General features: G+C 37.6%; 1 protein-coding gene and 2 long non-coding RNA genes across 6 annotated transcripts; all 3 read left to right on the top strand.

Annotated features, from left to right (window-relative positions):
• Positions 1 to 5,100: 5,100 nt before the first annotated feature.
• On the top strand, positions 5,101 to 25,585 carry LOC140837894 (uncharacterized). Its single transcript, XR_012119501.1, has 3 exons — positions 5,101 to 5,348; positions 8,672 to 8,830; positions 25,373 to 25,585. It is a non-coding gene; the product is annotated as an uncharacterized lncRNA (long non-coding RNA).
• A 5,184-nt stretch (positions 25,586 to 30,769) lies between these two features.
• Positions 30,770 to 31,290, top strand: LOC140837895 (uncharacterized). The gene is made up of 2 exons (XR_012119502.1): positions 30,770 to 30,908; positions 31,007 to 31,290. It is a non-coding gene; the product is annotated as an uncharacterized lncRNA (long non-coding RNA).
• A 26,509-nt stretch (positions 31,291 to 57,799) lies between these two features.
• On the top strand, positions 57,800 to 64,778 carry LOC140839409 (beta-ketoacyl-[acyl-carrier-protein] synthase III A, chloroplastic-like). Of its 4 annotated transcripts, none has more exons than XM_073206094.1 (9): positions 57,800 to 58,042; positions 58,235 to 58,431; positions 60,055 to 60,203; positions 60,515 to 60,651; positions 60,901 to 61,006; positions 62,064 to 62,182; positions 62,388 to 62,452; positions 63,086 to 63,308; positions 64,368 to 64,778. In XM_073206094.1, exons 2-9 carry the CDS (start codon positions 58,250 to 58,252, stop codon positions 64,587 to 64,589), a joined length of 1,203 nt encoding a protein of 400 aa, XP_073062195.1. In that variant the 5' UTR covers positions 57,800 to 58,042; positions 58,235 to 58,249; the 3' UTR covers positions 64,590 to 64,778. The 4 variants fall into 4 exon arrangements, with proteins under 4 accessions (XP_073062195.1, XP_073062192.1, XP_073062193.1 ...); XM_073206091.1 differs by having other exon boundaries at positions 58,297 to 58,431; XM_073206092.1 differs by having other exon boundaries at positions 57,801 to 58,042; positions 58,187 to 58,431.
• Positions 64,779 to 72,089: the final 7,311 nt, after the last annotated feature.

The raw sequence follows: 72,089 nt of genomic DNA on the forward strand, positions 1-72,089 counted from the left end.
TTGCAATACCTGGCCGCAACGCTGTGACAAAATCACTGTGCCTTAATGCCAAATCAATAGAGAACTCTGATGTTGAAGAAATCCAGGATTTTGACCAAGAAGAACTCACTGTTGAGATTGTGCAGATGATGTACGAAGAACTATATGGTAATTGGCTCAAGAGGAATGAGACAAATACAATGCTTTCAAAAGAAAACACCGATCTAAAAAAGGGTTTGTCACGTCTTGAAGTCCTGCTGAGTAAAAAGGATCTTGAACTATGAAAAGTCAAGGATGATCTTGAGAAGGTTTCGAAGACACTTGCCAAATTCAATTCAAGCTCGTCTAAACTTGATACAATGCTCACGATGGGAAAGGACGGAAGAACCGGTCTTGGATACGTTGAAAGTATATTTGAACACGGTGAAACATCCAACGCTGGTTCAAAGACTCCAGTTTTTGTGAAGGGTGTTAAAGACTACACTGTCCCCGTAATATTGGATCCACCTACAAAAACTATACAAATCAACAATTTAGCCTTTGAACGGAAGCCGAATTCATCAAGTCAAACTTTCTCACCCTCAAAAGTTCTTCCTTCATCAAATGAGGCTCATGCCAAGAAGAAAGTCTCAACATCTCAAACACAGCAAAGAAAGTGTCATTTCGTATGTCACTACTGTCATAAGTCTGGACACATCAAACCATTCTGCTACAAATTACGAAATGATTACCTGAATTGGTAATCAAAACAGGTGTTGCATGAAGTGTTACCCAACACCAAGCACAACACCACTGTCAAGAAAACCTCCACGAAGCAAATATGGGTACCTAAAACTGGAATTCAATGCAATGTCATTTATGCGTCTCTAAAAACTAACATTGCAGGAATATGGTACTTTGATAGTGGCTGTTCACGCCACATGACTGGAACCAGAGAATACCTCACTGATTATGTTGAAGTAAAAAGTGGGCGTGTAACTTATGGTGGAGGTGCTAAAGGAAAAATTGTAGGCAAAGGAACCCTGAGAGTTGAAGGACTTCCACAACTGCACAATGTTTTACATGTTGAAGGACTAAACTCAAATCTAATCAGCATAAGTCAACTTTGTGATGATGATTTGCATGTTAAATTTAACAAAAACAGTTGTGAAGTTTTCAATAATGCTAATATATGTATAATGACAGGTGCTCGTTCTGCCGACAACTGCTACCAATTAGGAGAAGGTGATGACTGCCGAAGTGCCAAAACTAATGTTCTGGATATCTGGCATAAAAAATTGAGTCATGTGAGCTTCAAAAACTTAAAGAAGTTGTGTAATTTTGATGCTGTGAGAGGTATGCCTAATTTATGTTCTGGAAACACCTATGTTTGCGGGCCTTGTCTGAAAGGTAAACAAACGCGTGTTTCCCACCCGGTGTTACAACACTTCGGGACAACATGGTGCCTAGAACTCCTGCACATGGGTCTAATGGGTCCAATGAACGTTGAAAGCCTCGGCGTAAGAAATACTCGTTTGTCTGTGTTGATGACTTCTCGCGTTACACTTGGGTAAGTTTTATAAGAGAAAAATCTGACACCTTTGATGTCTTCAAAAAATTGCATGCTAGAATCACGAATTTACATGATGAAAATATGATTAAAATCCGAACTGATCATGGAAAGGAGTTTGAAAATTCCTCGTTTACATCACTGTGTGAAAAGAAAGGTATAACACATGAATTCTCAGCTCCTAAAACTCCTCAACAAAATGGAATAGCAGAAAGGAAGAATCGGACTCTTCAAGAGATGGCTCGGGTCATGCTAAGCTCTAAACATGTGTCAAAACGTTTTTGGGCGGAAGCCTTGAATAATGCTTGTCATATTTCCAACCGGGTGTTTTTGAGAAATGGATCTACCATGACATCCTATGAGATCTTAATGGGAAGAAAACCAAATCATAAATACTTTCATATCTTTGGTTGTGTCTGTTACGTCCTAACTGATCGTGATCACCTTGCGAAATTTGACTCCAAAAGTAATAAATGTCTGTTTCTCGGATATTCTCTGAATAGCAAGGCTTACTGTGTTTTTAATCTGAGAACTAGAACTACTATTTAATCGATTAATGTAGTGTTTGATGATTGTGCTGACCTTACAGGAAAATCTGAAGAAGATGGTACCGAAGGGCTACTGGATACAAGTGAGACATTAACCAGTCCCGGTGTTGTGATCGGTGCTGATACCAGTAAGACAACACCAGATACAACACCACTACCAAACAGAACAGAAATTGTGGAAAATGAAAATGAAGATGATGATGACGTGATAATCGACCTTGAGAAAGATATTCCCAGCAAAATTCAGAAGAATCATCACCATCACAAATCATTGGTGAGGTATATGAAGATGTGCAAACTAGGAAAAAGGAGAAGGTTGACTATCGGAAAATGATCGAGATGGTGTGCATGAACTCCACGTATTCTCAAGTAGGTCACTCTTGCTTTATATCTTTGATTGAACCCAAAAACATTAATGATGCATTAAAATATTAATTTTGGTCAATGCCATGCATGAAGAACTAGAACAATTTATCCACAATGATGTGTGGATTTAGTCCCCGGACCTTCGAATGTAAATGTTATTGGAACAAAATGGATATTTAAAAATAAAACAGATAAATCCGGTAACATTATTCGAAATAAGGCGAGATTGGTGGCTCAAGGGTATACACAAGTTGAGGGGGTGGATTTTGATGAAACCTTTGCACCTGTGACACGAATAGAGGCTGTACGATTGTTCCTTGCTGTTGCATGTCATATGTGTATTAAATTGTATCAAATGGATATGAAAAGTGTTTTCTTGAATGGAATTTTGAATGAGGAAGCCTATGTCTATCAACCTAAGGGATTTTAAGATCCTCACCACATGGACCATGTCTACAAACTGAAAAAGGCCCTGTATGGACTGAAACAGGCTCCACGGGCTTGGTACGACAGGTTAGCTGACTATCTCATAAACTTGGGTTTCAAACGAGGTGAGGTTGAAAAAACTCTTTTCATTCAAAAATTGAAATATGATATCTTGATCTGTCAGTATATGTAGATGATATTATTTTCGGTGGGTCATCTCAAATCCTTGTGAATAACTTTGGGGACTGCATGTCTTCTCAATTCGAAATGAGCATGGTAGGAGAACTACATTTCTTTCTTGGATTACAAGTTAAGCAATTGCATGATGGTATATTCTTGTGTCAGTCCAAGTATGCAAAAAATTTGATCAAGAAGTTCTCTACCAATAGCTCAAAACATGTGAGAACACCTATGCGGTCGAGTGAAAAACTGTCTAAGGATGGTGTTGTCGAAAGTGTTGACAACACCTTGTGACGCAGCATCATTGGTAGTCTCATGTACTTAACTGCTACTCGGCCCGATATCATGTTCAGTGTGTGCTTATGTGCTAGGTACCAAGCCGATCCGAAGATTTCACACTTAAAAGCACTGAAACGTATATTAAGATACATTGCAGGTACTCTGGAATTTGGTTTGTGGTACACTCATGACACGAACACAAACTTGGTAGGATTCTCTGACTCTGACTGGGCATGAGATTTAGATGATAGAAAAAACACCTCGGGAGGGTGTTTTTGTAACGTATCGTATTTTCATACTTAAAAAAATGCGGAAGAATTAAAAATTTTCTTAAATGTAAACATCCATACGGTCGTCACTTAACATTCATAAAAATAGATCTCGAAATCCTCCGTCACAAATAAAATTTTGCTCAAAGAAACTGTCTCAAAATATTTCGCATCCAGATATTTAAAAATCAGAGTATTTTGAAACTTTGCATAGAACGTAAGCATTGCGGTCCTCGGGTCTAGCCTTCCACTCAGTCCAAGCCTGCCTCTTGGTCACCACCTCATGTCTCCTCAACATAGTCACCTGTATCGATCAAGTCTAGTGAGTCTAAAGACTCAACACGTTTAAACTAGAATAACGAGTACTACGTAATAAAATCGCATGCAACTTTAAAATAAGACATACATAACTTGAAACTTGAACTTGCATAATAAACTTGAACATACATACATACATAACGAGACGTGCCATCAACATAAACTTTCATAAACATACTGCATACTTGAACATACATAAATTCCTCATTTTGCGTAGAGGCATGTTTCAAAGCCAGTGACCCGTAACATAATAAATGCCTGATCAGACAAACCACAGTACTGGGCTGACAGGGACGTATCCACTGGCACATACATGATATCCCCGTTCATAATTTAACGGGCTGGTTGGTCCACGTTCAAAATTTAACGCTTCCCAACCTCGATCTAACCCGTTCATAATTTAACGGGCGGATTGGTCCCCGTTCATAATTTAACGCTTTCCAATCCTCAACATAATTTGGTCACAAAACATTTAGCATACCTCCAAAAACTTAAAATATTTTCTTTGCACGTCAACATACTTACTTGGCATTGAAGGATTCGTTGGACTTCGATCGGGGCCGTTGCTACGACATACTAACATGAAATTGCATACTTAATTTGCATAACTTAGACGTAGCAATTAAACTTACTCTCAAGCCCAATCATTCCTTAGGACATTCTACAATTTCCCATGGCACGACCTTGATAACCCTTGCACTAAACCATAACCTCGAACCTCAAAGCATACTAAATTATTTTTCCCAAAAACGAAGGACACGGACCCCGTGCCTGGGTCCGTGTATGGGTCCGTCTAGACTCTGTAAAAAGACATCGAAAAGGGGGAGGGGCACGGACCCCGTTCCTGGGTCCGTGTGGGGGTCCGTGTACCTACTGGAAATGCAAACTCACGAAATTTCAATACACGCGATACTTATCACTCTAGACTCAATTGTCCGGACCATAAACCGACACCCCGAGACCCACCTTAGCATGCCATACATCAACCAAATTCGTACAAACACCCAAAGCAATGATGTTCACCCTACAACACATACAATTCAAAGCATAGCAATTGACACCAATTCCTTTCCTACGACTTCTAACGCGTTCGAGTGCCTATCGACACTATACGGCGTATCAAATAACATCCCAACATCATACTAATCATACTTATGTGAGCTTTTTTTGCTGATTGTGAGCTTTTTATGAGAATTGAAGCTGTGAAAATTGAAAAAGCATACATCTTATGTGTGGATTGTCAGTGTTTTTTTAGCATACAACGGGTTATTTATACTTGGTACCCTAGTTATTTGCTTTTGTTTACTTGGTTCAAGAGATGCATTTTACGTTTAGTATGCAAGATTTACAGCATTCTGCTTGTTTCTGCAGTGCCTTTTTTGCTGTATTCTGCTTAAATCAGTTTGAATTCATTGATGATGACCAAGAACTGAGGTATGTTAATCACCTATGAACTCAAATTTCTAAAAGCTAGAGAAGTAACTGCTAGGAAGAGTGTTCAAATTCGTGACAGCAAGATTTTGTTTGTATCATAGTCATCTTTCTGATTCAAAAAATAAAATTAAAAAAATAGTCATGGACTCATGTTCCTGCCCATTGTATTATATTATGTTTTAACAGCATATTCATTTCACTCGTAAACAAACCAATGCATCTCACATAAGAAAGTGGGGACGCAATGATCGTGTTAGGAAGTGGGAGTTTGGGAAATGAAGAAGTTTTCAAGTGCACAAATATTCCAAGCACACAAATGGAATTGGAAGGTTAATATTAATCATAAATAAAAGGATAGATAAGTTTTTATCAATCTCTCAACTATTATAAAATAGCATAGATATGTTGATGCACATAACAAAATGGACGAACTTTTGGTAACTGGAACTAGATGGTTGGTCTCCTTCCGGTGGCCGGAGCTGATCTGATATATGACTTTGAATCTGAGGTAGGTCGGAAATTACGTAAAGAACATGAGAATAGGTCGAGATGTCCCACCGTATCGCCTACTAAGAGTAGCTCACACCAACATACCTCTAAGCTCCCTAGCACCGAACCTGGCTTACCACTTAGCTCCCTTGCACACTAGCTTCACTTAGAGGTGTAAGTGAATTGATCCAACTCGAAAATATTGATTTGTACTTGAAATTATCGAATTCGAACGAACTCTAACATGTTTTAACTTTTTCCGAATCGAACTGAAGCCTAAATCATTTTGTTTGATAGTTCGTTCGTAGCTCAAAAGTTTTAATAGTTTATTAATATAATTGCATACTAAATAAATATATTTAGAGTTTTTATTTAGAGTCCCTCGTGAATATGTTCAAATGTTTTTAGTCGAACTCAAAATAAAGCTTTGATTCAAACCGTATTCAAGCAAAGAAGATTAATTTTTTCTATATTAGAATCGAACTTGAGCTTGAATATAACTCATTCTAGCCTTAATATTTTCTTTACTTTCGGTTCAATTACGTTCCTTTACCCCTAGCAACAGCCCACTTGCTGAGAGCTTATATACTCCCTAGCCACGATTAATGAGATTATATGTTGAAACAGAGATTTCATGTAATTGTATACGTCTTAGTCGAAATTAAAAAAGAATATGTCCAAAAAAAAAAAGAATGGTCAGGAAGCGTGGTCTTCGTTAAATATTGAATTCGAAATTTAAATATTTGAATTAGAACCATTTTTATAGTATTATTAGTTGGAAGTACTATAATTCAATATATTTTTTGGATGTATATTAATTGTATATTTTTGTTGTTGTGATATAAACTTTTATTTATTTTATTAGTCAATTATATTGGTATTGTGATAAATTACAAATATTGTCAAGTCATGAAAAAATAAACATAATATTTTCATGGACAAATTCAATAAATCATGAAAAAAGAAAGTATTTAGTTAAAGATCTCAACCCAAATTTTTTCCAGTTACCCGTGCCCGAACTCCCACCTCTAGACTCATATCTCATATAAGCTTGGATAAGTATGTGCATTTTTTATACGAGATGATCAAGATGATGATCATCTCGTGTAAAAAGAGTGATACGTTTTTAGTCACAGCAGAAGATCCAAATCCTATTAGTTTCTGCCACCGGAAGTAGACCCACCATCTATTTTTTGTGAGTACCAAATGTATTGAGGTTTCTTTTAACTGTGTCGCTTCGGCACTCTGTGGGAATTATATAGAATGGAACTCGTGAAGAGTAACTCACCACTTGCCACAATTTGATTTAGGGTGCCAACCAGATGAATGGTGTGATTCGGTTTCACGTATTGACCCAATCACAGTAGCTCAGTGCGTGTCTATATATATATATATATATATATATATATATATATATATATATATATATATATATATATATATATATATATATATATATTTATGTGTGTCGTTGGCCTACACCAATCTCAACATTTTTTAAAAATATTTAAAAAAAACAAAAAATTTATATGATATTTCGGAAACACAATAATCCAATTAAACATTAGAAGCCTAAACTTAAGGCAACGAGATAATTATATGATATTACTGGACAACACACTTTTAGTACCCATGTTTATGTTCATCATACTCATCCCCGACTATCCAGAAACCAAAAAACAAAGCAACTAATGAAATAACTAGTCAGCTACAACATGACATATATAATGAACTTCATCCATCCAAACACATTTCATTTGTTCACGTGTTGTTAGAATCTGCAATGATTGAGACAATTATTAACTTCAATTTCTCAATGAGTCAATATAATACTATAATTTAATAAAATAAAACATTTATAGTACCAATTATAGCTACAAAATCTTTTTCGTTTATGTTATCATTGTTTTATAGTTTATTATCGATGATATTTTGCTCCCTCATAGAATATTTCTATAACTCTTGCATCTTGTGTCCATCATTTGAGTATATACTTATTAGGCAATTGAAAGACTTGGTTGATGCGGAAAAAAAAAGCTAACACATTCCTGCATAGCTACGTGATATATAGTCTCTATGTTTGTCATGCGTGAGAACCTTTCGTTTGGAGTAAGAACATTGAAAATTTATCACATTGTAAACCATTAAGTCAACTCTTATAGATTCTTTCTACACATAATAATCATGACTCCCACTCATTTCACTTTGAAACTTCACTCATTTATTTTTCGCATACATCTTAACCATTTGAATTTTCGTTGGCTAGTTTGTCTTAATATTGGGATGCTCATTCATATTAATATGTTTAGAAACTAACTCATTATGCTTTTGATGTTTGAATTCCCTATTGAAATGAGTGATAAAATTTATCTGCGAGTTCTTATTTGAGACATATCTCTTGAAAATAATGTGAACTTTCATATATATGAGTATTTGACATTCTAGCAGAAAATAAATTGTTAAAATATGATGACACCCACTTATATCGTAATTCATGCATCAATTACAACCAATAATTTCATCCAAGTTAACAAACTTGATAACCTCTTCACAGGACTTCTCAACTTCATCAAGTGATGTAGAATTTTCAATGACATATTTTATGATTCAATTATAGTTACGAAAACTCAGATGTTGTACTTTATCTGGGAATTTGTTCATTATGTGTTATATGTTATTTGAATCGGTCTCATAATGAACGAAAAATATAAATTCTTCGTTTTCTCATATGCAAGAATTCAAGCAGTGTTTCAACATTAATACCATTTTGCTCATGTGTTAAGCTCTTTCTCAAAGTTTTTATTATATTTTTTTTGTGAAATCTACATGCTCAGACCCTCCAATATCTATCTCCGAGGATAACATTTGTTGACAAGTTGGTACAATGGCTTCTGAAAATTATTGAGTCAATGATTTCTTTGTTGTCGAAATATTACGATGTTAGATGCACATTTTAAGGAGTTAAGAATGAATGATTACGACTTTCCATAAAGGTACGTACAACCCAATTAGATCTAAAAGGAAATTCAGATTGTATTTCGATTTTGCACTCCTAGCCAAAACTGATAGATTTGCTTTCCTTGATGTAGTGAATCCTTTTATTAGGAATTACTTAATTAATTTAGGAATCTATCTATAAGATATAATGCAGTTACCTTGGATTAGAGTTTTGATTTCTATTAAACTCTTTCCTTGTTCATAGGTGAGAATGATCTATAAAGATCTAGGTCAAAGAAAGGGACTATATATAAGTGGGTAAATTATCAATTAAGAGACGAGAGAAGCAGGAAGATACGCTGATGGCTACAGAGCTTTGCTGAGGAAGATTCAGGTTTCGAAGATTTGCAACAGGATCAAGAGTGGTCCGCCTATCTTGTGACAGTGTTTCTGATTGCTGTTGCCAACACTCGAAGAACAACACTGACGGAGAGTGTTGGACGAAGAGTGGTTTCGTTTGGTTTTAAGTAACACGCTTTGTGTTTCATGCATCTAGTATTTACTTTGAGTGTTTGATGCATGTTAATTCCTTGAAGTGTCAAGGGATTTAGTTTTGTTAATCTCACTAGTATTGTTTTGGGTGTAAACGATTTACATAATTTTCTAGTAAATTTCTTGCCATGAGGCATCACACAAGTATTTTTACTTGTGCATAATCTAAATCTGGTGTTTATTTGTTTAAATTATATCTAAGTTAAATTATAAATTTCCGATGTTGTGTTGTGTGCTGGTGTTGACAACACTGAGCACAACACCCAATTCTGATATATTAGTTTTAATATTTATTTCATGTTATTTATGCGCAACAATTCTTTCAAGTGGTATCAGAGCCAACACTTGACACACTAAGTTATTGATTCTGTCCTTTCTGTTATTTGTACAGGAAATAATCTGAAATAAAAAAAAACCGATGGATTCACTAGCATCAAGTACTGCATTTAGACCACCAGTCTTGGATGGCTCAAACTACGCCCTTTTGAAAGTTAAGATGAGGATGTACATCAAATCCATCGAAGAAAGGGCTTGGCAACGAGTCTTAGATGGTTGGTCTCCACCAAGAACAGTTGACGCTGATGACAGAAGTAAACCAGAAAATTCTTGGACCAATGTTGAAGTCCAAACCTCAAACTTTAATTCGAAGACACTCAATGCCATATTCACTTCTGTTGATGTCAACATGTTCAGCCTAATTACCAACTGTATCTCGGCCAAAGACTTCAAAAGCACTGTGAAGGGTCCGACAGTGTTCGCAGAACCAAACTCAGAATTTTAACCTCTAAATTTGAAAGTCTAAGGATGGAGGAGAACGAGACTATTGTGGAATATGATCGTAGATTACGCGAGATTGCAAATGAGGCGTTTAGTCTTGGTGATCCTATATCAAATGAAAGATTGGTTAGCAAGGTCCTGAGATCCCTTCCTGAGTGTTTCAATATCAAAATATGTTCTATTGACAAATCCAAGGACACCTCAACACTTAATCTGGAAGATCTAATTAGCTCCCTCAGAACATTTGAGATGAATCTGGACTTACAGAGAAGAAACACTGGGAAGGCTGTTGCTTTACAGACCACTAATGATTCTGTAAACAGCCTAATTCAAGAGGCAAAGGATTCTGATCTTGGTGAAGAATCAATCTCCTTAATCACAAAGAAGTTCGGTGACTATCTAAAAAGAATGAGAGAAAAGAAGAAGATGGTATCCACATCAAGACCACAGTTTGTTCCTTCTGAAAGAAATAAAATAACTGCATCAACTCAAGGAATTTTCAGATCAAGAAATGATTCATCAGGTCGTACAGAAACAAAGAAACTTGATTCAGTCCAATGTCGAGAATGCTCGGGATTCGGCCATTATGCAAATGTATGTGCCAACCGACTCCGCAGAAATAAAAACATGACAGTCTCCTTGAGTGACGATAACACCGATGAAGAAAGGGACTTGAAGGAAGGAGTTGATTGCACTTCACTATCTGCCGTTCAGAAAGATATATACAAACCGCAGGTCAATCCTTCTGGTGTTGCTACTGGTGTTGCAATACCTGGCCGCAACGCTGTGACAAAATCACTGTGCCTTAATGCCAAATCAATAGAGAACTCTGATGTTGAAGAAATCCAGGATTTTGACCAAGAAGAACTCACTGTTGAGATTGTGCAGATGATGTACGAAGAACTATATGGTAATTGGCTCAAGAGGAATGAGACAAATACAATGCTTTCAAAAGAAAACACCGATCTAAAAAAGGGTTTGTCACGTCTTGAAGTCCTGCTGAGTAAAAAGGATCTTGAACTATGAAAAGTCAAGGATGATCTTGAGAAGGTTTCGAAGACACTTGCCAAATTCAATTCAAGCTCGTCTAAACTTGATACAATGCTCACGATGGGAAAGGACGGAAGAACCGGTCTTGGATACGTTGAAAGTATATTTGAACACGGTGAAACATCCAACGCTGGTTCAAAGACTCCAGTTTTTGTGAAGGGTGTTAAAGACTACACTGTCCCCGTAATATTGGATCCACCTACAAAAACTATACAAATCAACAATTTAGCCTTTGAACGAAAGCCGAATTCATCAAGTCAAACTTTCTCACCCTCAAAAGTTCTTCCTTCATCAAATGAGGCTCATGCCAAGAAGAAAGTCTCAACATCTCAAACACAGCAAAGAAAGTGTCATTTCGTATGTCACTACTGTCATAAGTCTGGACACATCAAACCATTCTGCTACAAATTACGAAATGATTACCTGAATTGGTAATCAAAACAAGTGTTGCATGAAGTGTTACCCAACACCAAGCACAACACCACTGTCAAGAAAACCTCCACGAAGCAAATATGGGTACCTAAAACTGGAATTCAATGCAATGTCATTTATGCGTCTCTAAAAACTAACATTGCAGGAATATGGTACTTTGATAGTGGCTGTTCACGCCACATGACTGGAACCAGAGAATACCTCACTGATTATGTTGAAGTAAAAAGTGGGCGTGTAACTTATGGTGGAGGTGCTAAAGGAAAAATTGTAGGCAAAGGAACCCTGAGAGTTGAAGGACTTCCACAACTGCACAATGTTTTACATGTTGAAGGACTAAACTCAAATCTAATCAGCATAAGTCAACTTTGTGATGATGATTTGCATGTTAAATTTAACAAAAACAGTTGTGAAGTTTTCAATAATGCTAATATATGTATAATGACAGGTGCTCGTTCTGCCGACAACTGCTACCAATTAGGAGAAGGTGATGACTGCCGAAGTGCCAAAACTAATGTTCTGGATATCTGGCATAAAAAATTGAGTCATGTGAGCTTCAAAAACTTAAAGAAGTTGTGTAATTTTGATGCTGTGAGAGGTATGCCTAATTTATGTTCTGGAAACACCTATGTTTGCGGGCCTTGTCTGAAAGGTAAACAAACGCGTGTTTCCCACCCGGTGTTACAACACTTCGGGACAACATGGTGCCTAGAACTCCTGCACATGGGTCTAATGGGTCCAATGAACGTTGAAAGCCTCGGCGTAAGAAATACTCGTTTGTCTGTGTTGATGACTTCTCGCGTTACACTTGGGTAAGTTTTATAAGAGAAAAATCTGACACCTTTGATGTCTTCAAAAAATTGCATGCTAGAATCACGAATTTACATGATGAAAATATGATTAAAATCCGAACTGATCATGGAAAGGAGTTTGAAAATTCCTCGTTTACATCACTGTGTGAAAAGAAAGGTATAACACATGAATTCTCAGCTCCTAAAACTCCTCAACAAAATGGAATAGCAGAAAGGAAGAATCGGACTCTTCAAGAGATGGCTCGGGTCATGCTAAGCTCTAAACATGTGTCAAAACGTTTTTGGGCGGAAGCCTTGAATAATGCTTGTCATATTTCCAACCGGGTGTTTTTGAGAAATGGATCTACCATGACATCCTATGAGATCTTAATGGGAAGAAAACCAAATCATAAATACTTTCATATCTTTGGTTGTGTCTGTTACGTCCTAACTGATCGTGATCACCTTGCGAAATTTGACTCCAAAAGTAATAAATGTCTGTTTCTCGGATATTCTCTGAATAGCAAGGCTTACTGTGTTTTTAATCTGAGAACTAGAACTACTATTTAATCGATTAATGTAGTGTTTGATGATTGTGCTGACCTTACAGGAAAATCTGAAGAAGATGGTACCGAAGGGCTACTGGATACAAGTGAGACATTAACCAGTCCCGGTGTTGTGATCGGTGCTGATACCAGTAAGACAACACCAGATACAACACCACTACCAAACAGAACAGAAATTGTGGAAAATGAAAATGAAGATGATGATGACGTGATAATCGACCTTGAGAAAGATATTCCCAGCAAAATTCAGAAGAATCATCACCATCACAAATCATTGGTGAGGTATATGAAGATGTGCAAACTAGGAAAAAGGAGAAGGTTGACTATCGGAAAATGATCGAGATGGTGTGCATGAACTCCACGTATTCTCAAGTAGGTCACTCTTGCTTTATATCTTTGATTGAACCCAAAAACATTAATGATGCATTAAAATATTAATTTTGGTCAATGCCATGCATGAAGAACTAGAACAATTTATCCACAATGATGTGTGGATTTAGTCCCCGGACCTTCGAATGTAAATGTTATTGGAACAAAATGGATATTTAAAAATAAAACAGATAAATCCGGTAACATTATTCGAAATAAGGCGAGATTGGTGGCTCAAGGGTATACACAAGTTGAGGGGGTGGATTTTGATGAAACCTTTGCACCTGTGACACGAATAGAGGCTGTACGATTGTTCCTTGCTGTTGCATGTCATATGTGTATTAAATTGTATCAAATGGATATGAAAAGTGTTTTCTTGAATGGAATTTTGAATGAGGAAGCCTATGTCTATCAACCTAAGGGATTTTAAGATCCTCACCACATGGACCATGTCTACAAACTGAAAAAGGCCCTGTATGGACTGAAACAGGCTCCACGGGCTTGGTACGACAGGTTAGCTGACTATCTCATAAACTTGGGTTTCAAACGAGGTGAGGTTGAAAAAACTCTTTTCATTCAAAATTGAAATATGATATCTTGATCTGTCAGTATATGTAGATGATATTATTTTCGGTGGGTCATCTCAAATCCTTGTGAATAACTTTGGGGACTGCATGTCTTCTCAATTCGAAATGAGCATGGTAGGAGAACTACATTTCTTTCTTGGATTACAAGTTAAGCAATTGCATGATGGTATATTCTTGTGTCAGTCCAAGTATGCAAAAAATTTGATCAAGAAGTTCTCTACCAATAGCTCAAAACATGTGAGAACACCTATGCGGTCGAGTGAAAAACTGTCTAAGGATGGTGTTGTCGAAAGTGTTGACAACACCTTGTGACGCAGCATCATTGGTAGTCTCATGTACTTAACTGCTACTCGGCCCGATATCATGTTCAGTGTGTGCTTATGTGCTAGGTACCAAGCCGATCCGAAGATTTCACACTTAAAAGCACTGAAACGTATATTAAGATACATTGCAGGTACTCTGGAATTTGGTTTGTGGTACACTCATGACACGAACACAAACTTGGTAGGATTCTCTGACTCTGACTGGGCATGAGATTTAGATGATAGAAAAAACACCTCGGGAGGGTGTTTTTGTAACGTATCGTATTTTCATACTTAAAAAAAATGCGGAAGAATTAAAAATTTTCTTAAATGTAAACATCCATACGGTCGTCACTTAACATTCATAAAAATAGATCTCGAAATCCTCCGTCACAAATAAAATTTTGCTCAAAGAAACTGTCTCAAAATATTTCGCATCCAGATATTTAAAAATCAGAGTATTTTGAAACTTTGCATAGAACGTAAGCATTGCGGTCCTCGGGTCTAGCCTTCCACTCAGTCCAAGCCTGCCTCTTGGTCACCACCTCATGTCTCCTCAACATAGTCACCTGTATCGATCAAGTCTAGTGAGTCTAAAGACTCAACACGTTTAAACTGGAATAACGAGTACTACGTAATAAAATCGCATGCAACTTTAAAATAAGACATACATAACTTGAAACTTGAACTTGCATAATAAACTTGAACATACATACATACATAACGAGACGTGCCATCAACATAAACTTTCATAAACATACTGCATACTTGAACATACATAAATTCCTCATTTTGCGTAGAGGCATGTTTCAAAGCCAGTGACCCGTAACATAATAAATGCCTGATCAGACAAACCACAGTACTGGGCTGACAGGGACGTATCCACTGGCACATACATGATATCCCCGTTCATAATTTAACGGGCTGGTTGGTCCACGTTCAAAATTTAACGCTTCCCAACCTCGATCTAACCCGTTCATAATTTAACGGGCGGATTGGTCCCCGTTCATAATTTAACGCTTTCCAATCCTCAACATAATTTGGTCACAAAACATTTAGCATACCTCCAAAAACTTAAAATATTTTCTTTGCACGTCAACATACTTACTTGGCATTGAAGGATTCGTTGGACTTCGATCGGGGCCGTTGCTACGACATACTAACATGAAATTGCATACTTAATTTGCATAACTTAGACGTAGCAATTAAACTTACTCTCAAGCCCAATCATTCCTTAGGACATTCTACAATTTCCCATGGCACGACCTTGATAACCCTTGCACTAAACCATAACCTCGAACCTCAAAGCATACTAAATTATTTTTCCCAAAAACGAAGGACACGGACCCCGTGCCTGGGTCCGTGTATGGGTCCGTCTAGACTCTGTAAAAAGACATCGAAAAGGGGGAGGGGCACGGACCCCGTTCCTGGGTCCGTGTGGGGGTCCGTGTACCTACTGGAAATGCAAACTCACGAAATTTCAATACACGCGATACTTATCACTCTAGACTCAATTGTCCGGACCATAAACCGACACCCCGAGACCCACCTTAGCATGCCATACATCAACCAAATTCGTACAAACACCCAAAGCAATGATGTTCACCCTACAACACATACAATTCAAAGCATAGCAATTGACACCAATTCCTTTCCTACGACTTCTAACGCGTTCGAGTGCCTATCGACACTATACGGCGTATCAAATAACATCCCAACATCATACTAATCATACTTAGACGCGGCAACAATCACCCTTCGATCCCCAACGAAGCCTGCAACAATAAACTTCAAGAGCATAAATTTTCGTAAAAGTCGCAGTTTGAGCAGTCCCACGAAAAACAACATAACTCACTCAATTTTGATCTAAAAATCTCGAATTTTATATCAAATCGAAGGCATCAAAAAGTTATACAATTTTGTAGTTGAAAGATTTCTCAAAATCTCGACTAAAAAATCTCAATTTCAACCAGAACAGTAAAAACGTAAATTTCAGATCTAAAGAGGGTTTCAAAAGCGATTTAAACATGATTGCTCAAACTTATACACATCATACACATGGTTTTACGCATAAATAACAACGCACGCATAATATGACATGATCGATGCATCAAGAACAGAATATACGTGCCTTTTGATATTTAAAAATACCGTAACGACGATACCAAAGCGGAGATGGCGTGAGGATTGATCCGGGACGATCGTGGAACGGTTTTATTTGAAGAAAACTCGACGAAACTGTGCTGGAAATTCAGAGGGAGGGGGCGGCTGCTGACCTACTCAAGAACCCTAGGTTTTCACTTTTAAAAATAATAAAAATCTGAATGAATAGGTGGGTGTGTGTGTGTGTGTTAAGGGTTTCTAGTGTGTGTAAAAACATGTAAGTGTGTGTGGGTGTATAAAACGTGTGTGTGTGTTTTAATTAGGGATAAATTAGTGCTAAATTAACTAATTAAAATACTAATTAGGGATAAATTAGTGCTAAATTAACTAATTAAAATACTAATTAAAAGTTAACACACACTACTTTATTCAAACTCCTTATTTAAAATAATTACACACTAATTTTAAAAGTTCTAAACTCTTAAATTGCTAAATTCATAAATAAAGCTTTAAAATGCTAAACTAAAAAAATTATTTAAAATGCCCATCTTAACTTAAAATAAAATACCACATTAAAATTGCCAACATCGTCACCGGTCTTTTCCTCTATCCCGCTTCGAATAATCGCCTAAAACATGAAACTCGAAAAACATTTTAACGTGCATCACTTAAACATAAATAATTTAAAATAATGCATTTAAATAAATCATGCAAGACTAAAACTCCTTTTTAAAATTAAATGAATGATTTAATAATTAAATAAACGCGTGAGTTTTACGTGTACTGAATTTGGGCACTACAGTTCCTCCCCCACTTATAAAAATTTCGTCCTCGAAATTAAGTCTTACCGAACAACTCCGAGTAGCGAAATCTCATATCTGCTTCTGATTCCCAAGTGGCCTCTTCCACCGATTGATTTAGCCACTGGACTTTGACTAGTTTAGTCACTTTATTCCGAAGCCTACGCTCTTGCCTGTCTAGGATTTGGGTCGGTTTCTCCTCATAAGATAGGTCTGGAGCCAGCTGCAACGGCTCATAACTCAGAATATGCGAAGGATTGGCTAGATACATCTTCAGCATAGAAACGTGGAACACATTGTGTACCCCGGCAGATTCGGCGGAAGGGCTACACGATAAGCTAATGTTCCAACTCTTTCCAAAATCTCGAATGGTCCAATAAACCTCGGTTTCAGCTTGCCCCTCTTCCCAAATTTCATAACACCCTTCATAGGTGCTATCTTAACGAATACGTGATCACCGACGGCAAACTCGAGATCTCTCCTTCTCTTATCAGCATAGCTCTTCTGACGGCTTTGGGCGGTCTTCATTCTGTCCCGAATCTTGGCTACTACGACTGCGGTCTGCTGAACTATCTCTGGACCAAGTTCTGCTCTCTCACCGACTTCATCCCAATGAACCGGTGATCTGCACTTCCTCCCGTACAACGCCTCATACGGAGCCATACCAATATATGCTTGGAAGCTGTTGTTGTATGTGAACTCCACTAGAGGCAGTCTAGACTCCCAAGTTCCTTGAAATTCAATCATGTAGGCTCTCAGTAAATCCTCTAAAACCTGAATCACTCGCTCAGACCTGACCATCTGTCTGCGGGTGAAAAGCTGTACTGAAAAGCAACTTTGTCCCCATGGCTGCATGTAGGCTCTTCCAGAAGGACGACGTAAACCTTGGGTCCCTGTCGGACACAATTGAAACTAGAAATCCATGTAAACGAACTATCTCCCTGAGATAAAGCTCCGCATACTGCGTCATGGAGAAAGTCGTCTTCACTGGTAGAAAATGTGCTGATTTAGTGAGTCGCTCCACTATAACCCAAATAGAATTCGATACTCTGACTGATCTCGGCAACCCAACCACAAAATCCATAGTAATGTTCTCCCACTTCCACTCAGGAATGGGGAGTGGCTTAACCAATCCTGCTGGCCTCTGATGTTCAGCTTTTACTTGCTGACAAGTGAGACCTTTTGATACGAATCTACAGATGTCTCGCTTCATCCCTGGCCACCAATACAATAACTGTAGGTCTTTGTACATCTTGGTGCCTCCTGGGTGAATGGAATACGGAGATGCGTGTGCCTCTGTCAAAATATCCTGTCTGATCGAACCAACACTAGGCACCCACATTCTGCCTCTGTATCTCAAAATGCCGTCTGAAACTGTGTACAACACACTGCCCTTGGCTTCATCTTTCAGTCTCTATTTCTGTAACTGCTCATCTGAAGACTTACCTGCTCGGATACGGTCTAGCAACCCAGATTTGACTATCATATTAGACAGTCTAGGAGCTCTGCCCTCTCGATAAATCTCTAGACCAAATCTCTGAATCTCCGACTGAAGCGGTCTCTGAGCTGTCAACTGAGCGACAACTGCCACTTTTCTACTCAAAGCGTCTGCGACAACATTAGCCTTCCCCGGATGGTAGCTAATTTCGCAGTCGTAATCTTTCACAAGTTCCAACCACCGTCTCTGTCTCATATTCAGCTCTTTCTGCGTGAAGAAATATTTGAGACTCTTGTGGTCAGTGAAAATCTGACATTTCTCGCCGTATAGATAGTGTCTCCAAATTTTCAGTGCGAAGACAACGGCGGCTAGCTCAAGATCGTGCGTCGGGTAATTCTTCTCGTGCACTTTCAACTGCCTGGAAGCATAAGCTATGACCCGACCCTGTTGCATCAATACTACGCCTAACCCGAGCTTAGATGCATCAGTGTATAGCACAAAATCACCTTGTCCCGTCGGCATGGCTAGCACTGGCGCCGAAATGAGAGCTTGATTCAACGTATCGAAGCTCTTCTGACATTCACCACTCCACACAAATTTGGCATTTTTCTTGGTTAGTGAAGTGAGCGGCACTGCTATGGATGAAAATCCATTAATAAACTTACGGTAGTAACCAGCTAAACCCAAAAGGCTGCGGATTTCTGATGCATTCTTCGGTTCAACCCATTCCTTGACAGCTGCTACTTTCGCTGGATCCACCTCGATTCCACTACTAGATACTATATGCCCCAAAAACGCTACTTTCTGCAACCAAAATTCACACTTACTGAACTTCGCAAACAACTTGCGACTCTGCAGAACCTGTAAAACTGTCCTCAAGTGCTGGCTATGCTCCTCATAGTTCTTCGAGTATATAAGGATGTCGTCAATAAACACGATGAAGAACTGATCAAGGTAGGGCTGAAATACTCGGTTCATGAGGTCCATGAAAATTGCTGGAGCATTCGTCAATCCAAATGGCATTACTAAGAACTCGTAATGCCCATATTTGGTTCTGAAGGCTGTTTTGTGGACATCTGCATCCTTCACTTTCAGCTGATGATACCCTGATCGAATATCTATCTTAGAGAACACTGCGGCTCCCTGCAATTGATCAAACAAGTCTTCGATTCTAGGAAGTGGGTATTTGTTCTTGATTGTTACCTTGTTCAACTCACGGTAATCGATGCGCAGTCTCATGCTTCCGTCTTTCTTTTTCACAAAGAGTACTGACGCGCCCCATGGTGAGAAACTCGGGCGGATAAACTCCTTGTCTAAGAGCTCCTGAATCTGCTGCTTAAGTTATAACATCTCAGCTGGAGCTAATCTGTATGGTGCCTTAGAGATTGGCATTGTGCCTGGCATGAGATCAATCGCAAACTCCACCTCTCTATCTGGTGGAAGGCATGTAACGTCATCTGGAAAGACGTCTGGAAATTCTTTGACTACAGGTACCTCTGATATAGAAGGAGTGGGCATGTCAGGTGCTGAGATAACACTGGCCAAGAAAGCCTGACACCCCTTAGAAATTATCCTCCTCGCCTGCATGCACGAAATCATGCGATGGAGACTCCTCCATCTAGCTTGCTCAAATAGAAACTGCTCCATGCCCAACGGTCTGACCAACACTGATCTCTTCTGAAAATCTATCAGAACTCTATTCTTAGTCAGCCAGTCCATGCCCAAGATAATGTCGAATTCTGGCATCGACAATAGGATTAAATCTGCATATACCAGGTAGCCATGCAGTTCTAGATCGATATCTCTGACCACACTGGTAGCTAATAGCTCTTTCCCTGATGGGACTGTCACTGAAAAGTTCACGTCTAGACCAATGAACTTGAGGTCCAAATGATTAGCAAACGTCTCCGATATGAAGGAGTGAGTGGCTCCTGAGTCTATCAGTGCAGTTGTGGATAATCTCTTAATAAAAATGTTTCCTGAGATGCGGTAGCACTAGCACACCACAAAAACTATATCCCCAATCTTACTAACATACATCTCAAGCATAATAGAAAAAACTCAATATCAATAGGGCACAAAAAATTTCCTAGGCACGCTAATAATCCAACATAAAATTCCACATGCAAGGCAAAATAATAATGAGCCGTAGGTAGAAAAGTTAAATGTAAGTAGTAGTGGTAGTGTCGGGGTTCGCCTCCTTGCATGCATGGCGAAACACTCTGCCTTGAGTTGGCTCGTTCCACTGTGGGCACTCTTTCAGCTGGATCAGTAGCTCCACATTGAAAAACTTGCCTGACCCATATAAGCACTGCCCCGGGTGATCGGCGGTTGCCTTTCGGGCACACTGGAAAAACAACGACTGGCCTCTGTGGCGCTCATTGATGTGAATGGAACCCTTGCCCTTTGGCGGTCCTGGCTTTACGGCTTCTTCCATGGAGGAACATGGATACTGCTTCTGTTAAAAGGGGGCCTCTGTATTTTGCTGCTGCTGCTGATGTTTGCGGGGATCTGGTAGGGCCTCTTGCCCTGTTTGTCCGCCTCTATATCCCTCAGATCCTGTTCTGCCGCCAATGCTCTAGATACGGCAACCGCTAGCTAGTAGGGCCAGCTACTCTCACATCGCGCTGCAGGATCGGCCGCAGACCATTCAGAAAAGGCCTCAACTTTGCCTGTACATCATTTGCAATGAGGGGCACGAAGTGACACCCTCTCTCAAACTTCCTCACGAATTCTGCCACGCTACTGTCTCCCTGTTGCAGCGTCATAAACTCATTGGTGAGTCTAGATCGTACTTCATCAGTGAAGTACTTGGAGTAAAAGACCTCCTTGAAACCATTCCATGGCAATACTTGCAGATTGACTGCCATTGATGCGCTCTCCCACCACAGTCTGGCGTCCCCTGTCCGAATGAACGTGGCACATCTAACCCGGTCCGCATCAGTCAGTTCCATAAAGTCGAATATTACCTGCATGGACTTAATCTATCCCTCGGCTACCATCGGGTCAGTGGTACCCGAAAACTCCTTAGGACTCATTCTCCTAAACCTCTCATACACTGCTTCTGGTTGGGGTCTCGCCCCTGCACCTGCTGCTGTAGCTTGGTTCCCCGTAAGCCTGCACGAAGAACTGCGTCATGCCTGCAAGCATCTGTGCCTGCATGTCTGGCGGTGGAGGTGGAGGATTGGCCCTCTCCTCAACTCGAGGCTCTCTGTCCTCCTCCTTGACTTCCCGGTCTACTACACGTCTAGGAGGCATACTGTTCCAACAATTACCCAACACGTAAACCCAATATGCATGAACATATATCAATATCTTATGATGCACGTAATTCAAACTTAAAACATGCACATACTGAAATCATAACTTGATGCTTACTACATAACATAATGCAAAACCTTAAACTTATAGACTTGAGGTGTGACTTCGTGAGCTTCTTGCGACTGGCAGTAGGCGTGACCCTTTACAAGAACACCGCTCTGATACCAACTGTAACGTACCGTATTTTCATACTTAAAAAAATAGCGGAAGAATTAAAAAATTTCTTAAATGTAAACATCCATACGGTCGTCACTCAACATTCATAAAAATAGATCTCGAAATCCTCCGTCACAAATAAAATTTTGCTAAAAGAATCTGTCTCAAAATATTTCGCATCCAGATATTTAAAAATCAGAGTATTTTGAAACTTTGCATAAAACGTAAGCATTGCGGTCCTCGGGTCTAGCCTTCCACTCAGTCCAAGCCTGCCCCTTGGTCACCACCTCCTGTCTCGTCAACATAGTCACCTGCATCGATCAAGTCTAGTGAGTCTAAAGACTCAACACGTATAAACTGGAATAACGAGTACTACGTAATAAAATCGCATGCAACTTTAAAATAGGACATACATAACTTGAAACTTGAACTTGCATAATAAACTTGAACATACATACGTACATAACTAGACTTGCCATCAAAACTTTCATAAACATACTGCATACTTGAACATACATAAATTCCTCATTTTGCGTAGAGGCATGTTTCAAAGCCAGTGACCCATAACATAATAAATGCCTGATCAGACAAACCACAGTACTGGGCTGACAGGGACGTATCCACTGCCACATACATGAGATCCCCGTTCATAATTTAACGGGCTGGTTGGTCCACGTTCATAATTTAACGCTTCCCAACCTCGATCTAACCCGTTCATAATTTAACGGGCGGATTGGTCCCCGTTCATAATTTAACGCTTTCAATCCTCAACATAATTTGGTCACAAAACATTTAGCATACCTCCAAAACATAAAATATTTTCTTTGCACGTCAACATACTTACTTGGCATTGAGGGATTCGTTGGACTTCGATCGGGGCCGTTGCTACGACATACTAACATGAAATTGCATACTTAACTTGCATAACTTAGACGTAGCAATTAAACTTACTCTCAAGCCCAATCATTCCTTAGGACATTCTACAATTTCCCATGGCACGACCTTGATAACCCTTGAAGCTAAACCATGACGTCGAACCTCAAAGCATACTAAATTATTTTTCCCAAAAACGAAGGACACGGACTCCGTGCCTGGGTCCGTGTATGGGTACCGTCTAGACTCTGTAAAAAGACATCGAAAAGGAGGAGGGGCACGGACCCCGTGGCTAGGTCCGTGTGGGTAGTCCGTGTAGCCTCTGGAATTTGGCACTGCGAAAGAAACAAAGGCACGGACCCCGTGCCTTGGTCCGTGAGGTGGTCCGTGTACCTACTGGAAATGCAAACTCACGAAATTTCAATACACGCGATACTTATCACTCTAGACTCGATTGTCCGGACCATAAACCGACACCCCGAGACCCACCTTAGCATGCCATACATCAACCAAATTCGTACAAACACCCAAAGCAATGACGTTCACCCTACAACACATACAATTTAAAGCATAGCAATTGACACCGATTCCTTTCCTACGACTTCTAACGCATTTGAGTGCCTATCGACACTATACGACGTATCAAATAACATCCCAACATCATACTAATCATACTTAGACACGGCAACGATCACCCGTCGATCCCCAACGAAGCCATGCAACAATAAACTTCAAGAGAACAAATTTTCGTAAAAGTCGCAGTTTGAGCAGTCCCACGAAAAATGCCATAACTCACTCAATTTTCATCCAAAAATCTCGAATTTTATATCAAATCGAAGGCATCAAAAAGTTCTACAATTTTGTAGTCGAAAGTTTTCACAAAATCTCGACTCAAAAATCGCAGTTTCAACCAGAACAGTAAAAACGTAAATTTCATATCTAAAGAGGGTTTCAAAAGCGATTTAAACATGATTGCTCAAACTTCTACACATCATACACATGGTTTTACGCATAAATAACAACGCACGCATAATATGACATGATCGATGCATCAAGAACAGAATATACGTGCCTTTTGATATTTAAAATACCGTAACGACGATACCGAAGCGGAGATGGCGTGAGGATTGATCCGGGACGATCGTGGAACGGTTTTCTTTGAAGAAAACTCGACGAAACTATGCTGGAAATTCAGAGGGAGGGGGCGGCTGCTGACCTACTCAAGAACCCTAGGTTCTCACTTTTAAAAATAATAAAAATCTGAATGAATAGATGTGTGTGTGTGTGTGTGTTAAGGGTTTCTAGTGTGTGTAAAAACGTGTAAGTGTGTGTGGGTGTATAAAACGTGTGTGTGTTTTAATTAGGGATAAATTAGTGCTAAATTAACTAATTAAAATACTAATTAAAAGTTAACACACACTACTATAATCAAACTCCTTATTTAAAATAATTACTACACTAATTTTAAAAGTTCTAAACTCTTAAATTGCTAAATACATAAATAAAGCTTTAAAATGCTAAACTAAATAAATTATTTAAAATGCCATCTTAACTTAAAATAAAATACCACATTAAAATTGCCAACATCGTCACCGGTCTTTTCCTCGATCTCGCTTCGAATAATCGCCTAAAACATGAAACTCGCAAAACATTTTAACGTGCATCACTTAAACATAAATAATTTAAAATAATGCATTTAAATAAATCATGCAAGACTAAAACTCCTTTTTAAAATTAAATGAATGATTTAATAATTAAATAAACGCATGAGTTTTACGTGTACTGAATTTGGGCACTACAGTTTTTATTTAGGAAATAATCTTGTATCATGGGCTAGCAAGAAACAAAACTGTGTCTCCTTATCCACGGCTGAATCTGAATATGTGGCAGCTGCCAGTTGCTGTTCACAATTTATGTGGATGAATCAAATGATTAATGATTATGGGTTCTATAGTGAAATAATGATTGTGTATTGTGACAAGTCTAGTGCCATAGACATTTCTAAGAACCCTGTTCAACATTCTCGAACTAAAAACATAGATATAAGACATCATTTTATTCGAGACTTGGTTGAAAAAAGGTATTATTCGACTGGAATTTGTCAGGACTGAAAACCAACTGGCTGATATCTTCACGAAACCTTTGGATTTTGAGATATTCTCCTATCTTCGGAAATTTCTCAGCATGTGCGTACTTTAAAACATTTGTTCAGTGTTGTCAGTGGTGTTACCAACACCAGAGACAACATCTGTTTTGTGCATAACTATTTTTAGGATGCTAGGACATACTGCATAATCATAATCATCCTATTTATTTGTGTAAAGTCTGAACACTGAAGGCAATTTCTGAAAGGTACCTTATGAGTAATTCATACTTCCAATCAAACGTCGAGAAGTAAAATCATTTTTTTGTCATGTCAAATCTAGTCTTGTCAGATAGATTTCCTTCTCATATTCTACACTACCAATGCTTTCTTTGCTCCAGATTTTCTTTTTCATTCGGATGGGACTTTGTGTCTATAAGGATGAGTTGTGGTGCCAAAAGATGCTACATTGAGAGAGGAGATTCTAGCCCCAAGCTCATCAAAGAAAGTTGGGTCTCCACCCAAGCAACATAAAGATGTATAAAGACTTGAGGACTTGGTTCTACTAGAAAGACTTGAGGAAAATTGTTTACGGTATGTCTCCAAGTATCTTGTTTGTCTTTACGGTATGTCTCCAAGTATCTTGTTTGTCACCAATTCAAGGTAGAATATCGATGACCATAGGTTGATGGATCGGTTCTAACACCTGTGAAGGAGTTTTAAACACAATATTCTCAATGAGCTTAATAGCTCGTGTTTTAAGAATGAACACACCGATGAATTAGATCGAGTTTTGTTTTAAACCAAGCGAAAAATCCTCGAAATAATCATTCGTTAAGAAAGCTGATTAATTTGAAAGCCTTTTAACTTATATAAACTGAATAACTAAAATAATAGGAATCAGCTCTTCCATATATCAGTTCAGTTATGGTGAGAACTGAACTGATGAAAGCTCGAACTGATCAAAACAAGAAAACAATATAAATAGTTAAGTACACAAGATATGTTTAAGGATGTTCGGAGACTTCAACTGCTCATACGTAACCCCTTATACCACCTCGGGTAGGATATACTAGAAGACTTTGATTTATACAACACCTTATACAAACTCACTCAGTTGAGGAATTACACCACTACCTAACTGAAATCCTAGTCTAGACTGAAGGCAGTACCTTCCAGCAAACACTTGTTTAACATCTATGTGTTAAAGACTACATACACAAGTTTAACGTCTTTGTGCAAGACTCACTCAGCTATTCAATAAGCCTAACACTCTGTATATGTGATTGATTGTGTGTGAGTATGTGAGAACTGATATATGAATACAACATGAAAGTGTTCTCACACACTGAGGGAAATGTGCTTGTAATCTAAGCTGATAACATGTTAAAGTGTCCCCTCAAATTTGGGCGGACTGCTTCTTGTAAGCTGATATATGATGAGCGTACCCTTCTTATTTTCTTTGTTTTTCACACACACTACAACAAAAATATATTTTCGCAGCGCAATATTAACAGCGCACAATAAAGGCACGCCGTTAATAGTAATATTACCAGCGTGCATGTTTATGTTCATTGTTAATAGTAAAATAATTTTTTAAAAAGAAAATCGTGTCTAGACATTAACAGCGTATATTAATTGCACGCCATCAATATTATTATTCACATCATGCATATTATTGCATGCTGCGAAAAATGGGCACCAATTTCATTTCGCGCAATTTTTATTCACATGCCCCGCTTTTTTCCTTCTTTCTATGTGCCACTTTCTCTTTGCCAAAACCTGCCTCTAAATTCCCGCCATCTTCGCCGCCAACTCCTCCTCACCGACGCCGCCTCTGTCTCTAGTGATGATTTAAGTCATCAGATGCCCTAATACGAAAGATAAGTGACCTTTCGTGCACGCTTCTGTAATATTTAGGTACAATTGCCTCTAACTTTCCGCCATCTTCACCTCGTCCTCCTCACCAACGCCAGCTCTGCTTGTTAGTGTTGATTTCAGTCATCAAATGCCCTATTCTGAAAGGTAAGCGACCATTCTTGCACGATTCTATAATTGATCTTAAAATGTTATCAGGATTTAGAAAAACGCTGATCATTTTCCGTCTGAATCTGGTGTTGAATACATCTATCGATTTTTTAGTATGCAGCATTTTGATGAATTTCGGGTGGTAGAAAATTTAGACGTGTTGGTTAGGAGAAGGTTCAGTTGCTTTATTGTAATTTTTGCTTGCCTTATATTACAATCTTTTTAATGTCATACTCATGAGCACGGAGAAGGTTCAGTTGCTTTATTGTATTTGTTTGGTCTATTTTTTTCCCTTCTGGCAGCTTAATATTGACATCTGTGCAAGAAGTATGTATAAAGGTTTGAACTTTATACTCATTCTATACCCAATTTTTGGATTCAAACACACTGTGATGAAAGAAAGTCTAGAGTTTACTGTTTTCCAGACTTGCTTTTGTCGAATTTTCTGTTGATTTGAACCTATTATTAACATTTCAGTATGGCAGACTTTGCTGTCAAAGGTTGTGATTCCTTGCCAGATAAAGAAGGTTGTCTTTAACCTTTACTCTTTCAATAACACTTCAATTTCTTGATTTTTTTCAGAAACTTAATGTGGCTTCTCGTTGGATCGAGTTTCAGGTAATGAGGAAGAAAGCAGCTGAAAGGAGGGCACAAATTGTAGAGTTAGAAGATGAATAAATTTTATTCCGAAAATGTAAATCGCAATCGCTCGAGGCTTTGTCTCATGATTATTTCATACAAATGAAAAAGGTTTGTTCACGAGATGGATAAGGAATAGATGCATCTGCCTTCTAGGCTTGTACCCGAGTATGAAGAAGGGGTAAAAAAATTTATATCACAAGCTAGGAACTATGCAAAAACACGTGAAGTGATCGTATGTCCTTGCAAGCGTTGTAAAGATAAGAAGTATATGAAATTGACCAAGTTTACGACCACTTAGTTATTAAGGGGTTCAATCCTTCTTACACTATTTGGGTCTTCCTTGGTGAAACTTATAACTCACAATCTCAAGCTGAAGGTAGTTCAGGAGGAGTTCAGAAAGAGGATGAAAGTAGAGAGGCATTTCACTTATATAAGGATGTTTTTTTTGCCGGAAGAAGAGGTTGGACACACTATTCTGAGGCAAAGGATTATGAGTTTGATGATTTATTAAAAGATGCGGAAACTCCTCTCTTCCCTGGTTATACATCTTACACAAATTGTCGGCAGTCGTCACACTATACAATTACAAGTCTATTAATGGTCACACAGACAATAGTTTCAATAAGCTCCTTAAGATTTTAGGTGACATGCTTTCAAAAAACAACACACTTTCAGAAACTGTTTACACGATGAGAAAGTTGTTGAAACAATTTGATTTAGGATATGAGAAGATTCATGCTTGCCCAAATGATTGTTGTCTATTTAGAAAGGAGCTTCAAAATCTGGACTCGTGTCCAAAGTGTGGATCCTCAAGATGGAGGATAGACAAAGTCACCATCAAAGTTTGTAAAGGAGTTCCTGAAAAGGTCCTACGGTATTTTCCAGTGATACCAAGACTGAAAAAGGATGTTTAAATCAAAAGAAAGGTTGAAGAGTTGATTTGGCACTCCAAACACAAAAGTCAAGATCATATGATGTGTCATCCACTTGATTCAGTAGCTTGGGATACAACAGATCATAAGTGACCTGATTTTGCATCAGATCCTAGGAATCTCCGCTTTGGTCTTGTAACAAATGAATTCAACCCTTTTGGTGATTTTAGTTCTAGATATATTTGCTGGCCAATTATTTTGGTCAATTATAACCTTCCTCCATCGTTGTGCAAGACAAAGGAAAATCTTACGCTGACATTACTGATTCCAGGTCCGAAGCAGCCGGGAAATGATATAGATGTATACTTGGAACCCCTTGTGGAGGATTTGAAGGAGTTGTGGGACACCGATGTGGAGACGTATGATGCATTTAGCAAGTCAATGTTCAATCTGAATGTTATTTAAATGTGGGCAATCAATGATTTTCCAGCTTATGGAAACCTAGCTAGATGTGCCACAAAAAGGAAACTCGGTTGCCCAAGTAAATAGAATAACTTAACAAAATCAACAATCATAATAATTTAGTATATGAAATCTCAAGAGCATAAAATAAATTCTAAATCAACGACTAACCAAAACTTCCTAAATTTGCCTTTAAAAAGATCGACTAACAATAAAAATAAAGCATAAAAGTATCTCTAATAAAAATCCTTAATATAAATCTTTAAATCATTTATCTAACAAGCTAGTGCGGAAAAATAAAGGCCCTCGGGTGTGTGCTGCTGCATTCGATCCACTCAAGCATCAGCACCTCCCCTAAATCATCAAATCCTACATCATAAAAATCTAGTGAGTCTAAAAACTCAGCACGTTCTAAATATGGATAGAAAATAATACATATACAATCACAAGCATTTAAAAATCATATTTTTACTTAAAATAGCTTTTGAACATATTTGGTAACTGTGTTTCTCTAGAAGAACGTAAGCTTTTTGGGCTGAAATCTCATGATTGTCATATTCTAATTCAACAATTGCTTTCAGTAGCATTGAGAAGTCTTTTACGAAAAGGTCCACGTAATGTTGTATTTTTGCTTTGTGCATTTTACAATGAGTTATGTCAAAGAGTGTTAGTCAGGAACCGTCGTAGGCCTTTAAAAACTGTTGTAACTGAGGGTATTGTTGAAAGTCCAATTTGCGATGGTTTTTAAAAAACCGTCGCTAATTCGTTGGCGACAGTTTTTCATAATCCGTCGCTAAATTTAGCGACAGAAATCAACTTAAATCGTCGCTAATATTAGCGAAGGTTGCCCATCAAGTCCGTCGCTAATTTTAGCGACGGTTTTTTAATGATATCTATCACTAATATTTTTATTAAAATAAAAAAAACTATTTTTAATAATTTAATAAATCTAAAAAAAATACTTATAATCTGACTAAGCTAACAATATTTATGATTTTATGTAACACTCAAAAATTTAAAAAAAATTAAAGCGAAAAATATTTATCCTAAATCGAAACTAAAATCGTTTAAAAGAGAAAAATTTTAAGTGTTGTGAAGTGGGGTGGAGAAAATGGACTTAGTATGCTGATATTTATAAATTTAGCGATGTTTATGGTTAAACTGTCGCTATTAGCAACGGCAATATCATTTAACCGTCGCAAATTTAAAAACCCACGCTCATTTTAGTGACGATGTTTATTAAATCGTCGCTAATTTAAATTTATCAACGGTTTTGATTACAAATAGCGACGGTTTTGCGACAACCGTCGCTATACATAGCGACGGTTTTGCGATAATTGTTGCTACATTAGCGACAAGTTTTAGCAAAACCGTCGCTAAATTAAAACATGTGACGGTTTTACGTAAAACCATCGCTATATTTAGCGAAGGAGTAAAAACCGTCGCGAAATTTAATTTAGCGACGTTTTAGCAATTATAGAAACAGTTTTAAAAAATCATTGTCGTTTGTCCAAAAAAACACGCTAATCGACAACGACCGTTGTCGATTGTCCAAAAAACACGCCAAAAAACAACGGTTCTACGGTTGATTGTCCAAAAAAAAATGCTGAAAGACATCGGTTTTTAGAAAATCGTTGTCTTTGACCCCCTAAAAGACAACAGTTTTTACAAAACCGTTGTGAAAACGCACCTACGACAACGGTTTTCACTAAAACCGTTCTTAAAAACTATACGACAACGGTTTTTCACAAAAATCGTTGTCGTTGGGCGTTTTTCTTGTAGTGTTGAGAAAATATTTTTGAAAATCTATGCATGTTGGAGATGTACTTTCCACCCGCTTTCTTTACCATCTCTGTTCATTTGACAATTCAATTATCAGAGAGGCTCGCCTGTGTGGGCCAGTTCAATTCTGTTGGATGTATCCATTTGAAAGGTAATAAATATTAATCGATCTTTGTACTAATTTAATATCGTACAAAGCATGATTTTGTTATCAACACTTATTTCGTGAGAATTTGTATTGTTATTTAGGTTTATGAAAATGCTTAAAGGGTACGTGAAGAACCAAGCAAGACCAGAGGGTTGCATAGCTGAGTGTTACCTCGCAGAAGAACGAATGTTGTTTTGTAGTGCTTATATAAAAAAAAGCTTCTAGTATTGGTCTCCGTTCTAATCGGAATGAGGATTTGGAGAATGGGTTAGTGGAAGGTCATCCAATTTCTCAAGGAAAATAAAAGATTTTAGAATAACATGTGTTGCAAGCAGCACATCGATATGTGTTGTTCAATACAGCAAAAATTGATCCTTACATAAAGTGAGTAGTAAATTGCAACTTTAGTAGTCTTGGTATATTGCATAATTCATAAATTTTAACAATCACCTTCCAATGATTTTAAATAGGATGCACATTGCGGAGCTTAAATAAACAAATCGTCATTTCTCAAGTAATGAAACATCGTTACAGAAACGACATATGGAAACATTTTCTCAATGGTTATCAAAACATATTCCTGATAATTCTTTAAGGTCAATGGGTAAAATGAAAAAATTACGGTTTCAGGGACCTGGAAAATATTAGGAGTCATGGTGGTGTCCTGAATTCTGTAATGAATGTTAAAATGTTTATTTTGAAAAAGTTGTGGAATTTTATGATGAAAAATGTTAAATGCTAAAAGACGTGATGCATGCTTGGTTTAAAAGAAAATAATATTTGTGCATGTAATTTTATAAAGTGATGGAAATCGTGAAAATGTTTTGATGAAGTGATTTGATTGTGACGGCAATAAAATGAAGATTCGTGAGGGACAATGCCCTAGTGGAACCTGTTTACAGGACAAAGACCCGAGGGAACTTAATACAGGATTTCCATAGGCTAACAGAAAAGTGGTTGACGGTGTCTCTGCCAACTATAGTCCAAGGCACAGAACGAAAAAGTAGTTATTGTTACCCCGCCGCCTGATACGATGGTAGCTATCTTATTAAAACTATTTTTCACTGTTACATGAGGATGTATACGCATTACTTGTTTCTATGGTTAAAGTTTGCCGAGTCATTAGACTCACAAGGTAACACATAAAATTACGAATTGGCTATCAAATCGAAGGTAACACAGAGTTTTACAAATCATATGTTGAAAACGTTTACAGAAAACCAACATATAAGTCACAAAATTCGAAATAACAGAGAGTGATGGGTTTTGTGACACAGAAATTTCACAGCTTGTGCGGTTTTACGATAAAAATCATATCTCCCTCGTTTCTTATCCAAAAAATTACGAATTTTCTATCGAATCGAAGTTAACACAAAGTGATACACATTATATGTCGAACAAATTTCCAGAAAACCAATCTATAAGTCGCGAAATTTGAAATAACAGAATGTGACAGGTTTTGTGACACAGAAATTTCATAGATTTTGCGGTTTTACGATAAAAATCATATTTCCCTCGTTTCTTATCAGAAAATTACAAATTTGCTATCGAATCGAAGATAACACATAGTGCTACAAATCATATGTTGAACATGCTTCCATAAAACCAACCTATAAGTCGCAGAATTCGAAATAATAGAGGGTGACATGTTTTGTGACACAGAAATTTCAAAGCTGGTGTGGTTTTTATGTTTTACGATAAAAACCATATCTTCTTCGTTTTTTATTAGACAATTACGAAGTTGCTATCAAATCAAATATAACACCAAGTGCTACAAATCATATGATGAATAGGTTTCCAGAGAACCAACCTACAAGTAGCAAAATTCGAAATAACAGAGGGTGACGGGTTTTGTGACCCAAAATTTTCCAGAAATCGTTTAAACCATAATCCATCAAACTTTGCATATAACGAATGAATTTTCATGCATAATATACATCAAAATACATTATATGACGAGATCGATGCATAAAAGAAAAGTTTATACATGCCTTTGTGTTAAACAGCACAAAGATAACGAATACTGACGCGGTGGATTACGGGGATGACTATGAAACGCTTGCTGCACGTTTTCTTGCTAGAAAAAGAACGTAAATCTTCATAAATTTGCAAGGAAGCGGGTGAGATGGTGGCTGCTGAAAGAAGAGCTTAGAACCCTAGCTTTTCACGTTTTTAGTTTGTGTAAATGTGTGAATGTGTGTGTTTGTGTGTGTGCATGAGTTTTTGAGGCTCTCTTCTTCTTCTTATTTTTTAAACTTTTAATTAAATTAAATTAATTAAATGGCTAAACTACTAATTAAGCTAAATAATTAAACCCAAAAATTTAGAAAATAATAAACCATAAATTAAAGACTTAACTCCTAATTTTCGAAAATTGCAAATAAGATGCTTAAAATATTTTAATTTATCTAAGAAATTAAATTTAACCTTAAAATGCTATATTTCATAAATAATTAAAAATAAATAATTTCTTAATTTAAAATAAAATATAACATTTAATTTTATTGCCTTAATCGTCTACGGTCTCCTATCCTCGCCAAGCTTCGAATATTCGTCAGAAAAACTCAAACTAAAGAAATGCATTTAAATCTCATAAAAATAAACATATAAATATTTAAAACAAATTAAAGATGTTGGATTCATCATGTTTAAATCAAGTAAATTAAACCTATTAAATTATGCACGTGGTTTACGTGTACTGGATTTTGAGCACTACAGTATAAATATATGATGAAAAGAAAAGTATATGGTGAACGAAAATGTTTAAGTTTGTGCATATTCATATCAAAGCTATCTTATTAAAACTATTTTTCACTATTGCATTAGGATGTATGTGTATTACTTGTTTCTATGGTCCAAGTTTCCCGAGTCATTAGACTCACTAGGTGTAAATGATGTAGGTGAGAAAAAATTTGTTTAGACAGGAGGATTGGATGATTGAATTGGCTGGACTGATGGTGCACTGACCCGAGGACCTCGCTAGTTTTTCGCATAGTTATTGATTTTACAGTACTTTAAATATTTTCATGAATTTTATGCGCATGAATGTTTTTGAGATGATTTATGACGTTCATATTGTTTTTGAAAAGTACTAATTTTAGGTTTGATTTGACGTTTACAATTTATTGACTTTTACTGCATTTACTGAGTTTTGAGTAAAAAGATTGTGAGATTATTTTAGTGGTGCATTTGCTACATGATGTTCAAGCCAGCAAAAGGATCCTATTACATTTGAGCGTAATTATCATTTTGATGTATTTCATACTTGCAATATATTTTCAAGTGGAAGAACTTAATAGTATATTCAATGATGGATTTGTAGAACTTCTTAGACTTAGTTCTGCTTTGGAAGTTCAAGATAACTTTAAGTTAATTACTGATTACATTTACAACTTTAATTTAATTACTGATTATATTTACAATCCTGCAGAAAAATTATATCTCGATGATTTCAATGGACAGAAACTATATTATTGGTGAAGTCAGTTGGAGCATTATAATTTTGATATGATTCATTATGAAAAGTTTCAGTCAATGAAGCGGTCATTGTCAGCTATGAAACTTCTCTAAACTTTTCTCTGGAATTAGATAGATGAAGAATTTTGGTGGATTCTATGAGTGTTTAAATTGAAAGAGACTTTAATGTAAAGTCGACACTGACTCAATAACTGATGAGTTCATTATATGAAAAATCGCACTATACATCTTCAGTATGCAATATTTATATTTATTATTACATATTTTTAACTTTTCATTGATTATAAATTAGTGTTTATTATATTTTAATTTCTAAATAATTAGTTTATACTATTTTATTTTTTTATCGCATCAGTAAGCTTTGGGTCAAAAAAATTTCTGGCTATTCTCCTGGCCAAAAATGAAAGTGGTATAAAATTTTAGTTAACAAACATAAATTGGCCAAAAATCAAAGTGGTATAAAACTTGTTAAGTTTACAAACATAAATTTTTAAAACAAACTATTCACCTCCTCTAGACCATCTTTCTTGTTTATTCAATCCTAACACTTTAAAAAAGCAATTATTTGTATAAAGCCAAATTGTATGTTGATCGCATTATTCATGGCTTTAACACAATAAGAATAACAATATCAATATATAATATGTATTATAATTTGTTGTTAATATTAAATAATTATATAAACACAAAGGTTTGAGAAAACTATAGAATGCAACATTTCAAGACACATATATATCAAATTAGAGAATATATAATAATTAAATGTTTTTTAGTGCAAAGATCTACACTAATAAGTCATATCACTTATATGAGCATAATAATTAAATGATTAAAATGAGACATTTTCCCCTCTTTTTTAACGTTTACTTAGTCTCTCTCAATTTCCAAAAATAGTGGGAAAAAAACAAAAACAAACTACCAAATGTTAAAAGTAAAAATTTACTGTGAAAAATTAAAACTCTCGAACTCACAAAATATATCAAACTACACTTTATAAAATTTTCTCTTTAATCAATTGTAATTTTCTTCACAAATTGAGAGACATATTTATATAATTTATTGGGAAATTATTCAAAAATAAATTCATCATTATATGTATCATCACATACTAATTTTCAATATTTACAACTCTTATTTTCAACATTCAAATATATCAACTCTTATTTTTCAACATTCAAATATATCAATTATTATTTTACAACACTCCCTTTTGTGATGATGATCATGATACAATGATTGTCTTCATTACATATTTTTATACTGACTCGTTAAAAACCTTACTAAGAAAAACTCATTGTGATAAGAACCATAGTAAAAGAAAAAGAATACAGTCACGTAAACTCCCCCTCATTTTAACACGAACGATTCTTCACAAATTTCGTATATTGCGCATCCCAATGTTATATATATGTTTTCTAAATATTGTCGTAGGAAGTGCCTTTGTGAAGAGATCTAATGAGTTTTTACTTGATTGAAAGTAACGGATATCAATATCTTTATTCTTCTCAATCTCTTGTATGAATGCGAAGAACTTAGAGGGAATATGTTTAGTTCTGTCGTTTTTTTATGTATCATTCTTTCATTTGAGCAACACACGCAACTATTATTTTCATATAGTGTCACATGCTTCTTGTCGAATGATAATCCGCATGAGGTTTGGATATGCTTCGGTCATTGATTTTAGCCACACACATTCACGGCTTACTTCATGTAGTGCAATAATCTCGGCGTAATTTGATGAAGTTGTTATAAGTGTTTGTTTCTGTGAACGCCAAGAAATTGCAGTGTCCTCCACGAGTAAATACATTTCCGGTTTGAGAACGTGCCTTGTGTAGATCAGATAAATACCCAGCATCAGCATAACCAATTATGCTTTGATTGGTATCTTTTGAATACAAAAGTTTCAAGTCTGTCGTTCCTCGTAGATAACGGAATATATGTGATGATATCTCGCTGAAATGGGTGAGCCGGGTAAGGAGCTCCAACGGATCAAATCAATAATTTATAATGGTTGAGAATTTGAGCAAAGTAGATGGCTTCAATCGTAACCTGCAAACAATGAAAAGAACTCGTGAATGGGCGCCGGAGGGGTGTCCGAAGTGACTACTCCGATGCTTGAGTCAGCAGGTTGTAAGATGATGGACTCAAGCAATATTTGAGGAAAAATACGTAAAGTGCTCAAAGTTTAAAGATTTTTTTTCCAGGATCCTTTAATGACATTAATACATGCTATTTATAGGAGAAGAATGGGTAGTTACCTCGATTCTCGCGTCATCTACTAAGTCGGTTTATCATACTAGCTACTGATGACTTCTCGGACACTCCAAATCCAAGTTGCTCTGGCAGATTGGACTGTTTGTACTGCTCACACTCGAGTGCGGTCCGTCTCTCAAGGTGGTGCTATTATCGAGGTTGCCCAAGTGGTAACGTAACCGGGAACTTAACTCGGACAGGTGAGAACTATGAATGAAAACCCCAACGTCCGGGAAGGGAAGATTTACCCGGGCGCTCACAAAACGACCCGGTACCCCGGGTTGTAGATACGGGTATCAGGTGAACGCCGACCCATATCCTTATAGGGGTATCACCACCCATCCCTAAAATAGTCGGGCTAGAGCTTGACTCGCTGTCCCGATCCAGTCCCATATCATAGTCCCAAAGCCCGTAAAGTGAACTGTACACGCCGAGATTCAATTTCTCCCCTGCCTTAGGTCTCCGTTCTGAGTACTCTTGGGAATTTCAAAAGATATTATTACGAGGCATGCACCGAAGCATTGAATTCGCCGAAGATCGCTCATTTTCAAGGTAATAATAAGCATGTCTCCTCGATATACGTACACGTCTTTTCACCTGTACACACGATTTCATAGGCTTTTTGTGACCGTCCGATCGAATTCAGATCGAGGGTGGAGATTAGCGCCTTCCTCTATAAGTAGTAACCTTACTTATTCTTTCGTCACATCTCAAAGATTTTCATCGGATAAGCGAAATGGCAGGCTCGAGTAGTTCGAAAGTCCTGGATATGGCGGAGGAACTTATGACATCTGCAATAGAGAGAAGGAAAACGGCTATGGAGGACGAAGTCTTCCATAAAATACTTCATTTCTGGGAAAAACTATACGAGCTGGAATCCTCTCAGTATGCAGAGGGGGTTCCTACTCCTGAGAATGTGGCTCTTATGCGGAAATATCGTCGACGCCTCGGTGTTGCGGATTACGTGGACATCTTTACTCACCATGGTGTCTACGCATTAATGCTACAAAGGGAGCTGAAGATCCTGGAAGATATAGCCGGGTCAGATAGCTTTGGCAAGACTGCTACCGGGAATCTCAGCGGTTGGTTGCATAAATGGAGGGTTGTTGTTGAAAAGGAACATCTTCGTGTACTTTCTGCTCATTTTTTTTAAGTAATGAAATGTCCTTTTAGCTTTGTTCTGGCATATATCTGGCAAATAACAAAACCAAGTTAAACGAAGGTAAATAATGAAGATTGACATGACTAATATTCCCCAAATAAAATGCTTGGGCTAATGAGATCTTGGTCTGTCAACCGCTATGCCGAGATCTCGAATTTTTTAGTCCATAAGAGAATAAATCGGGACCCATAATCCCCGGTCTCCCGATGTAGTGACGCGCTTCATCATTAAACTCATGTTGAACAAAAAAAACGTTCCGCATTCCGAGATGCGTTGGATTGACGCTTTGATAACCGTTCATGCCCTTTCGATGGCTCAACACAATTTACGAGGGGTTTCCTGGGCATCCACGTGTCTAGATCTGACGGTTCCGATTAACCTTTGTTTTTGAATAATAAAGGAGATGGTTCGATTGGTTGAGACCGTTTGACTTCCTCCATACTTAAGGACATTTGCTTATAAATAAGACGGTAGAAATGCAAGGCGATTCTCAATCTAAAATGTCGAGTTCAAGCGGTTCCAGTGCTTGCAGCAGTACTCATGTGTTGGTGACTAACGCCATGCGTCCACATATGGAGGATTTAAAGAAAACCATTGAAGACCTTATCTGGGTGAAGGTCATGAACGTATGGTTCAAGGTTCAAGACCTGGATAATACCTACCGCAATCGTCTCGCCCCTACTCGAGAACAAAGAGCAAGAGCAAGGAAGTATACCCGAGAATTTGTCGTAGACCGGGCGACAGATCTAGGCTAATGACGAAGTTCTGCGACACATGATGCTTTGGAAAGAATGGCATGCGCTGAACAAGATAATGACTGACGAATCCTTTGTCAACCTCCGAATTCACGAGTTGACTAACTGGATAACAGAATGACAGGATTCTGTATCTCACATAATGGATAACATAACTGTTCGACGCTATTTTATGTAATGAAAAGTTTGTCGATTTTTATTGCTTTGTTGCTCTTCTGCAAACAAATCTATACGAAATTACGTGCCCTGCAACAACAGATGTACAATAAATCGTAATAACCCGATCTTTAAAATTGAAATGCCTTCATGAAATACCTGACCCAAAATATGATTCTGGGGACTGGTAACCCCTCCCCTGTACTCAAAACATTACCCCGGGTCATCGAATCCTCGGATTATAAACAGAATGCCGGGGCCTCACATTTACTCGGATCTAAAGATCATCACCCCGGGTCACTAGGATTTCCGGGTTACGAGATAACCTTGCCGGGGGCTCAAAAACCTCTTGGCTTGTTAACGCAGCGCCGTAATGACATGTGTTCCTCTACTCCAACGGTCATTAACGTTTCGAATCTCGAGGAGTCGATAAGCCTGAGACCATAATGATTGTGTGTGTCCCTTCACATACTCACCGATTCCCAAGGATCATCTCGTCCATCCGATCGGATTCAAATCAATGGTAGAGATCAAGCCCTTCCCTTTATAAATAGTGGTTCCCATTTTCACCGAAATCATTCTCGAATTCGAAATTTCAACAGAGCTCTAGCGCTTTTTTCTCTCCTTCTCCAGCGTGCAAAGTCACCTTCTTCCGGCGACCTCCCCACCGTCTTCCCTACCTATTTGTAAGTTTTTCTTTCTCAAAATGTCCAATTCCTACCTCTTCCATGTCGGGAGCCAATGCGCGCGGTTCGCCTAGTGAAAAATCCGCCGCATTGCGCTCTGATGCCTCTCAATCCCCCCCCCCCCCCCCGCCGCTCTATCACCCAACCGGCTAAAAAACCAGTAGCCCATCAAACTAAACCTCTTTCTTCTTCTAAACCCTCTAGTTCTAGCCACTCCAGAGCTATTGCCCAAAAGAAAGGTAAGGGTAAAGCCCGGACTACGGGCCCTCCTCATACCGAGGCCCTAGGAGTACCCTGGTTCTCTTCTCTGAGTAGCACCCTACGCTCGGAGGCTGGTGCGGAACTTCGGGCCTTAGCCCGTATTCCTCCTACTCTTTCTATTCTGATACCCGGGCCTTCTGATAGAGCCAACAACCCCCCTCCCGGGTATACCACTTTTTTCCGAGACCAAATTAAGAATGGTCTCCGATTTCCTGTTCATCATTTCTTCATTGCAGTCGCCAAATTTTTTGGTGTACCAGTTAACCAATTTCACCCTAACTCCTTTAGAATAATGGCTGCCACCTTCGTCCTTTTCCGAATGAACGATTTTCTCATCATTCCTCTCATCCTTCACTACTATTTTTCTTGCCGGTTTGGGGATAATGCCTTTTCCTTGACCGCCCGGCAAAACACCCGTTTCCTTGATGACATACCCTCTTCGCAGAAGGGGTGGAAAGGAAGATACTTCTTTATTCGACTTTCAGGGGATCTTCCCTGTCTAACGGGCTTTCTCTCCTCTCTTCCCACACAACCTTCCCTTCTCGGGACCTATAAATTTGAAGAGCCATTCCTTATCAGTCAAGATCTGGTAGAGGGGCGTAAATATTCGTCCTCCACTCTCATCTCTGATGAAAATCTGACTACTTACGGGTTGAGTCCCCAGCCTGAGGATCTCGAAGACCGCATAATCGATGAGGTGGCGGGCTCGGGCTCTCAACCCGGTAATTCACCCTTCCGCCTTATTGCTCTTTTTTCTCGTTCCCCTCTCCGTTTACTTACCGTTATTTCTTCTTTGTGCAGATAATTCCGAGATGCAGGCAGCTTTTGCTAAGAGAAGGGCAGCTGAGAAAATCGCCCGGGAGAAAGATCTCGCAGCTCGTCGTGCTGCTATTGAAGCGGAAAAGAAGCGAGCTGCCGAGGATGCGTCTCAGAGAGGCGAAGTTACCCGGGAAGATCCTCACCGGGATGACACCCTCCGGGGGATGGCTGAGACTTCAGAGGAAGCTGAGGATCTTGTTCCTCTAAGTCAGAGGAAAAGAAGAGCTGTGGCAGAGCCCGAGCTGGTCATTCTTGAAAACCCACCTGAAGGGGATCCAAGTGCTTCTCAATCTACCCAATCCCGGCCTTCCCAACAGCCTGCTGAGGTCCCAACACATGAGCTTCCTTTGAATAATATTTTTTTCGAGGGAGCTACTGCCAGTGGTGCTAAGCGCTTTAGGCAGATGCTTCGTCCCGCCGAAGCAATTTTTCTAAAGAGTGTCCCTGATAGCAGCAGGTTTCTTGAGGGATCAAATCGGCTTTTCTCTGTAAGCCCTCCTTCCTTTCGTCTAACATATTCACCGGTCTATTATTTCTGAACTTTGTGTTTTTTCAGGCTGCTCAAATGATAGTCTCGACCTTCGAAAAGGTGGCTGCCGTGGCTACTAAGACGAACAGGCAAGCTCGAGCGACTCAAGAAGTCCACGACCAACTTCGAGGGGAGATCGCTCAAGCTGAAAAGCTGCATGAGGAGAAAGTCACTGGTCTCCTCGCTTCTTTGGAAAGAGCCAATCAACAATTGGTCTCAACTCAGCGTGCCCGGGACGAAATTTTGGCTCGAGAAGAGGCCTCTCAAAGGCAAATTGCTTTCCTAGAATCTCGGGCTCGATTTCTTGAAGAAGAAGCCACTCTTCAACAACATCGGGTTGTGGCTGCTGAAGATAGGCTCAAGCTTCTCCAACTGACTCACGAGGAATGGAAGACTGTCTTCCTTCAATCTTCGGATTTCCAAGCAGCTGTTGAAGATAAATCGTACAACTACTTCAAAGTTGGCTTTGAGAAGTGCCGGGAACAATTTGAGGAGGAGGGCTTGATTCCGGCAGATAAGGAGGGCTTTCCGGACATAGACCGAGCCATCGACTCCCTTCCCAAGGACGATGCTGCTGACAAGGAGACCGAGAAGGCTCCCAAAGAGGCCGGGGAGGAATCTGCTGCATAATTTTTAGCCTAGGATTGTTTCTTTATATTTCCATACTTTCTTGTGTAATTCTCGCCCCCGGGCTTTGGTTATAAAAATCATTTCCCTCTCGCAATATCTTTATTTAGGGCAGATCCAATATCTTATATTTGATAGAAAGTTAAAGAATGCAAACCTTGCTAAATACGGAGCCCCGAGCCAGGCTGTAATTTCCTGAGCTTTTTAGATAACCAAGGTGCGGAGCCTTGGGCCGGGGAGCATGTCCCAGGACATGGGAATGGTCGAGGTGTGTTGCCCCGAGCCAGGGTGTAGTGCCCTGGGCTTTTAAGAACCAAGGTAAGGAGCCTTGGGCCGGGGAGCATGTCTCGGGACTTGAGAATGGTCGAGGTGTGTTGCCCCGAGCCAGGGTGTAGTGCCCTGGGCTTTTAAGAACCAAGGTAAGGAGCCTTGGGCCGGGGAGCATGTCCCGGGACTTGGGAATGGTCGAGGTGTGTTGCCCCGAGCCAGGGTGTAGTGCCCTGGGCTTTTAAGAACCAAGGTAAGGAGCCTTGGGCCGGGGAGCATGTCCCGGGACTTGGGAATGGTCGAGGTGTGTTGCCCCGAGCCAGGGTGTACTGCCCTGGGCTTTTAACTGTTTTTCTTCCGGATTATGGGAGATATTAATACAACACTTTTTGGGAAAAACAAATCTTTCATTTATATCCTTAGCAAATCGATTACATCTGTCATGTATAATATTGCTTTAAATTAAATACATTCCAAGGTCTCTTGAGAGAGCGTCCTTGCGCATCCTCTAGATAAAAAGACCCTGAGCTGACCCTCCGAGTGATTTTGTAGGGCCTTCCCATTTTGCTTCTAATTTTCCCACCTCTCCAGCTGGGTTGACCCTTTTCATGACTAAGTCTCCGATTTGAAAATCTCGGACTCGGACCTTCTTATTGTAAGATTTCATAACTCGACCTCTGTATGCTTCCATGCGGATAAATGCCCGGTCTCTCTTTTCCTCGACTAAATCCAATTCCCTGGCCCGGCTTTCATCATTATCGTGTGGGTAAGATTCTACCCGAGGAGAAGTCTCTCCAATCTCAACTAGGAGAACTGCTTCAGAGCCATATACAAGGCTGAAAGGGGTTTCTTGAGTAGGTACCCGAGGAGTAGTTCTATAGGCCCAAAGAACACTAGGTAATTCTTCAACCCAATCCTTCCCTTTGCCTTGAAGTCTCGTCTTTAATGCCTGTACAATAATCCTATTAACAACTTCTGTTTGGCCATTTGCCTGAGGATAAGCCACAGAGGTGAAGGATCGAGTGATCTTCATTTCCTGGCACCACGAAACAATTCCTTTGCCCTGAAATTGTCTGCCATTATCTGAGATTAGTCTCCGGGGCACTCCAAATCGGCAGACAATATTTTTCCACAGGAATTTCAATACTTCTGTCTCGGTAATTCTTGCCAAGGGCTCAGCTTCTACTCACTTGGAAAAGTAATCGACTGCTACTAATAAGAATTTCTTCTGAGCTCGGGCAATCGGGAAAGGACCTACAATGTCCATGCCCCATTGATCAAAAGGACAAGACGCCCAAATGGGCTTCATAAGAGTAGCTGGGCTATGCTTGAAGTTTGCATGATGTTGACATCCTTCGCAGGTTTGAACCACCTGAGCGGCATCTCGGTTAAGAGTTGGCCACCAAAATCCTGCAAGCATGGTTTTTCGAGCCAGAGACATTCCCCCAAGGTGCTCCGCACAACATCCTTCATGAATTTCCCGGAGTACATAATCTACCTCTTTTTCAGGTAAGCATTTTAAAAGAGGTACCCTGGAATGATCTTTTATATAAGATTGTATTTAAGAGAACAAACCTGGGAGCTTGTCTCTTAATCTTCTGAGCTTGACTTCTGTCCTCGGGTAGTGCACCCTTTTCAATAAATCTTATTAAGGGCGTCATCCATGAGCTTTCTGGATCGGGTGTTCCTTCCTCTTCCGTTGAGAGGATCAAACGGGAAACGTGCAATACTTCCCAGGTGCTTACTTCACTTAGGGAGGCGGCCATTTTTGCCAGAATATCCGCCTCGTTGTTCTCTTCTCGGGGTATTTGCTCGATACTCCAATCCGCAAAGCCCTCTGCTCGAGTTTTGATAATCTGTAAATATTTCAGCATCCTATCATCTTTAGCTTCATATACACCCTTTATCTGTTGAGTGACGAGTTGTGAATCAGAATATAGAATTATCCGGGAAGCCCCGACTTCCCGAGCAGCTCGAATTCCAGCTAGCACGGCCTCGTACTCGGCCTCGTTGTTAGTTACTCGGGAATCAATCCTTATTGCCAATTTAATTTTTTCTCCCGGGGGAGATATCATCACAACCCCTACTCCGCACCCCGCAAGGCTAGATGCCCCATCTACAAATACTCTCCACACTTCATCTCTACTGGGCTGGATCATCTCAGATAAGAAATCTGATAAAGCTTGTGCCTTGATAGCCACCTGTGGCTTGTATTCGATATCATACTCCCCTAATTCCACCGTCCATTTGATCATTCGCCCGGATACCTCAGAATGAGTCATGATTCTACCAAGAAGGCTGCTGGTAAGAACCACTATTTGATGCGATAAAAAATAAGGTCTTAGCTTCCGGGTGGTCACGATTAAAGCCAATGCAATCTTCTCTACTTCCGTATACCGGAGTTCAGGCCCTCTTAGAGCGTGACTGACATAATAGACAGGCTTCTGGTCAGAGCCTTCTTCTTTGATCAAAACTGAACTGACAGCGTGCTCTGTAGAGGACAAATATAAGAATAATTTCTCTCCGAGCTCGGGCTTTACTAATATAGGGAGCTCTGCAAGATGGGCTTTCAAGTCCTGGAAGGCTTGCTCACATTTATCATTCCACCCGAATTGCTGGGCCTTTCTCAAGACTTGAAAGAAAGGATAACTTCTGTGTGCTGATCGGGATATAAATCGAGAAAGGGAAGCAATCCTTCCTGTCAGCTTTTGTACCTCTTTTACAGACTGGAGAGAGGGCATACATAAGACAGACTTGACTTTCTCCGGATTTACCTCGATCCCCCGACCTGTAACCATGAATCCCAAGAATTTGCCACTTTTTACGCCAAAAATACATTTGGCCGGGTTAAGCTTGATCCCATATTGCATGAGGGTGGCAAAAGTTTCCTCCAGATCATTAATGAAAGTGGTGACCTCCCGGGTCTTGCCCAGGATATCATCCACATAGACCTCAACGTTCCGCCCCAGCTGCTTCTCGAATACTTTGTCCATAAGACGCTGGTAAGTAGCCCCTGCATTCTTCAACCCGAAAGGCATTACAATATAACAAAATGTACCTCCCGAGGTGACGAAGCTGGCTTTATCTTGATCATTTTTGGCCAAGGAAATTTGATGATATCCCTGGTATGCATCCATAAAACTCAGTAGCTCATATCCTGAAGTGGAATCTACCAGATGATCAATCCGGGGCAGCGGATAATGATCTTTGGGGCACGCCTTGTTCAGATCGCGGAAGTCTACGCACATACGCCATTTGCCAGTGGATTTAGGTACTAAAACCACATTGGAATGCCACGTAGGGAATTGAATTTCCCTAATATGCCCTTCCTTTAGGAGCTCCTTTACTTGCTCTGATATGACTTTGTCCTTTTCAGGACCAAAGTGCCTCTTTTTCTGCTTTATGGGGTGAGACCCCGGGAGGATGTTCAAATGGTGCTCCGATATAAAGGGAGAAATCCCTGTAAGCTCCTGTTGGGACTAGGCAAACACATGGATATTAGTTTTTAAAAATTTAATTAAACTCACCCGGGTGGTCATGCTAAGATCCCGACCACCCGGATTTGCTGGCCTGGCCCAATTTCCACCGCCTCCTGCTCTTCCTCTGCCACAAAGTGTATCTCCCCTTTCTCAATTATCCTTCATCCTGTCTCACCTATCTTAGCCCTCTTCCCCTCCTTAGATCTGCTCTGATCCGCCCGGACCGCCTCTACATAACACTTCCGAGAAGAGGGTTGATCTCCCCGGACTTCTCCTACCCTGGCTCCCACAGGAAATTTTATTTTCTGGTGGTAGGTAGATGCTACAGCCCTCAACTCATTCATGGCTGGCCTCCCAAGGATGATGTTATACGATGATGGGGAGTCCACCATAGTGAAAGAAGTCATCACTGTTCTCTTGAGATCGCGAGAGCCCAAAGTCAGAGGTAAAATAATCTCCCCCTCCGGATAAACCACGTGCCCGGCGAAGCCAAAAAGAGCAGTTTCCACTGTTTCCAGGTGAGAGCCCTGCAAATCCATCTGCTCAAAAGCATCTTTGAAAATTACATTCACAGAACTGCCTGAGTCCACGAAGACCCGCAGAATATCATAATTCGCCACTCGGGCTTGGACCACCAAGGCATCGTTGTGGGGTAGATTCACCCCTCTTAGGTCCTCCGGGCCGAAATTGATGACTGCCTCACTCTTCCTCGATCCTTCCACCTCCAAACATTCTCTCCTACTCCTTGACTTCCTCGCCCGGTTAGAGTCTCCATCAGTAGAGCCTCCGGATATCATTTTAATCGTCCCTACAACCGGGGGCGACTTCTTTCTTTGCTCAGGCTCAGGCCCCCTTCTCCTCCCGGGCTCGATCCTAGGATTGCTTCTGACACCTCCTCCCCGAGAACTAGATCCGGGTTGTCGGGATGTCCATGGCGGCAATCTAGACATCTGGGTATTGATAATGGGTTTCGGGAGGGAAGGCGCAACATAATTTCCCTTCAGAACTTTGCAATCCTCCGTGTTATGGTAGCCTAACTTGTGAAGAGCACAAAATCCCTTTTTCTCTGGCCGGGACAGCTGATGGTCCGGGGCCAAATCTCTACTACACTCCTGCACCTCCCTCTCTCAGGCAATCTTCAGAGGCACATGATGGGAGAAATGCCCTGAATTGCCCCTCTTTTGCCCCCTCTCCTCGGGCTTAGATATCCGGTCTCCTCTTTCTTTCCTCACAGCTTCCCTCTTCTGCTTCTGGGCTTCCTCCATATTTATGTATTTTTCTGCCCGGGATAACAGGTCCTCAAAATCCCCGGGCACCTTTTTTGTTAGTGACTTGAAGAATTCTCCCTCCCTCAAACCCTGGGTGAAGGCTGTAGTCTTAGTCTCGGCGGCACAAGATGGGACGTCTAGGGCTACCCTGTTGAACCTTTTGATATAAGCCCTCAAACTCTCTTCCGGGCTCTGATTCACCTCAAAAAGACTAAAAGCAGTCTTTTTGTATTTCTTGCTGCTACTGAAGTGGTGTAGGAATACTTTTTGGAAATCTCTGAAAGAATGCACACTTTGAGGGGGCAAACCCTCAAACCAACTCTGGGCGGAGTCCACCAGAGTTGTCAAGAATACCTTGCACTTAATTCGATCAGTGTAGCAGTGCAGCATGGCCATGTTCTCGAATCTGGCGAGATGCTCCTCCGGGTCCGCATTTCCATCGTAATCTTTTACTTTGGCAGACTTGAAATTCCCGGGAAGAGGCTCCCGGATAATAATATCAGCAAACGGGCACGCTCTGGCCACAACCCGGGCAGTGCTACGGCTCTCCAACTGTCCCTCCAGGACCCTTATCTTCTGCTTTAACTCTCTCAACTCCTCTGCTGTAGTCGGAGCTTTTGACCCGACACTATAATCCATGTTATCTCCACTCACTTCCTCCTCCTCCCTCCGTTCCTGCTCCTGCTCCTGCTCCTGCTCCTGTTCTTGCTCTTGCTCGGGCGGCGTGTTGTGTCGAGAAACTTCTTTCCTGACCATAGCTTGAGCTATTGCGTCGGCCATCATTTTTTTCAACTCCTCACGGGTCATGGTTAAGAGATTCTGTTCGGTGTTATTAACACCCACTTGTCTTGAAGATTGTCCCCCGTCCCCCTGGGCCCAGGAGTTATTTTGGTCTGTTCTTCTAGTACGAGCCATATCAACATCTCGAGCTCAGTATATTTCCCACAGACGGCGCCAGTGATGAGATCTCGCTGAAATAGGTGAGCCGGGTAAGGAGCGCCAATGGATCAAATCAATAATTTATAATGGTTGGGAATTTGAGCAAAGTAGATGGCTTCAATCGTAACCTGCAAACAATGAAAATAATTCGTGAATGGGCGCCGGAGGGGTGTCCGGCGTGACCACTCCGATGCTTGAGTCAGCAGGTTGTAAGATGATGGACTCAAGCAATATTTGAGGAAAAATACGTAGAGTGCTCAAAGTTTAAAGATTTTTTTTCCAGGATCCTTTAATGACATTAATACCTGCTATTTATAGGAGAAGAGTGGGTAGTTACCTCGATTCCCGCGTCATCTACTAAGTCGGTTTACCATACTAGCTTCTGATGACTTCTCGGACACTCCAAATCCAAGTTGCTCTGGCAGATTGGACTGTTTGTACTGCTCACACTCGAGTGCGGTCCGTCTCTCGAGGTGGTGTTATTCTCGAGGTTGCCCAAGTGGTAACGTAACCGGGAACTTAACTCGGACAGGTGAGAACTATGAATGAAAACCCCAACGCCCGGGAAGGGAAGATTTACCCGGGCGCTCACAAAACGACCCGGTACCTCGGGTTGTAGATACGGGTATCAGGTGAACGCCGACCCATATCCTTATAGGGGTATCAATATGTTTAATTTCGTTCCAGTGTTTTTTGTTGGATATGAGCTAAATTTTGCCAATAAATTTACAGCATAAGATATAGCATGTCTTGTACAATTTGCAAGATACATAAGGGCATCGATACCACTTAGATATGGTACTTCTGGATCAAGAATAACTTCATCATCTTCAATGAACGGAATGGATCATTTTCTATGTTTAATGATCTAACAACCATTGAAGTACTTAAAGGATTTGATTTATCTATAATAAAACGTTTAATGATCTTTTCTATATAATTTGACTGGTGAACAAATATTCTACATTCTCCGTGTTCAATTTGCAAACCCAAACAATACTTTGTTTTTCCAAGATCCTTCATTTCAAATTCTTCTTTCAAGTACGACACAACTTCTTGAATTTACTTATTTGTTCCAATGATGTTTAAATCATCAACATATACAACAATAATTATACACCCGGATGTTGTTTTCTTAACGAAAACGTAAGGGCATATTGAATTTTTTACATATCATTTTTTCATTAAGTGTTCACTTAGCCGATTGTACCACATTCGACCGGATTGTTTTAACCTATATAATGATCTTTGCAATTTCACAGAATAACATTCTCTGGGTTTTGAACTTTGTGCTTCAGGCATCTTAAATCCACATTGTAAGAAAATATCTCATCAATTTTTTTATATCTTTCCGGTTCTATATTTTTCAGTAATAATATAATTGATAGTGATTTCACGGTTCTCATCAGTTTGTGGTTCTGACGGAACATTTTTATCATCATGTATTTCTGCTGAAATATCATTCTCTATTTTGTGATTATCATATTTCTCTATTCTTTTTATTTTTCGAGGATTTTTTCCTTGGAACCGATTGGCCTTCCACGTTTCAAGAGTTTAATGATATCATGAGTGTCTTCAATTTGTTTCTTTGGAATTTCAATTCGAGTAGGGGCATTTACAGCATGTATATATGAATTAGTTACCCCTTCTGTGTCTGAAAATGCATCTGGTATTTGATTTGATATTCTTTGCAAGTGAACAATTTGATGTATATATTTTTCACATTGTTTAGTTCCTAAATCCAGATGTAATAATGATGATGTATACCATGTAATTTTCTATTCTATATTTTTTTTCTTCCCCTAACATTGGAAAGATTTCCTCATTAAAATGACAATCAGCAAAACGTTCTGTAAACACGTCGCCTGTCTGAGGTTCAAGATATCGTATTATTGATGGACTATCATAACCAACATAAATTCCGATCTTTATTTGATGTTTCATTTTTGTTCGTTGAGGCAGGTCAATAGGCACATATACCATACATCCAAAAATCCTCAAATGAGAAATGTCTGGTTCTTTAAATGCAAGCTGCAATGAGGAGTATTTATGATATGCACTTGGACTGAGCGAATTAATGCAACAACATGTAGAATTGCATGTCCTCATATATAAATAGGGAGTTTTGTTTTTCATAATCATTGGTCTAGCAATCAGTTGTAGACGTTTAATCAATGATTCAGCTAATCCATTTTGTGTATGTACATGAGCAACATGATGCTCAACAGTGATTCCCATTGACATACAATAATCATTGAAAGTCTGGGAACTAAATTCACCAGCATTATCAAGTCTAATTTTCTTGATTGTATGATCGAGAAATTGATTCCGCAATTTTATTATTTGAGTAAGTAATCTTGCAAATGCCACATTCCGAGTTGGTAATAAACATACATGTGACCATCGATCAATACCATAAAATATCTAAATAGTCCACATGGTGGATGAATTGGCCCCACAAATATCATCCTGAATACGTTCGAGAAACATATGTGATTCATTTTGGATTTTAGCTGGTGATGGTCTTATAATAATTTTTCCAATAGAACATGATTTGCATTTAAACTTATTATTTTGAAAGATCTTGTGGTCTTTCAGCGGATGACCATGTGTATTTTTTATAACTTTTCGCATCATTATTGAACCAGGATGTCCTAATCGATGATGCCAATTGATCAGTATTGAAAAATTATCAACTACAATGTTTGATTCAATTGGACTTATATATGTATAATTCAATCCAGTAGGGAACATTGGTAGTTTTTCAACTACATATTTCTTTCGTGATTTATATGTGGTAAGACAAATATATTTCTCATTTCCTTCATTTATTGTCTGAGTGTCATACCCATGAGAATATATGTCATTAAAACTCAATAAATTTATTTTCGGTTGTGGTGAATACAAATCATCATTTATAAAAAAAAATTGTACCATTAGGTAACAAAAAAATGTGCTTTACCACAACATTTTATCAAGTCTACATGACCTGATATTGTATTCACCATTGTTTTTGTTGGTTTTAGTTCCAAGAAATATCTTTTATCTCGGAGAATAATGTGCGTTGTACCACTATCAGGTATGCAAACTTCCATGAGATTAGTTCTTTGTTTAGCTTTGTTCATAGCATTTTCGATATTTGAACTTCAAAAAAAATATGCAATGAAAAAATTACTGACAATACATATGTAATTTATTTAAAAATATAACACATATCATAATTTTACAATAAAACATTAATGTGAGTACATGAAAAATAAATTATTTTACCTTTACATTCCACCAATATATTGTTCATTTTCAGAGAAATCGTTGAGAAAATCTGCAGCATCAATATTTTTCATTTCTACTCTACCAGCATAATGATCATTTCCAGAGAAATCATGAAAATCTGCAGCATCAAAATGAGTTGAATCACTCAAACGGTCAATGTGTTCAGTGAAGTTGGTCTCTTTTTCTTTCCCATTTATCGATTCTTTATAGAGCTTGCAAAGGTGCTCAGGGGCTCGACAAATACGAGACCATTGTCCTGGAGTGTCGCATCTAAAACAAGAACTTTCAAATTGTTTTGAGTGATTTCATTACCACTCATGTTCTCATGATTCCTTTTCAGTTGGTGGTTCGTTACGCCATTTTGAGATGAGTTATAAAAACTATCTTGATTGTTTTCAAAACCACGGCCGCGACCACGACCACGACCACTTACACATCCACGTCCACGACCATGACCACGACCACGACCACGACCTCGACCTCGACCAAAACTTTGTCTCTGAATTTGATTTTGGTTTCCAGGTTTAAATTCATTTTTACTTATATCCTTTACTTCTGGAAATGATGTTGATCCAGTTGGTCGGGACTGATGATTTCTCATTAGCAGCTTGTTGTTCTTTTCCGCCACAAGAAGATAGATGATAAGTTCTGAATATCTCGCAAAGCCATGCACTCTATGTAACGTCCCGAAAATTTGAAGGTCCACGCGAACCACATGCATACAAGTTATTAAATTCCTTGCGCGATTCAATTAATTATTTTAATTGCATAAATTAATTATGTTGTGCATGTTGGTGTTTTTAAAATATAGTTTTCTACAAGGTTGCATTAAAATTTACTTTTAAAATTTATTCGAGTTGCGATCGAGGACCGGAGACCGATGGCTGAAAAATAGTTTTTATGTTAAATAATTGTTTTTAATTATTTAAAATAAGGGTGATGCTTTTTCTTATTTTTGAAAAAATAAAGAATTTTGAGGTGATTTTATATGCCGGGATTTAAATTTTATCGGTGTTGGATTTTCAACAAAAATACGAACGTTTTGGCAACTCGGCTATTAAATTCACAAACTTTATTGAACAAAATATTTTAATTAAGCATTAATGGGCTTTTGGGCCTAATTAACTTTTATAATGGGCCTAAACTTTTGTTATTCTTTTATTAATTATTTAAAGACCCCAAACCCTTCCCCACACCTTATTTCACACGCCCCACTCCCCTAAAATTTTCGAACTCCTCTCTTTCAAATACATGACACACACACAGGCATCAACTATGAGAGGATTTCGAATTCTTCAAAGGAAATTCAAGCCTAGGTTGTTCGTCATCGTTTTTCGATTCGTCAACGTTATATCATGCGTGAAATACGCAAAGATACACCATATTTCATTCATTTTCTCATCTATCACACCCTAATTATATTTTATATGAATTGCATGAAAAAAACAAGTTAACTTTTTATTATTTTCGTTTTTATGCAAAGCATGGGTTTTAAAATATGATATTTGGTCCAAAACTTGATATATACGTACATGAATGGGCTGCCATGATTAAGGAATGGTTATGGGTTGTTTTTACATGAGTTAAGGAGTCCTAGAATGCACTAGATAGGCTGCACATGCACACGACAAGGCTTGAACGAAATCCACAAAATCATGACACAATAGGGTTTGGCTAGGAGGGGGCTTGGGTCGCGGCTCGTTCAGGGCAGGACTGGGGTTCGTACACGCCATGGTGTGGGGTTAGGAAGGGTCCTAGAAGGGCTATGGCTCTTGGACCGCAGCCAAAGGAGGAGTCCCGCGTTAGGACTCTCCCCATGGCATGCTTGCGGCGGTTTGGGAAGAGGGAGTGTATGGCAAGGGTTAGGTGAGCTAGGCTGGCTCAAGAGGGGTCTGAGGTTGGTACATGGTCGGCTGGGCTTGGGTGTGGGTCGGCTGAGGAGTCCAAGAAGCGAGGGAGACCTAGGCGCATGCAGGAAGGACTCGCACGGTTCTCTTGTTTCGTGCAGGGGGTTGGTGCAGATTAGGGTAGAGTCCTAGGGGTCAACATGGGTCCAGTAGGGGTTCCTAGGTGGTCTGGGGAAGGGGTTGGCTCAAGGTGGCTCAGGCATGGCTCGACAAAACCGAGAGTTGGCTCAAGGGTATTATGTTAGGGTTCGGTCCTTAGGGTTTTAAGGGCTAAGGGTTTAAACCATGGTCCACGGGGGTCGAATCATGGTTCGCGAGGGCAAATTAAATATTAAAAGTCTAAGTTCTTAATATGAGATTTTTATATTAATGTTTAAATAAATTCGGAATTTAAAACGCATTAAAAACGAATAAATAAGGAATAATTGAAAAGTTTAGAAATTAAGTTAAATAAAATTATGAGAAATTTAATTTAAGCTTAAATAATTATTCGGGATATGTTAGAGTCAATGGAATTAAGAAAAAGTCAAATTCGAGGAATTTTACATCTAGGGGTAAAACGAAAATTTTACACCCAAAAATTAGTAAACGTCATGGCAATGCTCTGAATGTTTTTTATATGTTAAAATGATTATTTTAAATTTTTATGGATTTTTATGATTTAATATGGACAATTAAAAAATATATTGCATGATTGGTTTAAAAAGAAAAATGATATTTTTATGCACGATTTTTGTAAAGTTATGATAATATGAAACGTTAGAGGAACTGAAGTAATTTGACTATTATGATGATATGATTAGGGATTTCATGAGAGAAAAGGTCCCAGAGGGAGCCCATTTACGAGAGAAGGCCACAGAGAGAGCCCGTCTATGGGAGAAGGCCCTAGAGGGAGCCCGACGATCGTATTTTTATATGAGGATGATAAACCAAGGCTCATTTGACGGGTGAAAGTGTCGCTGATGTTCCCGCCATCCAGTACTGTTGTTACATGATATATGGATCCATCGACTTTATGATGATACGAAAGTCACAATTAACGATCCAAAGTCAATAAAAGAAAAACGTATATGCTTATGATGAAAAAAAAAGGAATTTTTTATGATAAAATGATGAATGATATGGATTGATGAAAATGAAAATTTTTATGTTTATGCATGATCATGGAAACGTTATTTTAAGTAAATGTATTTTCACTGTTGCATGTGATTTATATACGTATTACTCGTTATCAAGATTATGGTGTGTTGAGTCTTTAGACTCACTAGGTGTGACTGATGCAGGTGATTATGAAAATAATGATAATGGAGGTCTTGATGGTGGACTTTGTTGGGCTGAAGATGCACATAACCCGAGGACCAACGCTTCTAGTTTTCTGCACTTATGATTTTATGATTTATGTTAAAGATTTTACGACTTATAATTATGCTTTGAGTGGTTTTGTAGAGGTTTATAGTATGAGCTATACTTTTCAAATTAATTTTGGTAAAACGTGGATGATATTATATTTTGGGATATTTTCTTTTATTTTTAAATATTAGTTGATTGTTTTATTATTAAAATAGTGTCAAAAATATTTTATATATTTTGGGTATATTCGGCCGATTTGTGAGTGTTTTAAAAAAAATCTCTAGTACTTTTAAAGAAAACGAGTAGTGAATGTTTAACTCTATATTGTTGATGTAGCGTTATATTTGATGTGGAATGTGGAAAATGGTTTTCGAGCATTTCCAATTCCGTAACTTCATGTCCACAAAATTTTAATTGTGAGATTATTCGATACATCGACGAATTGTAATAATTGAATTTCTTAAAATCTTGGAATCTCAACATATTTCATTCATCACTGGCGGTCGGAAGTATAACTTCCCTTATATGTTCAAATGTTTCTTTTAATCCTTTCCACATAGCTATGAAATTTTTTTCGATGAGATATTCGCATTTAAACCTTCATCAAGATGCCGACGCAAAAATATTATAGCTTTTGCTTTTTCTTGTGATGAAGAGATACCATTTTCTTTAATGATCTCGCTTAGACCCAATGACTCAAGATGTATTTCTACATCGAGAGTCCATGACATATAATTTTTTAATGTAATGTCGAGTGCAACAAATTCGAGCTTTGCCAAGTTTGACATGGTGATACTATAAAAATTATTAGTTAAAATCTAAATTTATTAATATGACAATAAAAAGTAACAGATAGATTATAAGTACAAGCATTCTTAGAAATAAAGAAAAAACACGAGGCATATATTCTCCGATAAATACAAGATTAGTGAATATAATAACCAAAATAATTATACAAAATATCCTTGAAAGAGCCATCTTATGCTTCTTCGAAAATTTTGTTGAAGAAAATTTTTAGGGAGAAAGAATAAGTTTAAAATGATTGAATGTGTTTGTGAAGTCATATTTATAGGGTAAAAACTATCCGTTTATGACCGTTAAAAAAACTTTAAAAATAAATGTATGTATACGTAAATTTTATGGTAATAATATTATGTATATAATGTTAATTATGTTTAAATAATTACGTATATCATATCACAATATTATAATGAGATGTCAGGTACTCCTTTTATATAATACTATGACATTATACATATAGATATAATTATTATAAAACACAATAAAAATATATAAATAGTGAAATAATCACATCACGTTATTATAATGAGGTGTCATAAACTCCTTTTATATAATAACATGATATTATTCAAATATATATACAATATTTAAACAGTAACACAATAAAATTATATATGCAGTGTAATCACATCACGTTATTATAATGAGGTGTCATAGACTTCTTTTATATAATAACATAATATTATACATTAAATATATATACAATAAAAATAAATAAAAAGTAAAGTAAATACTCTTACTTTTGAATATTGTTACCTTTTTGTTGTGTTTTGAAGTTTGGAAAAATATGGAGAACCGAACCTTCGAGTATCGTGCTGATAACGTATTAAAAGTAAAAATTTACGGTTAAAAAATAAAAATCTCAAACTTACAAAATATATCAAACTACACTTTAAATTTTTTTTTCTCTACTGAATTGTGATTCTCTTAATAATTGAGAGATATATTTATAGAATTTTTTGGAAATAATCCAAAAATAAATTCATCATTACATACATCATCACACACTAATTTTCATTATTTACAATTTTTATTTTCAACATTCAAATATATCAACTATTATTTTTCAACACCAACAAAGTTATCGGCGAACACTAAGCTTAGTTCCTATGACCATTTTTTTTTGTATTTTTCTAAGATAAAGTGGTCGGACCGATCCGGACGATCGAACCAGAATACTGTTATATAATAATAATAATAATAAATAAATAATATATTTTAATTCTAAACATCTAAAATATATATATATATATATAAATATATATATATATAAATAATAAAAATATATAATTTCAATGTTTAAAAAATCAAATAAGGTCTATTAAAAAAATATTTAAACAAATTTAAAATCTAAAAAATCATATATAACAAAAAAATTATTTAAAAATTAAATTAATCTTTTTTGAAAACATTGTGAACCGGTCCAACCGATCCACCGGTAAAAAAGATTTTGGGTGATATCTGAATTAGACCCATGTTCGGTTCATGGTCGAACCGGTCGATCTGATCTGGTTCTGAAAACACTCCTTGAAAACACAATTAAGTTTATATTTTAAATAATATTTTAATATGTTATATTGGATTTATGCATACATATATATAAGTGAATAACACGTGTATATTAATGATCCTTTATTTTTTTGATGGTAATTAATGATCCTTTATTAATTATTAGAAAAACGTGTTCATTAATTTAAAATTATAAAATAACAGATAACAAACCTTTAAAATATGGACGATTATTCAAATCCAAATTCAAATCATATTTAGAAAATATTAATGAATGTATTAAAAATATTTGAGAACGGTCGCATTTGGTATAAATATACAATAAGAATAAAGTGTGAGTCTGATTTTGACATAACTGAGGAATCAACATTATTATCATTTAATTGATTGTTAGAAATAAAAAAATATATATTTTAATAAACGCATTGCTATCACTCGATGTATCATCGGAAACAACGCCTGAAAAGGATTTGAAGCACCGACTTTGGTGCACTAAATAGCCCCTTTTAGGTAAAGTAATAGCACTTTTTGATGAATATCTAAACATATAAATAAATTTCACTATTTATCATTTCTTTAATTTAAATAAACAATATATTTTACTTTCTAATTATTAATATTTAATATTCATAATTTCTGTAGAAAGTTTTTACTATCAATTTGAAAATACTATCCGAAATTCTAAGTCATATAAATTAGTAATAACATATAGAATTTTTTTTTTTTTTGGTTATGATAAAGTCAGTATGACAACAAAATATTTGTTTAAATATAAAAAAGGGAAAAAAGAAACAAATAGAAGAATAATTCAAAGTTAGAATGTAGACGAATCGAATAGAATGTGATACTCATTGAAAATATAGGTTCAAGTCCAGTAGATGAGATTGAATGAAGACTTCGAATTTACTCCAAGTCTGGATTCACAAAGGAGACCGTTAAAAGGGGGTCGGGAGGTTGTCCCAGCGTAGTCCTTCCGATGCTCAAGTCAGGTACTGAAAGTAAAAATGAGAGAGCAGCTAGTGACGCTGCTGAGAATTAATATGGTGAATGAATAAATTATACTCTCAAACATCATATTTATATGAGAATACATGAGATACATCACGCGCCTTCTATCTTGGCCACGGATGGGCCGGAGGTCTCAAAATTCGGTTTTATGGGCCCATTCATAGAGTATCAGACTCGAAAAATATTTTATTCGAATTCGAGTCGAACTCAAATATATTCGAATTTTTTTCGAATCGAATTCGTTTGCAACATGGTGCGATGAAAAAAGAGCGTGGGAGATAAGATTTAGCCCACGAAATGAGTCTCGAACGCCAATCAGGCCCAACAACAGTTGAGGGCAAAGCAGTAACTAATGTGAAAGAGATGTGTCCACCCTGACCCTGCTTACATGGCTGAAACACAGCTCTTGACTCAATCCCTCCCTCGAGAATGGAGATGCGAATTGCATGAGAGAAATGAGCCACGCTGCCTTCGGAGAGACGAAGAAATATAGTAACGAAATCTGTATCTATCTATCTATCTCCTCAACATGCATTTGCATGAGCTCAACTGTGTGCGATGAAAAAGAGTGGGGGAAAAATTTCATTGGAAATTTCATCGATTTTTCTATTGTAATCTCCGGAAACCCCCAAAGATTTGATTGTTCTTTCCGTCTCTCAAATCTATTATGAATTTTCTTTTCAATCCGAGTTATCTATACCTTGTGTACAAAACCCATTGATCTTCTTGGGTTTATTTATTTATTTTTAAAACAGATATAAGCTTAAAGACCCACATCTGTCAGTGTGTGATTTTGGTAGCAGAAATCAAGAACTTAAATGGCGAATGCATCTGGGTTGTTTACGCCAGTTGTTCCTTGTGGTAGGAAGAGATTTTCTCCACCTTTGGGGATTTTTCGATCTGGGATTTGGTTCTCTGAGGGAGTTTCCAGGAGATTAGTGTGTTCCAGCATTGCTCAGGGTGCAGAGAAGCTTTCACCTTCTGAATCTAGAGTTCCCAGGTAAGTAATTAATCACGAAGTTGAGATTTTGTGGATTTTTTCGTTTTGATAATGTGGGTTTTGCTTTCCAGTTGCTAAGATATATTAAATTTGAGTTTTCCTTTTTTGGAGAAAATGAATTGTGAAATTTGGATGAATAGGTTGCTTGCTTGTTTTGGAAAGCGCGTGATGAATCTTTTTGTTGATAATCATTTGTTAAGAATTTGAGTCACTACAAGTTGGATGTTTTTTTTTTTTTGGTTGGTCTCGTGTAAGTTGTGATTATATGCAACTATTTTTTGTATGACCTGCTATCCTTTGGAACCCATTAACTAATGCAATAGTCTGCAATCCACGTTGGTTATATAAACCACGTTGGACAAGCTTTGTATGACAAGCTCGCCTAAGAAGGTCATGGTAGATGAATCGTAATCTTGACTATTGGTGAAACACTTACTAATCCACCGACTCGGAAACCTTTGGTTGTAATTTTTGCAACTATTGATATCAAGGGAGGTTTAGTTGTTCACATGTTATCTTTTGTGTGAATCTCATTTAGCACGTGAAATGTATTGAAGGAGGAAATCTATGGATATTTGTTGCTCATATTCTATGTGAGTATGAATTTTGGATAAATAATCTGCAAGCAGCTAAAAGGAAGACTCTAATAAAGTTTGCTATTCTTTATATTTTTTAGATGTAAATTTAGACCACTTTGATGATTAGTTTTGGCTCTTTCGAAGGCAAACACTGATTTTGGTTACTCCCATTCATGTGACAGGAAGCTGCCTAATGATTTGTCGTATTTCCGTGTGATTTTACTCTACTTACATGCTAATGGTCTCTGGTTGTTTTAAGCGTGCTGCTGCTTTTTGATATCAATGATGTTTTGATGAAGCTTGAATTTTTCTCTTTGCCCCTTTCTGGTTGATTTAGCTGGTTGCTTATTGATGCAAGGGAAATATGCTGATGGTTAGTTACCATAATAACAAAAGAAACAATTAACATATACCATGGCTATTGCTTGTTGGGCTGTATGTTCTGTTCATGAACTATTGGTGCTGATCTGAGTCTCCTTTTGTTCTTCTTGTGCATTCTGAATCCACTGCCCTCCCAGAAGAAAAAAATGATTGCATTAATGAACAAATGCAATGTCTGCTGACCAGGATTGAAGCGGAAAGTGTAAAATTTACTAAGTCAATTTCCATCGGTTGATCTTTTATTTCTCCTTTGTTGATTTTAAGTGTTGCTTTTTATCTTCAAGCCATTTCTTTCAATAAGGCTACTTTCCACCCAGAATGCTAGTTGTTATCGTCTGAACCCTATCGACTGGTCAAAATTATGTTCTTGGATCTTGGTTACTAAAACTGTCGATCTCAATTTAGTAAGGTGATCATTTTATGCATATTGAATCATATTTTGGATGTGTTCACTGCTTTCATTGTGTTAAAAATCAACCTTTTCCTAGAATGTGTTGGCTTATGTGGATCGCAGGAGGATTTTGAGGAGCACCTCATATATTAGTCTACAGTTTTGTTGTCTTGGTCTTCTTGAAACACATATAATGAAATGTAGGTTCGTGTATTCACCGTATCTTAGTGATTATTCAAATTGAAAGGATGTTTCAATTTAATCTTTGTATAGGCTTGTTAGCAAAGGCTGCAAGTTAGTTGGATGTGGCTCTGCTGTACCAAGTCTTCAGATATCTAACAGTGACCTCTCAAAAATTGTTGATACTTCTGATGAATGGATATCTGTACGAACTGGAATTCGAAATCGAAGAATTGTTTCTGGTGAGTTTTTTCTTCCCCTCAGTTCCTTTTAACTTGAACTGAAGTAATAGTCAGGATATTTGTGTTAGTATTTGGTTTTTCTGAGGTGAGATCTTCTAGCTCTTCAAGCGGTTAGAATGATCAGTCCTCCATATTTACATGCATACGAACATGACTTTTTTGGACTTGGGAAGCCAACCAAACAAGGCCACATATTTGTGCCCTTGGCAGTCCAGATTTGAGTGAAGAAAAACTTCAGTTCACATGATACTTTCCAGGTCTATGGATTCTATTTATCAACCTATGTGTAGCTTAGAAATATACTGATGCAGGAAAGGATAGTTTGACTGGTTTGGCAGTAGAGGCAGCTCGGAAAGCTCTCCAGATGGCCTTGGTTGATCCTGATGATTTGGATCTTGTGCTAATGTGTACTTCCACTCCCGAGGATTTGTTTGGCAGTGCTCCACAGGTACATATTGTAGCATTATTCTTAATTTATCGCTTTTTTTTTCTTTTTTTCCCCTTGTGATTGTAAGACAACCCTGATTGTTTCCAATCTTCAAATTTGTATGAACTTTTTAAAGCCTCGTGATTCTCTTATATTTGATGATTATCATGCCTTTGCATATGCACAACTTTTTTTAATGTCTTATTATTTGATTTTATGAGCAATGGCATATTTAAGAATTCAAATGTGTCTCTGGCATTTTTTTCCTAGATTCAAAAAGAGCTTGGCTGCAAGAATTATCCATTGGCTTATGATATAACAGCTGCCTGTAGTGGTTTTGTTTTGGGCCTAGTTTCTGCCGCTTGCCATATTAGAGGTAAAAACTCAGCTTAAAGATTGCAAATATTGGTAACTTATTAAGAGTCTGTTTGGCTCATCTTATAGGTTGTTAAGACTTTTTGAGGAGGTTTAAAAGCATGTAAGAGATCTGTAAATGTTAGTTCAAATTTTTTTAAAGACATTTAATGTTTAAACATAAGCTTCTTTGAGATCTTCAAAAACCAATGCGATCACAGCAACATATCAAATAACCAAATAACCCAATTCTTATCCTTGTATCTCATGTTATCCTCCTATCCTTCTTCCCCCTCTATTTTTTTCTCTCCCTAGTTCACTTGTTTACTCCACTTTTCTGGTGATTTTATTTACTTATTTTTACTTATTTTCTTGTGATTTTTGAGACCTTAATTTTAAGATAAAATGTAAGAGCTTATAAGTTAGAGCCTATTTGGTGAAGCGTATCTTATAAAGTATTAGTTCTTATTTACAATTAAGCTATTAAGGTATTCGTATAAAAAGAATCATCCTTGAGAGAAGAATTGCAGAAAAAATTACAAGGCAAAATGAATTTGAGAAAATTTAGGATATGCTACTAAATTTTGAGATTTTTTTTGTTATTTTGAATTTTATATTATCTTAAATAATAAGTTGGCATTGAAAAAATTAATAAATCTTATATCTCTTATTGGCTTATTTTGAAAAAACCTAAATTATTTTTTCAAATACTTAATATACTCTAAAAAACATGTTACAAGTTCCTGAATATCTTTTATCCCTGTTTATTCTCTAATCCCTTTTTTCCTCATTATTTTTATATTGTTTTACTCATGATTTGTTTCTCTTCCCTTATATTAATTTCTTGATGATTTATTTTATCTAAACAGTTGAAAAGGTTAATTTTAAAATAAGATATAAGAGCTTATAAGTTGGTTAAATATCTTTTGAACTCTAAAACCTTAGATGTTTACGGTAATTTTAACTAAACAAGCTCTAAAACTTCTTATTAGATTTAAAAGCTTATATTTTTAGATAAGTTTTAGTCAAAGGGACTTTGTGTTATTATCGAAATATGAATTCTTGTGATTTATTGCTAGGTGGTGGCTTCAAAAATGTTCTTGTGATTGGAGCTGATGCGCTATCTCGCTATGTTGATTGGACCGACAGAGGATCCTGTATTCTCTTTGGTGATGCTGCTGGTGCTGTGGTAGTACAGGTTCCGTATCTTATCTTATCATTTTCATGCCATTTATCACTCTTTTTTCCTCTAAAAATTGAGAATTTAAGAAAATTATGGCAGCGTGTCTTTTTCATTTGTATACAAACTTCTTCTTTTGCAACAGCAAATTTTATGTAGATAGTCTTCGATTCAGGTGACTACCTTTAATAGTCTAGTTAATTTTTCATGATCTTTTAATCAGGCATGTGACATGGAAGAGGACGGATTATTTGCATTTGACTTGCACAGTGATGGTGAAGGGCAAAGGTATCTTTTAAACATCCTCTGAAAGAAAACCTGTCTTGTAGTTCTTCAGACTAGCTATGTAATACACATGTAGCATGTATGCTAAAATTTATTCTGTCTAAATCATTGTAGTTTATGTTATTAACCCAATTGGATATACCAAAATTTTAGAAATATTTTCAACTAAAAATGAAATTAGCAGTTTGGGTCATGATTTATTAATAACAAAAAATTAAATCTATTTCTTCTTAGATAATGAAAGACAAACTATTTAGATAAAACTTAATTAGTGACACCGAATAGACCAACGAACACCTAAAAGCATCGTAGCGCATGCAGTGCATGTGCACTATCAAATATCTGGTTTGTGTCGGTTGTTGTGTTAGCAACATATTCCTTTTTAGGATATTTTAATAAATTACAATAGCAATACATAAAAAAACTTGAATGGCTTCTAATTTTATCCAGATAGCTAAAACAAGAAAGCCGATTTTAATAATCTGGATTAAATCACACCAAATATTTAGTATACATATAGATATTTCGATAAAGTAAAAGTTGTTATTAATGGCAAGGCAAAAAATCTCCCAAGTTGTTCTTACTTCAAGTATTGAATAGATACATATAGGTAAAAATTGTTTTTGTCTTTTCTAGACACTTAAACGCCACTATGAAGGAAAATGAAGAGGATCAAGCATTAGGGACCAATGGTTCACTTCTTGGACTTCTACCAAAAGGGTCTTCATACTCCTGCATACAAATGAATGGTAAAGAGGTCTTTCGATTTGCTGTTCGTGTGGTTCCTCAGTCAATTGAATTGGCTTTAGAGAAGGCAGGTCTTGCTGGGTCCAATATAGATTGGTTGTTACTTCATCAGGTATGTGTAATTATATTGTTATATTGCATTGTGACTTATCACGTAAAACAGATTAATTGAACTTTCTCACAAGATGCATAGTCCTTCTTGAGCCAAGAATATTGCATATTCCTTACTATACAAGCTGATCCTATATTTAGCTTATTGTAAGTTGAGATATAAGAGAATATACATAAAATAAGTAAAAACTTGTATGCACCTCTGTGAGGAATGCTCAAATTGTGGTTGCATGCGCTCCCAAAGTAGTAGTTACATGTATGATCAAACTAGGAAAGCATGCCCTCATAAAATCGTGATTACCTAGCCAACCCTTGTATATTTAGAAATTTTTGCATTTACCATGATAGTCGATCAAAATGTTTAAATCTACCTCCCTCGGAAGAGAGGAAAACATATAATGATTTTTGGAAACTGGACTTTTGAGGATATAGTACTGATAGGGGAACATTATAAGGATTCTCAACATTGCCAGTCACTCTACAGTTGCTTGTAAAGTCAAAATGAGATTGTAGAATTGCGTGTTACTTGAAAAGACAACTTACACAACAACTCACTTAAGATGGATTTCATCACCCATAATCTTGTCTTTTGGTCGACCACTCTGTTGCATCAGTTTTTAGTGAAAGCAACAATGTTAAAATATTGGATTGGGAGATGATAGCTCAATCCAAGAAAAATTAGTATATCCTCTCAATCTCGTAAGCTACACCACAATTACTTGTTAAGCTGATATGAAATCGTACTATATTTGTAATTTTGACTTACTTCAAGAGAATGAATGTATACTATGCATGCAGTATACATTTACATATTCATTGAATTCACATTGCACTTGCGGAAAACTTTCCAGACTACGTGAGCGCATTGCCAATTTGGTGACATACTTTGATAGGAAATTTGATTTCAGATTTTCTTGAAAAACTTTGAGCTACATGTTGCTCATGCTACTCTTCATTTTACCAGTACATCTAGTTCTATGTTTTTCTCGATATTAGAATGGATTGCATTTATTGCCATGTGTGGATGAAACTAATCAGCAGAAGAAACTTGTTCATGTAGGCAAATCAGAGAATTATCGATGCAGTAGCCACACGTCTAGACTTTCCATCAGAACGAGTCCTTTCAAATCTTGCAAACTATGGTAATACAAGCGCTGCATCAATTCCATTGGCATTGGATGAAGCCGTGAGAAGCGGGAAGGTGAAAGCTGGCCATACAATCGCAGCCGCTGGTTTTGGAGCGGGTCTTACGTGGGGCTCTGCCATCATTAGATGGGGATGATCAACCGTCCTGAAAGAAGGGGATTTGCAAAAATCGATTTTGTAAGTTTTTAAAATTTTGTTTCCGAATTTTGTTTCATGTACTAAGTTGTTACAGTGGTGCAATGTCACAGTCTCCTTCTGCACGCACTCCTTTTGTTTTGTCTTGGATATTTCTTCTGCAATGACATCAATAATGTTCATTCTTTTCGCTCTCAGTTTTTTTGACTTCGTTTCTAAATGTGATGTTTGGTCGGACTTTTGTCTTTTTTCAACTCAAAATTACTTTATGACAAATATATTGAAGAATATGGTTTATGTTTAATTTTGTTTTCTAATAAAAAGATATTCCTTCTCATTACACACATGTATTTGCTTATGAAATACCTATTTCTAATACCAAGTATATGCATGGTTTGAAGCATTTTTTCGGATTTGAAAATAAAGTTTTGTTGATTTTATTAAGTATAAATTTATTAAAGCCAACTCAACTACACTTAAAAGGTAAAATGCGCTTAATGTTTTTTTTTAATTGAAAATCCCCTTAATTCACTATTGTTTATTTACACAGGTAAAATATTTTTATCATAATATATGTTTCAATGATTTTATATTAAACCGCTTGTTGGAAAAGAATTTAATTTGTAGAATCCTTTTGGGTTTCAAGAACTTTTGTTTTCATAGTTCGTTCAATAACAACTCGTGCATGGATATGTTAATAAAAATAACTTCACAAAAATTCATTTGAGATGGTCTTACGAATCAATTTTGTTTGACATATATTTTTTATAAAAAATTTTTATTTTATGTTAAAAATAATATTTTTTATTGTAAATATGAGTAGGTTGACTCATCCTACGAATAAAGATTCTTTAGACCGTCTCACAATAAATCTACTCAAATAACTTTTATTATAATTTTTTTTGGTAAATATTAGTGTGTATTCTTAAATTTAATCAACTTTATATTTGTGTAATGCCGTTATTTTAATTTTTATGGCATCTGCTTTTCTTAAAAATTTGTTTTAATGTATACAGTGAATACTCGAAAATTTTCGAGGGAAAATGGGTAAGTGTGACAACCACACTTTTTTCGACTCCATCATCTTCTTTCTTGAAAGGCATCCGGTCCCATGGATTTTTGTTTTTTAGTCGATGAAGATGGTTGTTATAATTAGATCTTGAACTCGATATCTCGTTTCAAACTTAAGATCTTAATATTAGATGAACCTACAAGTCATCTAACGATCTTCATGCAAAATGGGTTAGAAGTCATTGGCTCGTGTGGACATTTTCAATCCAAGGGAACATATGATTAAAAGGCTAACATTTTCGAACTGCAATTCGTGCATTTTTTTTATAGTAAAACTTGATTTCTAAATTCATAAAAAATGAAATTTAATTCAAACCCAAATTTATTTCATTTTTCCCATTCTCAGAACACCGGGGTTGGCTAAAATGACCGATCTTGTATTCGTCTCCATCTGTAATTAAGCTAGTTGCATGCCCCAAATAGCTTTAGTGCAAACGTTGAACGTTAAAATGAAAAGATTGGATAAAATTTATTGCAAGATCAATTAAAAGTATATTATTGTAGTGCCCAAAAAATTCAGTACACGTATAACCTATGCATTTATTAAATTATTAGATCAATTATTTACTTTTAAATGAGTTTTAGTCATGCATAATTTATTTAAATGCATTATTTTAAATTATTTACGTTTATGGGATGCACGTTAAAACGTTTTTTCAAGTTTCATGTTCCAGGCGATTATTCGAGGCGAGATCGAGGAGGAGACCGGTGACGATTTTGGAAATTTTATGCGGTGTTTTATTTTAAGTTGGGAAGGGGCATTTTAAATAATTTATTTAGTTTAGCATTTTAAAATCCTTATTTATGTGCTTAATTATTTAAGAGTTTGAAACTTTTAAAATTAGCACTTTTGTGTGTGTTATTTGAATTAGGAGTTTAATTGAAATTAGTGTGTATTTATTTCTAAGGATGATTAACTATTAATTATTGGTTAATTCATTTTTAAACAATATTTTAACCCCCTAATCTAGCCACACACACACACTACACGATTTTCACACTTTTACACACACCTAACACACACACACACACACACCGATACACACACACTCACACACATTCAGATTTTATTATTTTGAAAAAGAAGAAAGCTAGGGTTCTTGAGAGAAAAGCAGCCGCCCCCTTCCCCTTATCTTTCCATCGAGTTTTTGGTGAGTTTTATTGCAAGAAAACGGTGCCACGTTCGTCCCGGATCAACCTCGCTTCCATCTCCGCGTCGGTGTCGTCGTCACGGTATTTTTAATATCAAAAAGGCACGTATAATCTGTTCTTTCTGTATCGATCATGTCATATTAAGCGTTGCGTTGTTTTATGCGTAAAAGTATGTGTGTGACGTTCGTCGTTTGAACGGAAATTGATTCGGATCGGTTTTGAATGGATTTTAGATCTGAAAACTCGTTTTTACTGTCCTTTCTGAATACTGCGAATTTTCGGTACATAATTTGAGAAAATTTTCAACTAGAAAATTGTAGAACGTCTCGATACCTTCGATTTGATATATAATTCGAAATTTTTGGATGAAAATTGAGTGAGTTAGGATGCTTTTCGTGGAACTGCTCAAACGGTGACTTTTACGAAAATTGTGCTTCTTTAAGTTTCTGTTGCAGGCTTCGTTGGAGATCGACGGACGATTGTTGCTGCGTACGGGTATGTTAGTAGTGATGTTAAGAGTGTCTTTGAGGTTTCGTTTCATGTCGATAGGCACTCGAAGTAATTAGAAGTCGTAGGAGACGGTTTGATGTCATTGGTCGTATTTTGGGTCGTTTGTGTCGTAGAGCGAACGTTATTGCTTTGGAACGTTTGTACAACTTGTATTGATATTATGGAATGCTAGGATGGGTCTCGAGGTGTCGGTGCATGGTCCGTATAACCGAGTCTAGAAGGATAAATATTAGGTGTTCAGAATTTTCGTAAGTTCGCGATTACAGTGGGTACACGGACCCGTACACGGACCCTGACACGGGGTCCGTGCCTTTGTTTTCTTCTCGGAGTCTTTTTCCAGTATCTACACGGACCCCTACACGGATGAGGGCACGGGGTCCGTGCCTTTGGGTTTCACTTAGTGTATATTTCCAGTACCTACACGGACCCTCACCCGGACCCTGACACGGGGTCCTTGCCTTTGCTTTCCTTCGGTGTCAATTTCCAGAGCCTACACGGACCCCTACACGGATGTAGGTACGGGGTCCGTGTCCGTCATTTTTGGGGAAAAATAATTTAGTATGCTTTGAGGTTAGACGTCATGGGTTAGTACTATGATTTACAAAGTCGAGTCAGGGGAATTGTAGAACGTTCTAAGGAATTGAATGAACTCGTAAGTGAGCATGATTACCTACGTCTAAGTATGCCAGTTAAGCATGTCAATTCATGATCAGTATGTGCAGCAACGGCCCCGATCGAAGTCCAACGAATCCCTCAACGCCAAGTAAGTATGTATGACGTGCAAAGAAAATATGTTTAAGTTTTTGAGGTATGCTAATTGACTTGTGACCAAATTATGAATGGGTTTGGAAGTCGGTGAACGTGGCCGAGGACCTCTCCACCCCGTTAAATTATGAACGGGTTAGATCGTGGTTGGGAAGCGTTAAATTATGAACGGGGACCAACCAGCTCGTTAAATTATGAACGGGGATCTCATGTATGCGGCAGTGGATACGTCCATGTCAGCCCAGTATTGTGGTGTGTCTGATCAGGCGTTTATTATCTATGGGTCACTTGCTTTGAAACATCCTCTATGCAAAATGAAGTCATGTATGTTTTAGTATGCTCAAGTATGCAGTTATGATCATGAAAGTTTCACGTTATGGCACGTCTATATATGTATGCAAGTTCAAGTTATTATGCAAGCTCAAGTTTCAAATTATGTACGTTCTATTTTTAAGATGCATGCGATTTTATTATGTAGTACTCGTTATCCCAGTTTATACGTGTTGAGTCTTTAGACTCACTAGACTTGATCGATGCAGGTGACTATGTTGAGGAGACCGGAGGTGCCGACCAAGGGGCAGGCTTGGACTGAGTGGGAGGCTAGACCCGAGGACCGCCTACGTTATTTTAAGATTTTAAGCATGAAAACATTTATACTCTGATTTTATGTTCTGGATGTGAGACAGCTTTTCTTTTAGCAAACTTTAATTGTGATGGTTGATTTTAAAGATATTTTATGAATGATGGGTGACGACCGTTTGGATGTTTTTATTTAAGAAAATTTTTAATTTTTCCGCAAATTTTAATTATGAGAAGTACGGTTCGTTACAATTATAGATTAAATTTATATATTGTCACAATAATTATTACATTTTTGTATCGTTTGAAACGTGTAGGCTTACGAATTACAATATCGAAATCCCAGAAAAGGAAAAGCAAAAAGAATCACCAAGAACCAAGAAATATGACACTCAAAAGTTTCCCTTGCTTGGGTTGGCAAAAAAAAAAACAGTACATTTAATACGTTTTTACCTCTACGTGGGCTGAGGAGATTATGACCATACGTCTCGTCTCGCAAATATTTTCCCGTCATTTGAAGATTCTTCACCATGGCCTCGGCTTCGGAGCAGTCGAGAGATCCCTGAAAACATAGTCAAGGCGTAAACTTGTGGTTTCGAAACAGAGATTCTGCCTCAATTGCACTTAAGTTGTGGTCACAAGACCAGTAAAAAATGTTGACAAGTAATTCCAAGGTTACAAGTTGGTAGAACTTGTGCTGCACATATTATTTGGCTGAAAATGCAAGAACGATCGAGGTCTGAAATTACTCCAGCTTCGACAAAGTTGTTCAATTCAGCCTCGTAAATGAAGTCCTGGAGTAAAGCGAGTGGTAATTTGGCATAAACTTATGAAAGCAAGAACATTTTGCAGACGTTCAGTAAATTACTAACCATCTTTTGGTTCCTGCATTAGAAATATAATACGGCAGGACCAAGTTCAAACCCCGGATTCCTTCGGAGCTAATCTTTCTTGTTAACATAAATAAGCATTTATGACATGATCATCCGAACGAAAACCAGTACTTTGAATATGTAAACGAAATTACCGAGGCTAATTACAACACATGAAATATTTTTACACGAACCTGTAGCAAACCCCTGAATGGAGCCAAGCCAGTTCCAGGGCCAATCATTATTATGGGTGTTTTAAGATCAACAGGAAGCCTGAAGTCCGAAGTTCTAACAAAAATTGGCACCCAACTGCAGTCGCTGCTTTCCTCCAAAGGCATAGCATTCTGAAAGGATGCAAAAACTAAGATTCAAGAAACAGCTAACAAATAATTAGAATATGATGCCGCAAGAAATGAGGGAAAAAGTATGTGCGTCGAATGGCACCATCAATCAAGAAAATATACTGGTGGGTCAAAATAATAACTGACCGTTTGGCAACTCAAAAAAATTAACAAACTACTTGATCATATTGTGGGGATTTCTGTTTAACATAGTAAAAATGTTTTGTGTATCAAATGTCAATGTTGTCCCAAATTTTGTAACACCTAGTTACAACACTCGGCGAAATAATTTATCACACAAATAAATAACTGAAATAAAAATAACTCAGAGATAATTATGCACAAGGATAATGTAACGTCCGAAAAACCAACCTACGTAATGCATGTAAATTATTATTTAATTGATATTAAATGTTTATTGGATGCATATTAAATGATTAAATGTATGATTGAATGATTATATGACACGATTTCATTAAATTGAAATATTTTATCCGAATATTCAATAATAGGCTGGGGAAAGGAGATCAGTGACGACCAAGACAAGAATAATTTTTACTAAATATTTTGAAGGCTACTTAATATGATTAAAATGATTAAATTTTTCTAGAAAATGATAGAGTTTGAATTATTTACGAGACAAGCTTGATTTTACCCAGGAATCCGGTTTTGGACAAACGAAGAATTTTTAAAAGATCAAAAATATTATTTTTGGAAACTATATTTTATAAACATTTATGTTTCAATTAAATTATATTTATTGAGCCTAATTTAACTAAATTGAGTAGGCCCAATTGCTCCCACACTTGGAGGCCCAAAACCAAAGCCCAATAACATGCAAATTAAAATCTATAAATAAGATGTCTGGGCTTTGGAACACACATAGCAGACGTTTTTCACACATTTTTCACACACTAAATTCGAAAATATCAAGGACGAAAAAGGTAGGGTTCTTCGTCGCTCTTCGTCCCTTCTCGTGCCCATCACCGACGATCGCGTATTCGAGCGTTTTAAACGCAAATGCACGTTTTCTAAACCCTGTGACACATCATTCACACTATTATATGCATGTTTCATGTATTTTTGCATGAACAATATTGGAGTTTAAAATGCTAAACTTTTTGTCAATTATTTACAAAGTTTTGAAGAATTTTTTTTACGTGTATATATATATATATATATATATATATATATATATATATATATATATATATATATATATATATATATGTGATATGATTTCCAACGAGCACGTTGCCAACATAGGATGATTTATGGATAGAACATGAACAAAATTAAGAAGAAACGAGGGCTGGACAACAAGATTAAAGGCTGCACGTGAGTTAGCAAGAATCCTAGGGTTTTTGAATGGTTCACACTCGATTAAAGGGATGGTTCGGTGCATGGCCGCGAAAGTGGCTGGATTGGACGTGGTGAAGGGTAGGGAAGAGTCCTAGCGAGTTCAGACGCATGAGGAGAAGTCTACATGGGTTGGAACTCTTCCCCCATGCTCGGGTAAGGCAGGTGCAGCTAAGGTGGCTCGCGGCTCGGGTCTAGTTTAGTTCAGGGTGGTCCAGGAGGGTCTAGGTAGGATGTGGTCCATGCTGGCTTGATCAAAGAGTCCTAGTCGAAGTAGGAAACTCATAGGCGCATATAGAGGGCTTGTGCGGCCTGTTTATGTGGCAGCAGGCTCGCAGTGGTTTAGGGGCTCGGGCTGGGTTCGGTTGGGTCTTAGCATGGTCCGAGGAAGGTAAGGGTCAGAGGGGATCATGGGTTAAGTGGGTACGTGAGTCCTAAACCGAGTAGGAGTCCTAGGATGTCAAAGAAGCTCTCGTGCAGCTTCGGGTTTATGTTCGGGATAATATGCGTGAGTTAGGGGCTGGTTCCTTGGGTCAGGGATGGTCAATAGGTCCCTAGGAGGGTAGTTCTGGGTTTGAATCGAGGTGGCTCCGGCGTGGTTCGATAAAATTAGGAGTTGACTCGGTAGGTTCATGTAAGGGTCTAATTTCGAATTCAAGGGGATAAATTTCAAATTGTGGGTCCACGAGGGTGGCTCACGACTCACAAGGATAGTTTAGGTAATAAAAAGTCTGATTAAAATTTAGGAAGAAAATAATCAAGTTTGAATTAATTCGGGAATTAAACGCCTCACGAATAATTAAATATGAAATTAACAACTGATTCATTTTCAAAAATTTCCTATTGTTGATA

Source organism: Primulina eburnea, chromosome 8 (assembly GCF_022965805.1).
Source record: "Primulina eburnea isolate SZY01 chromosome 8, ASM2296580v1, whole genome shotgun sequence".
Taxonomy (NCBI): domain Eukaryota; kingdom Viridiplantae; phylum Streptophyta; class Magnoliopsida; order Lamiales; family Gesneriaceae; genus Primulina; species Primulina eburnea.

What these genes read in the sequence shown, in the direction of transcription:
- LOC140839409 (XM_073206091.1), top strand. Translation starts at nt 57,990, where the DNA reads ATGAAAAAGAGTGGGGGAAAAATTTCATTGGAAATTTCATCGATTTTT. An exon ending in AAATCGAAGAATTGTTTCTG is followed by an intron (nt 60,204 to 60,514) that starts GTGAGTTTTTTC and finishes ATACTGATGCAG; the next exon opens with GAAAGGATAGTTTGACTGGT. An exon ending in TGCCGCTTGCCATATTAGAG is followed by an intron (nt 61,007 to 62,063) that starts GTAAAAACTCAG and finishes ATTTATTGCTAG; the next exon opens with GTGGTGGCTTCAAAAATGTT.